Source organism: Equus asinus, chromosome 25 (assembly GCF_041296235.1).
Source record: "Equus asinus isolate D_3611 breed Donkey chromosome 25, EquAss-T2T_v2, whole genome shotgun sequence".
NCBI classification, from domain to species: domain Eukaryota; kingdom Metazoa; phylum Chordata; class Mammalia; order Perissodactyla; family Equidae; genus Equus; species Equus asinus.
In genome coordinates this window covers 21,866,013-21,932,503 of record NC_091814.1, presented here as the reverse complement: position 1 = coordinate 21,932,503, position 66,491 = coordinate 21,866,013, and the positions used below count along the sequence as shown (strand labels likewise).

General features: G+C 38.6%; 1 protein-coding gene, 1 long non-coding RNA gene and 1 pseudogene across 2 annotated transcripts; 1 reads left to right on the top strand and 2 right to left on the bottom strand.

Moving 5' to 3' along the window:
- Window positions 1-20,239: 20,239 nt before the first annotated feature.
- On the top strand, window positions 20,240-21,172 carry LOC106835822 (olfactory receptor 10J1-like). Its single transcript, XM_014848424.3, has one exon. The coding sequence runs from the start codon at window positions 20,240-20,242 to the stop codon at window positions 21,170-21,172; it is 933 nt and encodes a 310-aa protein (XP_014703910.3).
- Window positions 21,173-23,063: 1,891 nt separating this feature from the next.
- LOC106835821 (mucosal pentraxin-like) lies at window positions 23,064-26,084 on the bottom strand (annotated as a pseudogene).
- Window positions 26,085-28,926: 2,842 nt separating this feature from the next.
- Window positions 28,927-53,260, bottom strand: LOC139041966 (uncharacterized). Its single transcript, XR_011498074.1, has 3 exons — window positions 53,204-53,260; window positions 29,800-29,976; window positions 28,927-29,165 (listed from the first exon to the last, which is right to left on the bottom strand). It is a non-coding gene; the product is annotated as an uncharacterized lncRNA (long non-coding RNA).
- Between the last annotated feature and the right edge of the window lie 13,231 nt (window positions 53,261-66,491).

The following is a 66,491-nucleotide window of genomic DNA, read 5'->3' as shown; positions in this document are numbered from 1 at the left end:
TCATTCATTTCTTACAATGATCCTATGAAATAAAGTACCATAGTTATCTACATTTTATAGACAGGAAAACTGGAGCTTAGAGAGGTTAAGTAACTTGTCTTAGGGTACTACCTACTAAATGGCTAATTTGGGATTCAAACGTATAAAAATCTTGCCCCAGAGTAAAAGTCTTAATCATGATGATATACTGTTTATGCATGTATACACATATGACTAGCAATTGCTGAAATTCTGTTGTGGTTCTCCGGAGCTACCAACCCTCCTGTTATCTAATTTCCTGCCAGTCCATTAGTGTGCAAATCAACAAATTGTCATCTGATTTCCTGATGATCCAGTATCTGACTAACCAAATTAGAGACATTTTCAGAGACTCCTTCTCTCCTACTGGCCCTGTTGGGGCTCACAATACAGGAAGGCAGATGTTAAACCATAACTTACAGGGAAATAGGTCATATAATTTATTTTCTTTTCTTTCCCAGCTTTTGTCCATTTTTCTCCTTCTAATCTTCCAGCATGATCAACCTTTCTCCTTTAAATCCACATTAGTTCTCTTTCCTCCAGGACTTTTTTTGACTAATTCATTTGTTTTTTAGCTCTAAGTCAGAGTTGGTCACCTTCTTCCAGGATTTGGTATTGGTAATGATAGTGGAGATGATAAGTCCATAAATATCTATGCTCTGCCATTTACAAAGATTCTCATATGCAGTATTATATTTGATCCTTTCCCAAACTCTGAAATAGGCAGGGGCAATATGGAGTAAGCGAGGCCCCATTCTATCACACCAGGATTTTCCTCACAGACTGTTGAACTGTCTATTGAATTAAACATAAAGTTGGTCCACGTAAAGATCTGACCAAAGCTTCTAGCTTCTATCGAATATGGAGCTAAAAAGATTTATAAACAGAAAGTTTCAGATAAGAAAGATTAGTGACTGGTCCCAGGTCATGCAGTGTTTTAGTGACAAATATTTACAGAAAGAAGCAAGTTATTTTGAAAAGTGTAAGTTGTTTGTATTTAAAGATCTGAATTCAAATACTGCTACTGTTTATGTGATCAAGGTTTATATGTAAAATAGGTGCAATAACATTGTCCAGATCACAGCTTTATTATGAGGTTTAATAAGATAATAAATACGTAAAGTGCATTGCACAGCATCTGGTATGTAAAAAATGCTCAATAAATATATCTTCCTCCTTCTTTATTACCATTATTTATTAAAAACTTTTAGGAGAAACATGCATTTCAACTGGATTAAGGCAATTGGCAACCTACATAGGATGCTTTATTTGATAACTAGTATCTTATGCCAGTATAATTTATGTAAGCAATCTCACTCCTCTCCATAGCCAGGAAGAAGAGAGCATGATAAGGAAAGAATAGAGGACAAAAAGTTCTTTGATGGAGATGAGGGAGAGGAGGAGAAAGAAGCAGGAAAAATAGTTTTTGAGGCGCTATTGGAAGGCAGTATCTGAACACCAAGCTCCTGGAAGAGACAGAGACAGATTCTATTTTACACGTTGTTGAGAGTTTGTCCAGGGAATCTATGGGGTATTCTTTTTTCCTAGGACAGTGATCTTACAATGAAATTGTCCTTCACAGACAATCACTTTACTGTGATTCCAATTATTTAAAGACTTCCTCTTAAGTCTCCATGCTGTCCAAATATCTCCTACTTGAGTGGGAAGTGGAGTGGAGCACATCAACAGGCACTATTTCCTCACTTGGAGAGTTAGAGACTACTTTCATTTGCTTCACCATCCTAAAGCTTTTGCTTCAGTGTCCAGAACTGAAATAAAGCTGGTGTTTTGGTAGCAGTGACAGAAACAATTTAGCAGATTCAACAAAAGCAGTTCATTAAAACTTAAAAAAAGAAACTCAAACCACTCATCTATCTACCCCTAAAAAGAAACCCCCAAAAACAACAAAGTCAACAACATCAAGAAGAATAAACCATACTCTAATTCCCATAGTATACAACTACAGGAACCCAAAGGAACAAAAGGAGAATTCAGAAGGAACATATGAACCCTAAGATTAAACAATAACCCTGGCATAACTGGTTGATGCACCAGTTGAAATCCACACATCTTTTATCTTATCGAAAAAAAAAAAAGTCCTCCAAATTTTATATCCACTCTCTGGACAGAGTGTGCTGTTAATTTCTTGGACCCAGCCTGTCAATATCAGGGACATGTGCTCATTGAGATCAATAGAGTGTGTCTTAGCCTCACTTCTTACAACAAGCACTCATATGTTCAACACTCATATAAACAGCACCTCTATCCCCTAATTTCGACGTGTTCTTGATTCTCAGAAACCTTAAGCTGTATTTCACTTTGTAGCAGTGGGGAAATGAAACTCAATTGCATCAGTTATGCATGAACCATAGAAACTATCCACTGTGAGCTGTCCAGAGACACAGAGAGGCTTTTGACAGGAACTTTTATGATTTGAGACATACTGGCAGAGTAGCTATCAGTTCACAGGGTGTCTGAGCTTTGGTGCCCTTGCCCAAAATTGGGAAACAGAAAGAAAAGCCAATCTATTGGCTTTTTTCCTCTCTACTGGTAACACATTTTCTGAGATGAACTCAGTTCACGTGGATTAAGATTGCAGTGATGACAATGGGATGGACCATTTGCAATCAGGACACATGGCAGCTCTCCCTATGGCTCCTGCTTATGCTGTGCTCTCTACGTTCTTCAAAAACAGGCAAAGTCCATATAAAATTGGATGTGACATGATGAAAGAGCAAAATGACTGTATGCTTATGGTGTGTATGTACCTGATAAATACTGATCTCTCCTTGAGGAGTAGGTACAAGGCTAAGCATGTAACATATCTTATCTATCTTGTTCCTCCCACTAACTTTATGTGGTTAAAGATTGAGGAAACTAATGCTCAAAGAGGTTAAGTGACTTGTCCACGAACACGTGGTTGCTAAGTGAAAGAGTTAGGATGTGAAACTTGGCAAGCTGGCTGAAGAGCCTACACTCATGACCACTTCCATGTAATATATATCCTTATTCATCCAATTTACACATTGTGCTTGAAATGCACATAGATTCATGGTCCCCACACAAAAAGTCACTGGATTCCCACAGATCCATAACCCACAAAAAAGAAAATCATTGATCTATTCCAACCTCTTGTTCTACATTTCTTTTTCTTGATTTTAGGAGATGCCTTCTCAATACACAGCCATACAATGCTATTGGCACTGTTGGCATATTAGTTATGTATAGTTCATAGATGTGCCGAAAAAAGAGAGAGAAGAGAGAGAGATTCTTGCCTTTTTACTCTAGATTCTTAGGGCCAGAAGGACATCAGCTCCTTCTGCCACCTTCAACAAGGGTCTGCTCAGAAAGAGTGGATGCTGGCTGCCTGGTGAATTTTCACAATAAAGTTAGCGGCTTTAATACTTTTATAATTTGTTGTCTTGACCTGAATGGTTACTTGCTTTGAATGGATCCAAAAGAAATAAATGGAGGCTCCCAGGACTCCCAAAGTAGACGCCACTCAGAAGGAGATGGAGACAGGGGTTATGCAAGCTACACCTTGGATGTGGACAGAGATTCTTCTCCCAAGAAAAGAAAAATGAGATTTTAAGAAATAATCCCAAGGATGATTTTCTTTCCTCTCCATTTTTAGAGACCAACTTCTTTCTAATATGGAAGGCAGAATCGGTAGAATTTTTCATAGAAATAAGAATTTGAATGGACAGTGACTGCAAAAATATTTCCACACATGATTTTAATAACAAAATATGCTATGGCTCAAATTCAAAGGTGGCTATACTATTTGGATATTACAAATTGATATAGCCAGGGCTAAGGTCCTACAGACTGTTTTCAGGCCAGTCCTACCAGATAGCCAGTTAAAGGTTGTCAGTGGAAGCCCAGAGGTCAAAGGGCCTGGGTCAGGTACATGGCCATATTCTGAGTGCACATAAAAGTATGATAAACTGGGAAAAGATTTCCTAACCAGTGTTACAATTCTTGGCTATCACCTAACATTATAAAATATAGAGAAAGTCCTTCAATAGGTGTCCTAAAATTTCTCAGCTGGCTGGACCACTGACTGAGCCTAATTCACACTCTTTTATAGTGTGCATTGTGGGCATCTGTAATATCAAGCTGCTTGTCTTTGAGATGTGTAACTTACCATTCACTTTCCAGATAAGGCATCTTTGTGGCATCTTGTAGTTAGGGAGCAGTCTGAACCATAAGATGCACCTACACAAATTGACCACGACCTTTGCCTTATAAACACTATGTTCCAGCCAAGAGACCCCAAAGGCCTCAAACTTGCCTTCCTGCTTTCCAACAAATACAGGTGTTAAGTGAGATGATCTTTCCCTCAGAATGCGGAGAAGAACAGGATTTTAACCCTACTGAGGAAGATTCCCAGGGGGAATGGTGGTGTAAAAAAAAAAAATTTAGAATGCCAGACTATTGTATAAAAATTAAAAATTTAAAAGAATAAAAATAAATTATCCATGCATATTTTACTGAGATTAAGTGTAAAACTGATTAAGAGTCCAGGCTCTGAACAGGCTGTGGAATTTGACTCTCAGTTCAGACCACTTATTGTCTGTGTGGCTCTTGGCATGTTACTCAGTCTCTGTGCCTCAGCCTCCTCTCCGATAAAAAAGAGAGAGTAATAGTACCTGTTGTTGTATTACATGAGTTAATAAAGTGGAAGGTTTGTGACAGAGGCTGGAAGATAGTAAATGCTGTAAATGTCAGTTATTAGTCCTATTATAACTATTTGTAAGAAGCCTTTGGACTTTGGAGCAGCAGAGAAAGAGCCTTCTTCCTTTCTCCTGATGCATCCATAGGGAAAAAAAATGGAAAGGCCACTGGTGGGTTCAGAAGGCAAAACTGTGTCCTCAAAGGATGCAGCCTGGATCACACAAGAGCTGTCCGTGGAGCAGACTCCACCTCACACTCACAGGCCAGCAAGTGGGTAGGGGTGAGGGAATTGCCATATGGGAATTCTGAGCCCATTCTCAGGTATGGTTCTAGACAGAGAAACTCATCTTGCCCTCAATCCAAATGTGGTGTGGCCCAGATTTATTTTATGATGGCTTACAGAATGACACAGTTAAAAAATGGAAACAGCCTTTTCTTAAAGGAATTTTAGGCTGTTAACAGATAAGAACAAGAGATCTTAGGGACGAATGGATAAAGAAGATGTCGCATATATACACAATGGAATACTACTCAGCCATAAGGAATGATGAAATCTGACCATTTGTGCAACGTGGATGGTCCTTGAGGGTATTACGCTGAGTGAAATTAGTCAGAGGGAGAAAGTCAAATACCGTGTGATCTCACTCATAAGTAGAAGATAAAAACAACAGCAAACAAACACATAGCAATGGAGATTGGATTGGTGGTTATCACAGGGGGAGGAGGGGCGCAAAACGAGTGAGGGAATGGACCATAATTAGTTTTTGGGTGGTGAACGTGATGTGGTTTACACAGAATTCGAAATATATTACGATGTACATCTGAAAGCTATATATTGTTATAATCCAATGTTACTGTAATTAAAAAATTAAAAAGAAATAAAAATTAAAAAAAGAAATTAAATACAAAAAATAAGTAATAAATCATTTCACAATATATGTATATCATCATTACGTGGTATACCTTACACTTATACAGAGCTGTGCGTCAATTATATCTCAATAAAACTAGAAAAAAATAAGTATATAGAAATTTAAAAAAAGAGAGAGATCTTAGCCCCGCCAAGGGCATTTGCATTTTAACAGGCAACTTTTGAAGCCCTACGCCTTCAGGACTTGACTAAACAGTACTGTGACCAATGTATTTCTGGGGATGAGGGCGGGTATGAGTAGGGACTGGGAAATGAGGATGGGCAGGGACTCCTCTGAGCCTCTCGGATCATACTTCTTGAGTGTGTTATCACCTTCAATAGGCCATTAGGAAATGTGAGTGTGTGTGTCTGTGTGTTTTGTTCTGGGGGTGGGGTGCGGTGGGCATTGCTTGTAGCTTGTCTCACTGATGGGTGTGCAGAATACATTTTTAACATTTAATAGGCAGCCAAACATCCTACAATACACAGAACAGCCTTGCATAATAAAGAACTGTCATGCTACACACAACTTTTGGATGTCCAGCCAGATATTTTATAATTATTTGAGCCTTGAACCTGACTATTTGACAAATAAATGCAAAGTATTTTTTTGCACTTTTTCATATTTACTGGATTTTACAGGAAAGAAACTACTGTGTATACTGAGGGAGGATTATTCTTTGCTTTTCCTGGAACAGCATCTTTGAATTGCTTACTGTTTCAGAAAATCAGATCATCAACAGCTACACTCTTCGTGATATTTATATCCCCAATTCCTCACCCTCATATCAGGCGACATTTGTAGCAATCACATTCATCATGGGTATATTTTCTTATTATAAAGTTATTTAATTTTATTTCTTGATATTAAAACTGGAAATTATATTGATTTTTAAAATATATATGTATGTAGGAAGGAGAGGTGGATCCAGTTTCAGGTGCCTGAAATTTCCACAATTTGGGGGATTTCCTTAAAAAACTGAGTAGAAAATTATGAATACAATATTAGGTATTAGAATTATATTTATTTAGAAGAAAAAATCTCAAAAAATTTACAAAATATAAAAGCTAAAAAATGACATGAACATTATAGAATTCAGAAAAAATAACAATTAATTTGCTGCTAGACACTCCAAAAAAAGAAAAGTAGTACTTTCCTTTTCCTACATATGTTTGCTACATACTCTTTGATCTCCTCTTCATCAGTGACATTATAATATCATTTTTTATAGAGAAACTAGAAGTATAGTTCATTCTTTCCTCTAACATCCCTGGTCAAAGACAAAAACATCTTGGTGTGTTTATAATTTTGTATTTTGCATTATTGAGTATATATTCTTGATAGGAGAGAACTTCCACTTTCACTAGACATAAAAATAAACCAAATCCTCTGCTTACAGTTTTACACACACTTGATACCTGGAAAATCTTCTTGACAAGATTAGCTTCTGACTCTAGACATTTCCACCTTGGATTTCCTTCACTGTCCACAGATTTCCAGTGCCGAGTGCCGGAGGATGTGTCCCTGCTACCTTGGCCCTGCACCTTTGTGTCTTGAAACCAGGAGAGCTGGCTCTTTGGTGAAGTTTTCCTGGAAGCCATTCCTGCACCAAGATGGCTTGCAGAACCTTACCATACTGAAGGGACCTCGAACCATACACAACTATTACACTAAACCAGAACTAAGTATGTCCTCAACTCAAGTTCTCCTTGGCTGGATCCCAAAAGCTTCCTGCAGCTACTCTCATTCTGCTAATAGGAAATGAAGTGTGACAGAGGGAAGTCTCAGGGGGAAAAGACAGTGGTTTTATCCAAATGTTGTTAAAATATCTTACTTTTGTAAATTTTACAAAAACATATGACCTCTTCCAGGACCTTGGAGGGGCCTATTCAAGTGAGCGGTCATAAAACTTAACTTTCATTAGCTTCAACATAACTGCTTCTCTGCTAGGTGAGTTCATAATCTATGGATTTCTCATCAGGATAGCAAAGAAAATGTTACAAAATGTATGTCTCATTTGGAATACTACTCAGCCATAAGAAATGATGAAATCCGACCATTTGTGACAACATAGATGGAACTTGAGGGTATTATGCTGAGTGAAATTAGTCAGAGGGAGAAAGTCAAATACCATATGATCTCACTCATAAGTAGAAGATAAAAACAACAGCAAACAAACACATAGCAATGGAGATTGGATTGGTGGTTATCACAGGGGAAGGGGGGAGGGCAAATGGGGTGATTAGGCTCACATGTGAGGGGATGGACTATAATTAGTTTTTGGGGGGTGAACATGATGTAATCTACACAGAATTCGAAATATATTACGACATACATCTGAAAGCTATATATTGTTATAATCCAATGTTACTGCAATTAAAAAACAAAAATGTATGTCATAAAATGGAAACTGATAAGACTGAAAACTACTGGTCTAGATTTTGAAGAAGAGAAAAGGGCCAGAGGGAGGTGAAATGGGGGCCTTCAACGTAGGCTTCCCAATGAACTTTTCCTTTCCTTCAAAACAGGCAAGACTACCATAGAGGTTCAGGAAAACATGAATATTGAGCGTCTGCCCAAAATTAAAATGTGTGGTCTAACATGATTTGAACATTGGACTGAACATTGGAAATAGATGTTAGAAAATTCAGCACAAGGGCTGGCCCGGTGGCACAGCAGTTAAGTTCACAAGTTCCACTCTGGCGGCCCAGGGTTTGCCAGTTCGGATGCCGGGTATGGACATGGCACCACTTGGCAAGCTATGTTGTGGTAGGTGTCCCACATATAAAGTAGAGGAAGACGGGCACAGATGTGAGCTCAGGGCGGGCCTTCCTCAGCAAAAAGAGGATTGGCGGCAGATGTTAGCTAGGGTCTAATCTTCCTCAAAAAAAAAGAAAACTCAGGACATTTTGGTGGCCATTCCTACAGGTCAGTGTTTCTCATAATCAGAAATTTGCAAATTTTTTAATGTGAAAATATGTACATTTTTCATTGGTGATAATTTAAAAAAAATAACATAAATATCTTATGAATCATTCAGATGACCATTTCATAACCAAAAATTGCCATTTGATTTCAGTGCCAACATTTGCATTTTTTGTTTACAATTTACAACTACCGCCAGTGACTGTTAAGTCTTGTTCCACCTACGAATATGAGTTAAAATAAAGAAAAGCAGAGTGAGGACTCAACCAACGCAAGGCACCACAAAATAGACCCCTAGGCACAAAACAACCCTCTTTATCACAGCTAATGTCACAGTCTTATTACAGAAAGATCTACGAAGAAAATCTTCTCTTTAGGTGGCAACAGTTAATTAGAAGGAAAGTATAATGGTAAATATGAAATAAATAATTTTTTATATTCTCAATTCCTCAATTGGATTTATACCAGTTTACCATATATTTCAATAACATCAAAATGCTAATCTTTAAGACAAAAAGAGAACTATATAGAATTATTAAGGGCTGCATCATTAAAGTTAGAATTTGAACATAGATTACTGGTAGAGTTTTGGTTAATTATATGCCCTGTTTTCCCAGAGGGAACAAACTAAGTCTTGAATTCCATTAATATCATCTGGTACAACATACTACTCCAAACAGTCAATCTCTGAACTCGAATTATATGGCCAAATGTAGGAATGGCTTAAATATAGACGCAGGCCTGGTACTTGATCGTTCTACCATTAAACTCAACACACACAAAAAAATTTTATTTCAGCACAAGAACATTATTTATCATATTTATTTATTTGTTTTCAACAAGGATTTATGTGTTAAGCATTCTGTTATTTGCTGGTAATACAAAAGAGATACTGATGGAAAAGATCTTTTCCCTCAGGGAGTAAAATTTATAACGGAGAAGATAGTAAACAAGTAAACAAATAAAATAGTAACAACTTGTAAGTAAAGTTTGTAAAAAGTAAATAATGTTGTAGACAGTATCAGAGGGTAACTTAGTTTAGATAGGGTGGTTGATGAAGGCCTTTCAACAAAAATGACTTCAAGCATGGGCTAGAATGGACCAAGTAAAAAGCTACGGGGAGACTATTTCAAACAGTGGGAAGTTTAAAGTCCCCATAACAAGAAAGACTTTGGAGAATTCTAGGAATTAAGAGAAAAGAAATAAGACTGAAGCATAGTGAGCAAAGAGGACAATGGCATAAAATGAAGTTAGAGGTGTATCTAGGAGCCAAATGGTGAGGGTCCAGTAAAATATAATAAAGTGTTAGGGTTTTACTTGAAGGGTAATGAAAAGCCATCAAACTGTTTTAAGCATATAGACATGTATATATGTGTGTGTCTGTGTATGTGTATTCACAAAAATATATATTCCCTTGCTTTAAATGGTTTGATGGCTTTTCATGTATCTGTACATTATATCTGTATACGCATACATACATATGTACATGTATGCAAAAACTGCAACTATGTGGGATACAGAGTTTTTGAGTGGCTACTTGGAGATAGTTAGGGGACAATAAAACACATTGATAGATTGGCCTAGAGCGGTAGCAGTGGAGATATAGAGAGGTCGATGAGTTTGAGGTATGTATTGGAGATGGTATTAACAGAATTGCTGATAGATTGGAGGATGAGGAAAGCATAAAATATGGTTTCTAAGTTTCTGGCTTTTATGACTGTGTAGACAGTGATACTATTTATTATGTGGTGAAGACTGAGGAAGTCCCAGATTTAGGGGAAATACCAGATTTAGGGAGGAAATTCAAGTGTTCCAGTTTGGAGATGTTTTGGTTTGAAATGTCTTTGTGATATCTAAGTATTTATGTTAAATAGGCAATTACAAGAATTAGGACACCAGAAGAAAAGTCTAAACTGGAGACATAGATTTGGGAATCGATGGTATATGTTTAAAGCCACTGGAGTAAGATGAGATCAGCTAAAGAGAGAGAAAGAGTAGCAAGAGAACAGAGAAGGTCCCAGGACAGAGCCGTAAGGAATTCCAGTAGTTAGAGAATGAGTAGAAAGGGCAGATAGAGAAGATACTAAAGGAAACAGCCAGAAGGTAGGAAGAATCCCAGGAAATTGTGTTGTTAAAGCTGCGAAGAGAGTACACATCTAGAGGAAATGATTGATTATATTGAATCTTGTTACGAGGTAAAGTAAGATAAGGGAATAAAATTGTTCTTTGGATTTAGTAATATGAAAATTTGGGGACAATGGCAATTTCAGTGGATTGGTACATGTCGAAGCCAGGTTGAAGTGGGCTGAAAAGTGAATAGGAAGTGAGAAAGTAGAGACAGCATATGTAGACCATTTTTTGAGTTTTGTTATGGGACGGTGGTGTAGGAGGATGCAGGGTCAAGAAAGGGTTTGTATCTTATAGGAGATGCTACATCATATTTGTTAGCTGATAGGAATAATCCAGTAATTAGAGACAGAGAATGAGGGACGACAAAGTTAGTTAAGGAGTTAAGTCCTTGAATAAGCAAAAAGGGAGAAATGGTTTTCACTCAGACAATTCAATTAATAGTTCCTGAACATAACACAGGTGCTTCTGCTATAATGTCATTTGCATTTATTTTAAAAAGTCCTTGCATTCTGCAAAAACACACGCTAAAAATAAGTCTTCTGGGGAAAAAATATTGTGGCAAATCATGCAAAACCTATAACCAGGGTACTAACATAAACATTAGCATTTCTACTTAATAAATTAAACAATTAAAAAGATATGTTAAATTTCTAATAAACGAATAAAATCAATACTAGACGTAGGTCTTGATATTTTTCAAAGATAAAGGTATGTTGATGAAAGGAGGTGACGAAGACAAAATGCACAAAAGCTAGAGAAAACTGTGCAATAAACACTCTCAAGGCAGGTGTAGTAAAACTAAGCCATGAAGAAAATCTTGAAGTGAATGTTATTGTGTAAGGTACTCTCTTCCTTGCTGTATTCCACTGTGCTGGTGAGATTTGTGTTCAGCTGCTATTACTCGGTAGTAAAAAACATTATCATGCTAGGAAAAATCTTGTATGAACTAACTTCCACATTATATTGCCATTATTTCTTGGTTTACCAATTGTATATGGAATATTTGCATTTCAGAAACACACATTTTATCAGAGAAACTGCAGCATATTTCTCAACTTGTTAAGCAGCTGCTATGTGCATAGCAATGTACTGAGTACTGTGTAGGATTCAAGGATGCAAAAAAGGAAGTTCCTCCTAACCACATCCGACCTTGCCAAAAACTTGATTCCTACAGGCAGAAATAATAAGGGAGAAACTGTTATGTGTTCCAATAAAAATAAACACGTAACAGTAACAATAACAATTGAGCACTTACTCTTTATCTAAGTGCTTTATCCCATTTAATACTCACAAGAATTCTGTGAAGTAGGTACTGTTAGCGTCCTTGTTTTTCATGAAACAAAGAGATTAAGATCATACACGTAGTGAAAGGCCGAGGTAAGATTTGAAGTTTAGTGGTCTAAATATCCAGGCTCTTAAATATGTGGAAGTAAGGTATGCAACATGGTACCCCAACACTTTTCCCACAACATTTGGGATTATTGAACCAGTCTCTCGACCTTCAATAAGTTGAGAACTCATAGCAATCTTTTGCCTTAAGGTTTATGAAACATTATTCTGGAAAAGCATCTAATGCTGTCAGAGCTTGCAGGAAGAGTCAGGAAAGAAGTGATGGATCTGAGAGAGTCAGTGCTAGGAGTTAGTCTATATTGCCACCATTTTGTATGGCAAAGCTAAGCAAGTATCCCGTGGGTTAAGTGAGCAAAACAGGGAGAAAATAGGGTCTTAAGCCATCTTTCCTATCCCCTCAAAAGGGTCATTCTTTGGGTGATGGGTACTCTAATAACAAGAGCTTGTGGAGTGGGTTGCCTGCAATGAAAGCTGAGGAAAGCAGAAATAGAGTGAGCTTTAGATGGATAGGCTAGAGCTGTACAGACAGATGAGACATAGGTTCCTCTGAAGAATCTATAAATGTACTCCTATGACAGTGCCTGTATTTAGGTAACTGACAAATGAGAAAGAATGATCAATAATTCTAAAGAAATGGTGACAAATAACAAGAAGGGGGCATCACCACAACTATACCCCCACTTATGAGGTGGTGTTCCTATACCGGAATAGCAATTACAACTAAACAAAGAGCTGACAGCTAATACACTGTGGATAATTGCTTTTCATTCTCCATTCTCTCTTCTCTCCTCCCAAAAAGGAAGGGGCTGATGTTGGAAAGAGAAAGGGGTATGGGTGATATGATCACTACCCTTCACCTCCCAACATGTATCAAACCACTGAAGCCATAAACTTGTTCTATGCTCAGAGGCAGGTGAAGGGGTAGTGGATAATGGAAACTGGAATTTCAAATAGAACATAAAATTAAAATTTGAAATTATGGGATTGTGTTCAATAACTCTAATGAGACTGTTTTAGTAACACAAAGTAATTAAAAGTTTATGAAATTGGTCTAAGATTTCATTAAGGGAGCATGCTGCCCAACAAGAGTGGAGTTATAGGAGTTACTAAAAAAATTAACTATTTTATGTTTATACCTCACAAGTTGAGACTCCTTTCAAAACAGTTGTGTCTTTGAAACGGAAGGGTTGGACTATATGAGCTCCAAGGTCCTTTGCAGATCTAACATCCAAGCATTTTCAGGCAACGAGGATTATAGGAGTTCAAGAAGTAGCTTAGTTGGACAATGTGGCCCTGTGGTAGTTCCCAAAGGGCAGTGACTCCTGCTGCCTGGTTGATGAGTCCTTTATTCTCCTATCTGGTCTGCCATGTTGAAAGTGCAGGATATATAGTAACCTTGCCTTCTATGATTCTGTCTCAAAGCTGGCAGAGGTGAAAAGGAGAAGCAACAGGAGGTGGTGACAGATTTGAAAGTGGAAGTGGAAGAAAGAAAGGAGTTGAAAGCAGAATATTAGAAGGATGGTAGGATTGATGATAACCATGGGACATTTGTTAGAAGTGACTTGGGGAGAAACGGTATTTTTTTTCCTAATCAGTTTTTGTCTTAAGTCCTGAAGTAGAGAAAAATATCGTAAAATCTTAAAATAGGAAAGGACCTTAGAGATACTCAATTTAAATTCCTTCATTTTAAGGACTGAGAAGCCTGAGCCCCAGAGCTTGGTTTGTGAGTTTTATATCTAAGCAATTCATCAGTGGCAAATAAAGAACGAAATTATGAGATTCCTTTTGTTTGTTTTGGTCGAAGATTTAGGACTGAGGAAAGGATGAGACCAAGTGCTCTTAAGGACTATATAATCCAATATGGGGAGAAAGAAAATAAAGAAATGGACAAATAAATGCACAAAAACATACAAGTAGTTTTTGTACTAACAAAGGAGATAATTAAATCAGATTTATGTGATAAAGAGTGAGTGGATGGTTAACTTAGATGTTTAGGTTAATCACATACTGAAGTGATAACGGTGCAGTACAAGCTCCTTTAAGAACCTCAAGTTCACTGAATCGCCAGATTAAATGACAGTCACCATCCCCTGTGCAGGATAGACTGACAGATTCATCCTGTATGTTAAATAACCATGACTGGTAAGCTTCTCTCTAATAGAAACACCACATAGTGGTATCACAAAATCAAGACTGAGGAGAGGTTCAAGACAGAGAGTGATTAACACTGTTGAATGTATCAGAGTTATCAAGTAGGTGAAGAACCAAGAACAACCCAATGAATTTGATAATTAGCAGAATCTTGGTGTAGTGCTAATCACCCAGGGTCTGTGTCTCAGCCATGTGAGCCCCAAATCTAAATGGTAAACTTGCTAGACTCACCAGTCTCTGAGAAATTATTCAAACTCACAAGATAACTCGAAATGCTAATTCATTCATTTTTAATGGTAAATATACCACACAGGTCATCTCTATGTGATTTTTGCTTCCCAGTGGATATAAGTAATTTAGTATATTAAAAATGAATGACAGAAGGTTATATGTTGTTCTCATATTTTTCCATTCTTACCCTGTCAAAGGGTAAGAAAATTGCATTTTTTCTTGTCTGGCTCCTCATCACATATGGTATGTGTTTGATCCATTGCTCTGTACCTGGTACTTAGCACAGTGCAGGGCATGTATAGATCTTCAATAATTTGTTTTTACAGATATAAATGAGCAGTTAACTCATTGATTATTTCTATCATGATGCTTCCTTAGAAAAGCATCCTTCTCTTCCTTAGAGACAATTTTCTAAAAAAAAATAATAAATTTTCTCTTGAAGAGCACTAGAGACACGCTAGACGACTCTTTATCTCCAATTGTTCATCTTTTTTGGAAATCACAAATCTTTTCTTTGCATCTGTACTAAGAAAACTGGCACTAAAAAACACACTTTTCAATTAAATCTTATGGTACTTAGTGTCATAGAATACTTTCTTTATGCCTGACAGGCCTATTGAGATATGTAAAATGTTAGAAAGATATGGCCTTCTAATCCTCTTTCTAGTATTCTAACCAAAGGATATTTAACTATACATTTAATTAACTATAAATACAGTATAATCAAGTCAATAAATGAAAAGAAAGATGAAATTCCTTGTGTTGCCTAATTCTGATCTGTAGATACCCTTTACCCCAGTCACATGACTAAAGATGAGGGAGTCTCCTTTGACCTACCTTTGACAGTCTCTTTGGGGACAAAAAATCTAATCTTTTCAGAAGTCACAAGCAATTTGATTCTCTATGGCACATTCATGACTGTGTACTTGGCTGCATGGATTATTTTGAAATACGCTACTCAGAATTTCTGGCCAGAATAAAAGGAGAATGGAAAAAAGCTACAGATCCTTTAATTGTGCATCACTCTTTTCTCTTCTGGATGCCATAATTTACCCGTTATTTCTAGAGTTTTATTCTTCCTGCTTAGAGAATCACTTATGAATTTGCTTCAATTTGCAGGCACCACTTCTACCCCTATGCTATCTATATTCCTACCATCTTACATCCTTGTTAATTATAAGACATAGGCTTACTAGATTATGACTATGTATAGTCATGTATCATCAACAAGTCAAAAGTGAATAGCTTTTTTCGCTGGATGTAATAGAATGCACACTAGACTCACAATTATACAACCTAGGTTTGAATTCCAGTTCTACTCAGTTCTGCCTTGCCCTCTTTTCCTACTTGATGAAAGAAACTTCTTCTATACAAAGGAAAATTCCTTGGAATAAATGTAGAAGAAATGACATGACTAGAAAAGCACTGTTTACAGCCTCTAACAAAAAAATTGATTTAGACAAAAGTCATCAAAGAGGAAATAATAAAAGATTGATGGGACCAATTTGAATATAGCATCAGGCTATTGCTACCTGAAATATTGATCAATTTAACATTGCTTAGAGTGGGATAGCTAAACAATATGTGCCTCCTGATTAGGGTGGCCAAATAAAATACAGGATGCTTAATGACATTTGAATTTCAGATAAACAATGAATAATGTTCAGTTTAAGTGTGTCCCATGCAATATTTGGGACACACTTATCCTAAAAAATGTTTGTTGTTTACTTAAAATTTAAATTTAATTGGGTATCTTGTATTTTTATTTGTTAAATCTGACAACCCCACTTGATGTAATGCAAAATTTTTAATAGTTTAATATAGTTTATAGTATGTGTAGCTTAATATAGTTAATGTAATTTAATACTTGAATCTAATTAAGCTTTTAGAACCAACTTCCAATCCGTAGGAAATACAGGATCTAAAAGAATAAATTAAATGATACAATGAATAAATAGCTATCCAGAATTTGAGAATTTGGCCTGGTTTTTAAACATGTCAACAAAATGAAAAAAATGGGGGGGAGGGGATAGTGAAATTCTCTAGACCGGTGACGCTTAAAGGAGGGTGATTTTCCCCCTAAGGGGTATTTGGCAATATTTAGAGACATTTTTGGTTTTCTCCAGTATAGTGGGTTGGGGGAGAGGATGTTTCTGGCATCTAGTGTGTACAGGCGAGGATCCTGCTAAACCTTTTGTAACACAGTGGATGATCTCTTCTTCTCAACCCTTTCCCCACCTCCATATAAACAACAAAGAATTATCAGCCCCAAAACATTAACAGTGCCACTGTTGAGAAATTTTGGTCTAGACTAAAAGACACTTTAGAGACTTAACAACCAGATGCAACCAAATGAAAATTCAAACAAACCATACTGTAAGGTAGAGCATTTCTACGAGAGAAGTCAAGGCAGCTATTTAAAAATGACAAGTAGAAGAATGTTTATTGATATGAGAAAGCTTCACAATACATTGCTAAGAGAAAAAACAAACTGGTATAAAGAAGTTTGTATAGCATGCTCTCATATTATTAAAGAGGTGAAAAGACTACAAAAATCATCACCATCCCATCTTTGCCAAAAACATAAGTGTACGTGTGTGTAAACAGATATACACATATGAATGCATGGGAAGAAAATAGAAAACGAGTCACCAAAATGTTAATAGTGTTGATATTTCTAAGTTGAAGATTATAAGTAATTTATGTTTTATTTTTCCTTTTCTGTGCTTTCTATCTATAATGAACATGTATTACTCTTTTAATCAGAGGGACAATATGATTATTTTAGGAAGAAAATTCTTATTCTGTGTTGAAGATCTTTATGGTAATCCCCTTTTGTATGGTAGAACTGAAATGGCTCCTCAAACATTTCCCATTGGTACAGAGACCATCCTGATAGAGCAGACTATGCTGAGTGAGAAACTAAACTTACTGGAGTAGAGATTTGCTATTTCATTCTCTCTCCAGCAAGATCAGAGAATGAACCAAAAGGAACACGAGGAATGGATCTGACAGCATCTTCTGATATTTTCAAGCATGGGAGATGGATCTCCCTAAATGAGAGAGTTAGACTGAGATGTACGTCCAGTGAGACCTAAGGATGTTGGCTATAGGCTGAAGCTGGGCAGGAGAAGTCCTGGCTGCTATAAACTTCTGCTTGCCCTGGTCTTATTTGAACAAGTTTCATGAAGCTGGTTTCTCTCTAATCCTGAGAAACTAAAATTTAGGGTTTTCTCTTTGTAAATGTATTCAGTATTCACGATTTACTTGCTGAAAACTCAATGCAGTATTAGTTACTGAAACCCAACAATCCCCAACAGTAAGTAAACAAATGAAAGCATGTCCCTCATCTGCTACCCAAATTCCTAATGGAGCCCTTGAGACAAGCTCTAAGGTTTTCTCTTTACTACTTCTTAGTACCCTGGAGAGATTTTCAAAGGGAGGCTTCCAGGAGACTTGGAACAGAGAGATTTACTCCTCTTGGGAAAAATAAGTATCCAAAGCTCCTGAAATCTGGAGTTTAAGAGACTGCACTTTTTCCTGGGCCACTTCCCAAGCCAAAGGAACCAATGCCCCCAGCCTCAAGGAATATTGCAATAATTTGAGGTTCTCTCTAATACTAGAGAGAGTTGAATTTTACTTGCTTTGCGGGTTTTAGCTTCCTTTGTAATTACCTCTTGAATGCAAGATGTTTTCATCTGCTTCCTCTGAATAGACTCAGCCCCTTCGAAGAAATCTTTTAAAGATCACTATCTAGAAAGTGACTCCTTCTCCTTCCTATTATCAAGGTCAGAAGCAGTGAGTGGCTGTTGGCAGAAGTAAATGAAAATGAAATGCCATGTGTATTTTCCAAAATCTTATTATTTTCCCTCTATGGTCTTCAGTATTTGTTTGCTTGTATTGATTCTCATGTCCATTAATATTATATTTCTTTATGCTTATATTGCTGTGGTAATGGATTCAAGGACATGAAATTTAGCAGAGATGTGATAACGATCTTCAACTATTTTAAGTACTATCAGGTTGAAAAGGAAATAGAAAATGGGATAACATGGAAGATGGCAAGTTACAGGGAGACAGATATTGAGTCAACAGAAGTAAATTTTTCTAAGAATTAAGGCCATTCAAAAATAGAATTGATGATAGTGTATCTGTGTGGATATATATAATGGTATAGAATGAACCACCGGAAACGAAAAGAGTGAGCTAGATCTACAGTGCTGTTATGGAAAGTATTTAAGATATGGCACTAAAGGAAACAAGCTAGCTATAAACTGGTATGTGCAGTCTAATTCTATTTGTGTAAAATTGAAGTGATATGGAAGTATGCATAATTGTACATAGAAAATTTCTAGACAGAAATAAACAAATTTAAAAAAAACCATGAATCATGTTTACCTCTGGACCAGAGAATGCAAAATAGAGAATGAGAAAACTAACTTTTCCATTTATACTATTCTGGATGGATGGCTATTTTTCCCTTAAGCATTTTTATAATATAAAAAGATTAGTTTTATTTTTTTAAGTAAACTTAGTATCTTCAAACAAAAGAGGGGATGCTAACTTGTAAGATAATGAATTCACAATGATTGGAAGCACTGAAGCAGAATTTGGGGGACTATTTGTGAGGAATGTTGTGCTTTTAAAGTTACCCCCTAACTCTAAGGTCCTGTGATTCAGTTATATTTAAAGGACTCAAGGCTACCAAGCACATGAGTTTTTACAGCTTGCTTCCAATTGGAAAGACTTGAATAATGAAATGTATACGATTAACCCCTTGCCCAGGATTGATTGTCAGGTCTAAGCAGAAAATGATTTCTGTAGAAGAACATTTTTTCACTTTTTTAGGGTACAAAAGATATTTTTGGCTAAAGATCCAGAATCCAAGGAAACAGAAAATGATGTACAGTGTTGCTTTTCTCAATGACACAGATTCCACAGAAAGTGGAAGATATCCGGTTTATAATTCTGAAGAAATTTGAAAAAGAATTCAGAGTCTGGTAGTGAGTCAGACTGCTTGTAAAAATTCACATCTAAACACAAGCTAGAAAACACGCAGAAATACATACGTCCGTGAGAACTAGTTACAGAGAAACAGTTAGCAATTGAAGTACACTATGGAGAGCTTGGATTGCTAGATTGTATCTAGTCCTGAGGAGAAGATTTTCCGAGCAAGAGGAGACTGGAGTTAAGTATTGAAGAAAGAGGAATATGGCTTGTTGAAAAAACAATGGAGGGGAGCAGTCAGGCTTGAAGCTATTGAATGATTTGTGAAAAGGGTTTATGAACAATGCAGATAAATGGAACAGGGAGAAAGCAAACACTGACATCTTGTTGGAGCAGAGAGCATTGACTTGCCTGGCAATTTAGAAGGGAAGATTTTTAAGAAGATGATCAAACTTGTGGCTTAAACAAAGTGGAAGAGGTTGGCAAATTTATTTTAGGTAAAGAAAACCATGAAACTGTAATCTATGAGAAAATTCTTTTCAAACTTAACTATGCATTTTCTATTTCTTTAACTTCAGTTTCCGCCTAACACCTATGTTCTAACTCACCTGGGAAATCTTTTCCAAACTTGCCCCCAGTGTCTTTCCTTCTATCTTATCCCATACCTGCTTGTTCCTTTGTACCTTTATGCATAATTCTCCATACAAGAAATTGTTTCCTGATTGTGTTTTTCTATCTTTTACCTATAGGTGATCAGTAGTCCCCATCAACCTGGCATCCATCCAGGAGCAGATCCTTATTATCTCCTTTTCCTTGAGTTCTCCTGCTCAAAGCATTGGACACTGAGTTATTCTGACTGGCTGGCCTAAGTCTTCATCTTTTAGACCTGGAATTTATCAATGAAGAGAGAGAACCACACAGTGGTGACTGAGTTTATTTTCCAGGGTTTCTTCAGCTTTCATGAACACAAGCTCACACTCTTTGTGGTATTTCTTACCCTTTACCTTTTAACCCTGGCTAGCAATGTCATCATTGTGACAATTATTGGCATTGATCGTCACCTTCACACACCCATGTACTTCTTTGTTAGTATGCTTTCCACTTCAGAGACCGTGTACACATTGGTCATTGTACCACGGATGCTCTCCAGCCTTATAGGTCTGAGCCAACCCATCTCTTTGGCTGGCTGTGCCGCCCAGATGTTCCTTTTTATCACTTTGGCCATCAACAATTGCTTTCTGCTCACAGCAATGGGATATGACCGCTATGTAGCCATCTGCAATCCCTTGAGGTACACGGTCATCATGAACAGAAGAGTATGTACCCAGCTGGTATGGGGAGCCTGCAGCATTGGGCTACTTGTGGCCATAATTCAGATTTCCTCTGTGTTCAGGCTGCCTTTTTGTGACAGAGAGGTGGCCCATTATTTCTGTGACATCCGCCCAGTTATGAAACTGTCCTGTGCTGACACCACTCTGCATGACATAATGAATTTTATCATCAGCTCACTTGTTATTGTGGTGCCCATGGGTTTGGTCTTCATCTCCTACATCCTTATCATCTCCACCATCCTCAAGATTGCTTCTGCTGAAGGCCGGAAGAAGGCTTTTGCAACTTGTGCCTCCCACCTTACTGTAGTCATTGTCCACTATGGCTGTGCCTCCATTGCCTACCTCAAGCCCAAGTCAGAGAACATGAGAGATCAGGACCAGCTGATTTCGGTGACCTACACTGTTTTCACTCCTCTCCTTAATCCTGTGGTGTACACTTTGAGGAACAAGGAGGTCAAGGATGCCCTTCACCGTGCTATTGGCAAAAAACCTCTTGCCTAGAATCTTTGGTAGTTTGACATATACCCTATCATGCTCTGGATATTTTTGTAATCTAAAAAAAATTTGATCTTATCCTTTATCCCCTACCCAGAAAGAGTTGCAGAATTTGGTGATAAGCCTGCATTAATGAATCAAGAGTTTCCCTGACTTGAATTTTGTTTTTACCATCATTCTCCAATACCTTCTACTAATCTCGTAGGTTACCACCAGGGGAATGATTAGATGCTGCTCACAAGGTGAAAAACTGGTAGGAAATAGTAAGCAAGAGGGTAGTTGATTGTTATCAGTGTGTTGATGGCAGAAAAGTGGGCTGCAAATGCCTATTTGAAGTGTTGGGTTGAAAGATCAACCTAAATGTCAGGTAGACATTGAGCTCTAAAACTTCAAAGAGAGCACGGTTGGTGTACAGGATGTGTCAGAAATACAGTCGAAACCACCTTTCCCACTTATCATCACTTTCTCCTTTGGGCAGTGACAGGTGTAACAGATCCTGACATTCCAGAAGAAGTATTGTCAGCTTTAAACATCCTCACTTGCCTTGGAGACCCATGAAATTTTTTTCAATTTTGTTGAAGCTTACATTACAGCTGTTTCCTTGGTGAGTCTCGTATATTCACATGTTAGTAAGTAACTTGTCACATCCAGCAACTGTGTTTCACTGCAGTTATATGTGCTGTCTATGGGGTAATGCATATACTAGCTTGTATTCACATATGTAGGGACATCTGAAGATCTTTTTTGAAATTAAAATTTATTAATCTCATCTCACAACTAACTTTAGCTGCCTCAGATCTGGAAATTAGCCCATGATTTTTATTCTTCTCTCTGTGGAGCCTGAGCTGATATCCATGTCTTTCCTTTACCCTCTTCATTTCTACATTATGAACTCATTTTCTGTGAACAGTTGGGTGCCTAGTTTAAACTCTAAGTTTAAACACTTGTCTAAACAAGACTCTGGGAGTCTTCCAATTCCCGTTGTCACCGCCTTCTAAATGGGAAAATTGCATTGATTTGTGAGAAAGGTTTAAGACTTTGGGATTATTTGGCCTGGACTAAAAAGGGGCAAAATTTGCCAAATGTCCTCCTGTCCATAAAGGGCTGATGCTAAAAAATAATAATAATATTAATAAGAAGAATAATCGTCATCATCATCTGTATCTCACATGCGCCATCCTTTTCATGCTTAAGGACAGTCCAAATGTCCCCACTGAAGACGCATTGAAAGTGCATGTCAAACAAAGGATTTGGGAATCCCTAAGGGTAGAAGGGCCAAGACGATAAATCTTCGTATTTATGGAGCATTACCTGAAAGAACTAAAGCCTTCCCTCCTGGGAGCAGCTACTTCCAAGAGACAACCCAAGAGTGAGTGTCAAGAGGGCAGTTTATCTTTTCCTTTATTTGGGTTCGCTGAGAACACCTCTGAATCCATCTGGGCTACATTTAAGGGAAACACTCACAACCCTCCTTCTGAGGCAGCCCCATTTGAGATTCTCTCTTTGGGGGTCCTGCTCACTATAGTAGCCCATTGCTGAGAGCCTCTCCCAGCAGTTATGTCATTTTTATAAATTGCTTAATTTTTGCACACAGAACCCCCATAGGACCTCCCACAGCTGTACGGGACTATAAAATCGACACCCATACTAAAAGCATAGTGTTCCCCTGAGTTCCTATAGTTTGATGCTGCAGAAAATTACCGTGCAATTCACCCAAAGTAATGTTTGCAACAATAAAGAATGTATATTAAAGGCCTACCTATCCTTTGTCCTTTTTAAAAATGTAGCTTATACCATCTTAACAGAGCAAGAAAAATTTGAATCAATGCATTTAATTTCAGAGAGAATGAGTGAGTGCTTATCACTAAATACAAATCGTATCTGAAGAGAGTGAGGCTTAAGGCCAGATCTTGGGCTTCGTCACCACATAGCCATTACTTCCATAAATCAGGGACTGCCAATTCAGGAGGTTGCCGCTGTAACATGAGGCACACATCTCCTTCAGGGAAAGCACATGATCCCACAAGGACACATCCCATATCTCCCCCAAAGGAATCCTGCTATTGTCCTAGGATGATCTTTGCCTTTGCCCCCACAGAGTACCCCTTTCTCACACCCTTCCTTCCCATGGGCTTCCCATCCACCCAGAGTTCAGCAATCCCAGAGGCAGACTCCCAGCTGGCACAGACATGGATTGGGGCATAAGGAGATGGGGGGGCCTTGAAAGTGACCCCAGTATTCCCAATGTACAGTGTGTACTGTCCTATTTTGTTGACAAAGAGAAGCAGCTCATTGTCCTTGACCTTGGTGCTGTAGGAGAAGAGGCTGTAGGGGCGGATGAGGTCTGTGAAGGCTTTCAGGCCAGTGAGAAGCTCTTCAGTGGCTTCTTCACCCTGGGGATCAGGGATACATAGGCTGTGGCTGATTCTTCAGGAAAAATAAACACCTTCCCTCTCAAGTCTGTGGAGAAAAGACAATGTGACAAAAATGCTGTTGATTCTCTTGTTTAATTCCCTCTCACTATGGACTATAGGCTGCCTCCTGATAAAGTATATAGCACTCTGGAGTTTACAAGCTGCCTGTAAGTGTGTTATCTCAGTGACCGTATAAACAAAATGCTAGTGTTCAAAGCAGGTTTTGGTACAGCTGTCATGTTAGAAAGAGAAATTAAAGATATTCTATATCAGCCCCCACTCCCATCTTCTTTGCAGATTTCATCCATATAGAACAGCAAACACCAGTCATAGAAAATGAAACACAGCTGACTCATTGAGTGAAATGGACAAAGTATGTAGCACCTCATATTCTCCCACCACTGATCATATTCTGATATGTCTCCCATGGGACACTTGTGGCTGGGGTTAGGTATAATTATAATGGCTCTCCTTAAACCATGGTTTGGCTATGCTAGACCAACACTCATAATGCCAAGTCTAAGGGATAGAGTAGTATGCAAACCATATGGCACTTTATATGTCCTCACCTTCCTCTCCACTCCCTTTTTGCATCTTTTATGTGCCTGCTTAGGATCCATTTCCCGCTGCTTGTTTCCCCATGGCTGCAACATCAGGATCATGGAATTACTTATCATTGACTTATTTCCTCTAAAGACCCATGAGAGAGGAGGACTTAATCGTTATAAAATCAACTTTTTTTTTTCTTGCTTAGGAAAGCAAATTTAACAAATAGTATGGTCTGGAAATAAATTAGAGAATAATGACTAACTGAATCAAGGGAGACACAGCCTAGAAGCACTATGAAGTCCTGAATTGAGTTAGTTTTGCTTTATAGAAGGAAATGGAGAAACAGCATGAGTTCCTTCTTCCTTATATACAAGGTTTCTCTAGGAAATGATCATCCTGGACAAAGAATAGGCACAGAGATAGGGAGAAGGAGCTAGGAAGGTATTACAGACTTAAATATTGAAAGAGAGAAAGAGAGAGAGAGAGAAAGAGAGAATGACAGAACTTCATTCAGTACAACAGGAATTAGGAGGATGGGAAAGTAAACCAAGAATTTATACCTTGTGATCAAATTATCTCCATGTGTGTGATTTGTGACTTTGTTGGTATACAAACCTCTAGCAAAATAGCATGGTTAGCCAGAGAGTGGTGTTTTGAATAGCTTATTGCTGATAGTGATATGATGGAGAAGTGTGTGTCTCAAACTTGAGAAGATGAGGTTGCAGTTAGCGGAAGTAGTAGAAAGGAAAAAAACAAAGTGTGGCAGAACATGAAAGCTTTTTTACTCCTAGTAAAAACTAACTTTTTGTAACATTTATGCATCACAAATTACATTTTGCCTTTAATTGATCTCACTCAATCTTCATCACAAGTGTTTGCAAGATTGATGCCACTTTTGTCCCCATTTTATAGATGAAGAAACTGAAGATCAGAGTTCAGCAGCTTCACAAAGGTAATTCAATCAGTTTGGGAGAAACTGGTTCTCTGAGTTAAAGTCCAAGATTCGTTGAAGATTTCATACTTCCTCTCATGTGACCCAGACTAAAGGATTGAGAAAGATCAGAGAGTGAACACCCCAACCTTTGCAATGACCTCTTCTAATAAAAGCTGCACATCCCTTCTTATTCTCTCAGGTGGGAAATAACGGTGTTCCCATGTAGTAAGCAAAGCCAGCTCTTCTTTCTCTAGCCCTGGAGCTTCCTTAGGCCAGGCATATCCTTACTCATCAGCATCTGTGGTGGTTTTAAAAATATGTCCAAAAATAATTCTTTTCTCCTTGATTGTAGGCTAACTCATTGCTAATGAATAGAATACAGCAGAACTGAGGCATGTGATTTCTAAGATTAGATATGAAAAGACTATGACTTTTGTGCTGGCACTTTCTGTCTCTACCTTGGATCACTTACTATTGGAGAAGCTAGCTGCCATGTTGTGGGCTGCTCTATAGAAAGGCCCATGTGGAAAGGAACTAAGGGAAGCCTCTGGCCAATAGTCATTGAGAAACTGGGGCCCTCAATTCAACAGTCTGTAAAGAATCTTGACAGTAGTCATGTGTGGGAGTTTGGAAGCAGTTCCTCCCCTTGTCAAGCCTTCAGATGAGATAACAGACCTGGTTGATTGACTTAACCTTGTGAGAGAACTTGAATCAGCATCATCTAGATAAGCTCCTACCTGATTTCTGACTCACAGAAAGAATGAGATAACAAATGTTTGTTGTTTTCAGTGGCTAAGTTTTGAAGTTATGTTTCACAGAGCAATAGATAACTTACATACCATCTTTCATTCACATCTTCCCCAAAACAACAGCAGCAAGAATGACAACAAAAGGTGCTGTCCTCCAGTTTCCCTGGGATTTGGAGAAAACTTTTTCCCAAGAAGGCTCAGTAACTACCTGATTGTGTTGCACCCTCTGAGAGAATGGTGAGGAGCAGGATAGTCAGAAGGAGCTTCTCCATGGCTCTCTTCTTCCGTCTTCAGGAGTAGTGGGAGGGATAGCAGCAGGCATAGCAATGTCAAGATGCTCACTGTTTGGCTCTTATATTGTGCTTTTAGGGGCAAAGCCTTTGTTCCAGCAACAGAAGGCAAAGTTATAAATGGTAAATGATGCGGGGTCGGTGAGCCGAGGAGTCGAAAGAAAGATTTCTTAGACTCTCAAGATCTGGCAGTAGTGCTCTTTTATTTAGAGAATAGTATAGAATAGCATGGGGACAGGACCCATGGGCAGTCAGAGCTTCTGCTGCCGCCGCTTCTGCTGCCCCTGCTGGCATGGGGACAGAGCCCATGGGCAGGCAGAGCCGCTGCTGCTGCCCCCACTGGCATGGGGACAGGACCCATGGGCAGGCAGAGCTGGTGTGTGGGGACAGGACCCACGGGCAGTCAGAGCTCCTGCTGCTGCCCCGAGTTGAGGGTTAGGGCTAAATTTAAGGCATAGGTATATGATTCATCTCTTTACAAGACAAAGGAAAGAACATGAAAAAAAAGTTAAAATGGTATTAGTGCAGGTGGGGTCTGGTCATTGGGTGATCCCATGACTTTTAGACAAGAATCAAATCGGATTAAGTAAAGGTTAGAAAGGTTAGATGCCACCACCCTAAACCAGTTACATGAGATTGCCAGACAGCAACCAATTTAAGTTCTTGCCTTCCCCATTAAGAGCTTCTAGGGACAAGGTCATCTCTCCTCTTCTTCCTGGTACAGAGAGGGAGGCACCTTTTACAGATAGAGATTTACCTTACAAATGTAAATGTGTCCCAACAAGGGCAAGTTCCATTCCTCAGAGCCTCCTTCCCTGTCCCAGTTTATCGAAAGCAATCAGCCCCAAACAATCCTGATGCCAAAGAGACATATCCTGGGGTGGCCAATTTCAGGTCCCTACAAGGTCATCCCCCCTTCCTTCACAAACGCAAATGTCTCAAAAGGGCAAGCAAAATTCCAGTCCTCGGAGCTTGCTTCTCATCTGCAGTTTTAAAAGTAACCAGCCTAAAAATCCTCGTCATAAACCGTTTTAAAATTAAGCAGCCTAAAAGTCCTCATCAGTAAACATTAACTGAACCAGGATATGATTTAGAAACAAATTTGTTTGCTTTTTGGTCTATTGTTTCAGTTGTAGGGTCTTTCCCTTCTCTTTTAACTGTTCTATTTCCTGCTGAGCTGTCCTGTTCATGTCCTCACAAGGAAAGAGTCTCTCTCCTTCTTAAGGAACATTTTATTACCTAATGTGTGTAAGGAAATTGTGGCAGTTGATCGTTAGCTCTGTTAGATGAGCATACTTGCAGAGCTGCTGGAGGGACCATTTCCCCTCTGTGCTCAGGGGATGGGGTATTACCAGTAGACTAAGGACATTTGCTGATTCAGGTGGCTATGGACTTCAAATCAGTGCAAGATGGAAACTCCATGGCTCCTGGCGGAGTGGAGATCTAGCTCTTGTGGTCTTGACAATGAAGTTGCCAAGTAGTCCATAAAGGAGCTCCTGGATGCTGAGTGTTAAGATGATGCTCTTCACCTGGAGTCAGGAATCTGCTAGGAAATTAGAAGCCCAAAGAAGGTGTCTGTGAAGTTGGGTAGACTGAGCTCATCTCAAGTGGGCATGGAATAGTGCTTGGATACTGGCAACAAGCTAGCTGTGTTAGGACCTAAGTCAATGACTTACAAACCTGACTATTTGTAAGCACTTTATCCTAGTATTTGTTTCTCTGACTCCAATAAAACTTTTTGTAAGTTGCTGTCTCAGTTCCTCCATTTTTATTCATCACACGTTATAAGACTTTTAAAGTCCAAGAACATACAGGTCATACATGTTTTCCCCCATAGTTTAATCTTCAGCATCTATCACTGTGATTAACTTATCGCACTTGCCTTAAAACTACTTATCGAATGAACTAATCTGGGTATTTCCAAGTTGATGAAAGGAACTAAAGGAAGTTGTCTGAGTTAAGGCTCTCACTCGTAAACAACAGAAGCCTCTGTGGTTAGTCGTGGCAGTCTATTTCTACTTAATTATTCTGTGCAACAAAACATCTCAAAACTCAGTTTTTAAAACAATAAACGTTTATTTAGTTCATGATTCTGTGGGTTGGTGATCTGGGCACAGTGATTATTCTGCTTGCAGCTGGATGATTAACAGTAAGTTAGCTAGTTGTTCGACAATAATATCATATGAGTCGGAAATTCAGTAGTGAGAATGTAAGCACTTTAAGATTTTTGTCCTGTTTGTATAATTTTAGATTGGTTTAAATCAATCTAACTCTCTATTAATTCTAAAACTACATTCATTGTAACATAACGTCAAGGTTTCCCTGAGGAAATTTTAAAATCATTTTTTTCACGGTATGTTTTTCCACAATACAAAATAAATAAGCTATTTTCCATATAATATGTTACTTTAGATCAATATAGTATTACAATTAAAGGTTACATCATAAGTTAACTTTGTCTTTAATAATATCCATAATATATATCTAAAAAGACAAATTTGACTTATCCACATTTAATGAGTGCTCCACATTATTGAATTAACTTTAATTATGAGACAGCATAATTTATGGAGAGATTAAAAATGACATTTTATATACCACATTTCATTCAGAGATAAAAATATATTCATTTAAATGAATATTGAAATTTAATGACTTTTTGCTACATTAGAAATATACAAAAGTTTTTGATGATTTTGATTTGTGTTTCTGACATTTAGAGCCTAAAAAGAAAACAATTAAAAAATAATAATATTTGTACTTACTTTCCAAGTACTTACTTCCCAAGGATTTAATTAAGTGCTAAAGACATCTTGATGTGCTACAGAGTATTTATTAGATTGGGATCTTTTTGACAATCAAAATGGAAGAATTTCAAAAATAGGATGCACATTTAAATTTTTAAAAATTATATATTTATGAATACGAACATGTACTAATGTATAAACATACAAAGGAATAATACACACACACTCAAGAGAGTGGTTACCTCTGAGGAAGGAGGAAGTAAGGAAGAGGAAAGGATGGGAGTGAGTTTCTGATTGCATCCACAAATGTTATTACCTTAAAAAAAAGAGATAAGAAAAAATTATGACAAATATGGCATGGTGAATACTTAGTATACATGGTATTTGATATATAATTTTATAACTTTTCTCTACTTTTTTGTAAATTTAAAATTTTCACAGTTATTATTTTTTTTTAAAGATTTTATTTTTTTCCTTTTTCTCCCCAAAGCCCCCCAGTACATAGTTGTATATTCTTCGTTGTGGGTTCTTCTAGTTGTGGCATGTGGGACGCTGCCTCAGCATGGTTTGATGAGCAGTGCCATGTCCGCGCCCAGGATTCGAACCAATGAAACACTGGGCCGCCTGCAGCGGAGCGCGCGAACTTAACCACTCGGCCACGGGGCCAGCCCCTCACAATTATTATTTTTAAAGATAATCCTCAGGTGAATTTTCTGAGTGATCACTTTTATGCTTCTCATTAATATATTTAGCTTGAATATTCCTTATGATCCATAACTTTAACCAATGATGACCTATGGATATAAGTGAAATGAATGTATGAGTAAGAAAAAAAATCCATGTAAAATGGTATAATGGTCAAAACCACCAACCCGTCTTGCAGTGATAAACTCTCAGAGTGGTTGAGTCATGAGCAGGCACTTCTAATCTCTATTAACTGCCAGACCTACCCTGTTGGATTTCCACTGGGGGGTCTTCAGTAGGTTCCATTTTAAAGGGAATACATCAAGAAATGGAAAGATTTCCTCTTGGCTTCCATTTCAAAGCCCACAGCTGATGTGTATAGTGAACGATGTCAGTTTTCTGATGAGATACCAGTTCTTCATATTTCCATGTTGTCCCAAGACCTGGAAACCCAGACAGTAAATGTCAGTGAGGCTGTAGCCTCATGAAGACATTGAGCCTGTTTCCTTGTCTGACATGCTCAGGCTTCCTCAGGAGATACAGGAAACAGGAAGTTACCAGAGATAGGGCAACACCTGAAAGAAACGATCAAGGAGAAAACACACATTTCTCCATATATTTATCATATAAACTTAACCCCAGTCAGCTGGAAAAAAGACTTTGTCTTTGAAAGAAGGGTGTATGAAGCCGCGTGGTAGGTGTCTCCCCATTGCTAGCACTGCTGCAGTCTCTGAGTGTCCTCTCAGCTCTCAGTATTCTCTTAGGAGGGAGGCATGGCCAGGTAGGTACTGAATCCAGTTGGGTGAAAGCTCTCAACCTAGAAAAACAAGGAGAGGCCAGAGGGTCTTAATGCAGGGAGAGAGTTGGAGTGGAGACAGGAAGGGGTGGCAGAAAAATGTGAGAAATGATTTTTTGAGTACCAGGGATCCCCAGGGCTGGAGAAAGGAGAGGCAGCTTGGCTACTAGATGAGAACTTACCTTTAGTTCAAGAGAATAAGAAATGGTCTGGGGCCCATTTGCTAGAAGGAGAGAAGGGGCTGCAGGAGAATCAGGCTTGACTCTCCTCAAGGCCCTGGTTTAGGTTATTTCCAGGTGAAAAGCACTACATCAAGGAAAGAGTACCAGCTTTAGTTCAGAGTTCCAGTTCTCCCTTCTTCATGTGACCTTCAGGCAGTTGTACATTTCTTGTGCCTCAGTTTTCTCATTTATAAAATAGGAATTAAAAAACAAAAACAGCTCCCTCATACAGTTGTTAGGAAGATTGAATGAGATTAGTTAGGTGGTTAGACATTTAAAGTGTTGTAAAAGTATTAGTAGCTAAAAAGAAAAAATAAAAGCTTTCTCCTGTCTCATAGAAAGTTTTCCCAAACAACCTGATTTTCTGCTTTCCCTTTAAATTTGAGTTCTACCAGAGCACAAACTCTATAGAGAAACAATTGGCAACATAGAAAAATAATTAGGATATTCTGAAAATTCCCTTCATGATGATCTTGTCTTGGGAGATAAGAAAAAGAAGAGCTGGTTTCATCTTTATGTGGGAAATATCCTTAAAAATCTTGTTATGGGGGCCGGCTCCGTGGCCGAGTGGTTAAGTTCGCGCGCTTCTCTGCGGTGGCCCAGGGTTCGGATCCTGGGCGCGGACATGGCACCGCTCGTCAGGCCACATTGAGGCGGCGTCCCACATCCCACAACTGGGGGGATATGCGACTAATATATGCAACTGTGTACAGGGGGGGTTGGGGGAGATAAAGCAGGAAAAAAAAAAAAAAGATTGGCAACAGTTGTTAGCCCAGGTGCCAATCTTTTAAAAAAAAAAAAAATCTTGTTATGATGATCTCCTCTTAGGGAAGAGAGAAACAAAAATCTCACTGGGTATGCTCTGTTTGAAAAGTAACATCTTGATTTAGTAAATTATAGATAAATGTATACCTGGCCAGAAGGCTTATTCCTTATATTCCTCTACAAAAAAGTAAAGCAGATAAGTATACAATGATTAAACTCCCATCTCTGTCTTAAAAGGAGGTAAGTTCATAAGACTCAAATGTCAGCATCTGAGACGACAGATTTAGGGACATTGAACTGATGGAAATTTGGCCCTTTTCTTATGAACAGGTGACTGGAGATTGGGAAGGATGTGACATAAAAAGTGATATTTACATCAATCAATTCATTTTCTACTTCTTATCCAAGGAGGAATTATGATAGAGACTCAGGAAAACCAAGTCATAGTCCAACAGGAATACTTAACACCACATTTATTTATCATCAGCACATTCAGTTCTACAGGGAGAGTTTTCTGACTTGGATGTTGAACCACCCAGAGACCAAGTATGAGAGAAAAAAGAGATAGGTAGGGTTCCACAACCTCTGTTCATTGCACTCAATAAATCAAACTTTTTTTATTTTCCTGGAATTGAGTTGACGAAACCAAATAAGTAAGTTAGGGAAAACAATACCTTATGTGATCTTTAATTCCTCTATCACGTATAAATAGTGCAACTTATATTTGAAAGCCCTGTGTAAACTCCAGTATGCAATAAGCTGTATGTGGAGATAGAACATATGATAAACATAAGTCAACATGAAGTGGGTAGGACAATTTTTATCTTATCTCTTGCAGACATTGCTTACTGATTCTAAAGAAATCCTACACGCCAACCTCCCCTGTGGATAAAGGCTCTTGCTCTACAGCACCCAGACCAAGGCAGAAAGCTTTATCTATACCCGCCTAAAGTCAAGGAGCACAGGCTATCAATTAGGCATAGAGAGGGCATTGTCAAGCCACTCTAAGACAATCTTGCCCCAATCCATTTGTGCCAACTGGAGTCAACTTCTGGCATGGTAGAACTCCTGTGTAGAAGAAAAACCCCCAGGGAGAAAGACACACTTAATTGGAAGGAAGGCATGATTACTCTGGGGCGGAAGCAGGATTCCTTTGGGGTCAAATTTGATAGAGCCAGTCCTTTGATGGGGAGATTTGGAATTAATCCCATAGGATTATGTGCTCTTCTCAAAGGAGCTATGTACCATCTGTTGTGATGACATCATCAAAAACTGGGAGGTCCTGAGGTTTTCCTTTTATTCTTGTAACTTTTTATTTTGACATAATTTTGGACCTCTAGAAAAGTTGTAGGAATAGTCCAAAAAGATTTCCATATACTAAAAGGAATTTTATTGTGGTGAAATATATATAATATAAAATTTTCATTAGCCATTTTTAAGTGCACATTAGTGGCATTAAGTACATTTCCAATGTTGTCTAATCATCACCACTATGCGTTTCCAGAACTTTTTCATCATTCCAAATAAAAACTCGGTACCCATTAAACAATAACTCTTCATTTCCCCCTCACCTAAGTCTGTGATAACCTCTATTTACTTTCTCTCTCTATAAATTTGCCTATTCTAGTTACCTTGTAAAAGTGGAATCACATAATATTTGTCCTTTTGTGTCTGGCTTACTTCACTTAGCACAATGTTTTTAAGGTTTATCCATGTTGTAGCATGAATTGGAATTTCATTTCTTTTTTAAGAATGAACAATATTTCACTGTATGTATATACTACTTTTTGTTTATCCGTTCGTCTGTTGATGGACGTTTGGATTGTTTCCACCTTTTGGCTATTGTGAATATGTTATGAATGCTGGTCTACAAGGATGTGTTTGAGTCCCTAACTTCTATTCCTTTGACTATATATACCTAAAAGTAGAATTGTCAGATCATACAATAGTTCTGTGTTTAACTTTTTGAGAAGCCACCAAATTGTTTTTCACTGCTGCTGCACCATTTTACATTCCCACCAGCAGTAAATAAGGGTTCCAATTTCTCTACTTTCTCATCAATACTTGTTATTTTCCATTTTTTAAAAATATATAATAGTCCTATTAATGAGCGTGAACTGGTATCTCGTGGTTTTAATTAGCATTTCCCTGACAGCTAGCTAGTAATGTTGAACATCTTTCATGTGCTTATAGTGGCCATTTGTTTATCTTCCTTGGAGAAATATCTATTCAAATCCTTTGCCCGTTTTTGAATTTTTTTTTTTTTTTAGTTGTAGGAGTTCTTTTTGTATTCTGGATATGAGTACCCTATCAGATATATCACTTGCAAATATTTTCTGGGTTGTCTTTTCACACTCTTGATGTTGTCCTTTAATGCACAAAAGTTTTTAATGTTGATGAAGTCTAATTTATCTATTTTCTCTTTTGTTGCCTGTGTTTCTGGTGCAAATCCAGTGTCATAAGATTTTCGCTATGTCTTTTAGGCGTTTTATAGTTTTAGCTCTTACACTTAGGTCTTTGATTCATTTTAAGTTAACTTTTGCGTATGGTGTAAAGTAATACCGTCATTCTTTTGTATGTGGATATCCAGCTTTCCCAATACAATTTGTTGACAAGACTGTCCTTTCCCCATGGAATGATCTTGGTACTCTTGTTGAAAGTCAATTAACCATATGTGCAAGGGTTTATTTCTGGGATCGCTAATCTATTCCACTGGTCTATGTGTTTGTCCTTATGTCCCATATATTTTCCCCTTGGATTTCCCAAATGTTAACATTTTACCATGTTTGCTTAATAGTCCCCCTCCATTCACACACACACACATATGTGCATATATATATGTATATTTTTTACCTACATCTTTTTTTTGAACTGCTGAGAGTCAGTTGCAGACATGGTGCTTGTTTAACGCTAAATACTTTAGTGTGCATTTACTAACAAGGATATTCTCTTATATAATGCCTTCTCAGTAGGGGTGATATTACCCTCAAAGGGGTAAAAATTGATCCTATGGGTGTAAAAATCTGAGATATTATATATAAACTCTGGCCCTCCAAAGCTCAACCCTACCCAGCAAAATCTTATTTCTTAGTATTTAATCTTTCTGATTAGGGAGAAATAAGTTAAATTTAAATATCACTTAACTAATTAATTAATTTTTCTCCCTGAAAGGGTACATTAATGAAAAAAGAAAAGGTTGAGAAACATTAACCTACATAATCACACAATTATCAAAATCAGGAAATTAACATTGATACAATAATCTAATCTACAGATCTTGTTTTGTTTTTACATTTCACCAGTTATTCTCTTAATATCTAAGGCAAAAGAAAATCCCAGATCATCCATTGCATGTCATTGCCATGTCTCTTTAGTCTTTTTTTTACTCAGAACAGTTTCTCAGTCTTTCCTTCTATTTCATGACATTGACATTTTGAAGAGGATAGGCCAATTATTTTGTAGAATGTCCCTGGGCTTAAGTTTATCTGATGTGTCCTTATGATCAGATTCAGGTCATGTGCTTTTGTCAGGAACAGCACAGAAGTCACGTTGTGTTCTTTGCATACAACGTGTTCTTTTCAGTCCTCCCTCTTTCAGAGTGAAACACTATTCCAGGCCATGAGAACACAGCAGACAACAAGATAAGGTGTCTGCCCTCAGGGCGCTGACATTCTAGAGAGGAGTTTACAAAGCATTAAGAAAAGATTGCCTGCAGGAGAAAATACTTAGCTGTAACACTGGAAAAGGGCTAGCCTTATTCTTTACAGCCCCTTTTGTTTGGAAAACAGATTTAATCCCAATGGAAAGAGCTGTTTCTCACACATAGAGTACTAGAGACAGAAGTGGGCTTCTCAGGGAGATGCTGAATTTCCTGTCACTCAAAGGGTGGTATTGTGTAATGGTCAACATTTGATCTCCGCCATAATGGACCCCTTTGTTTGGGAATTGACCTAGTCTCTATGCCCTTGGAAAAATAAAAACTCTATCAGCCTCAATATTCTTATCTGTAAAATGGAGAATAAAAATAGGGCATACTTCAAGGAGTTATTTTAAAGATTAAATGCGGTGATGTATGAAAAGCTTTTAGCTCAGTGACTAGCATTTACTAAGAGCTTAATAATTATTGCCTATCATTATAACTTAAAAAAAAGACTATTTACTTAAGTTATTACTTTTCAAGATTGCTCACTAAACAAGGCTTTTAAAAGCAAGGCCAGCATAGAGAGGAATCTTGCACTAATATTAATAAGTTGTATTCAACTACATCAATTTTCAATTTTAATTTTTAATCACTGGACATCAAGGTTGCATACACAGTAGTTTTCTGTATGTACAATAGAGCATCTAGGTGCCCTGAGTCAGGCCTGGTTGGAGGAGGTCTTATTTCTATTGTAGTTAAGCTTGTGTACCTGGCTGAGCTTTAGGTGAACTGGGAAGAGGTTATAGCATTACAGTCGGCTGAGCCTAAACGGCTCAGACATGTATTTACTGAGAAGCTAATGAAACTTGAGTTTCTCCCTCATTTTCACAGACTTCTTATGAGAAACCATCTTTTCTCCTTCAAATAAACATTAATTTTCTTGTATTCAGGGCCTGAATCTTCCCCTTGTTAGATGCCTGTATAGAGAACTGAGGTCAAGTTCTGACCATTTGTTTTATTTGATGGGAAAAATCCTAGTTTTAGGATCTCATCTCAGACGCATTTCCCAGAATTTCATGATGTGACATATAGCAAATAAAACATAATAGCATAAAAAAATACCATTTAAAGTAATTTCTTTCTTCAGCCACTTGTCCCTTCTCTCTTGAGGAGAGGGTCTTTTAAATAACAAAATGCCTTTTTAGGCCACTTGTGTCACAATGCTGAGCTCCCACTTTCTCTTCCTTCCTGGACACCCCAGGCTATTGTTTAGAGAGGGAAAAATAAGCAAAGAGATTTAAAACTGCTGTGCATAACAAATGACATGAATTTTGGTGGCCCTCTGGAAACAGAACATAGAAGAGAAGATGTAGAGAAAAGCGGAGCAATATGGCATAGATGATGACCTATAATGAAATGTGATAAAATGAGAGATTGTAGTGAGTGGAGATTATTGAAGAATTTTGAGAAGAGTCATCAGATATTAACATTGAAACAGTTTACAGAGTGGTGATATAATGTAACCTTTTTCCATCCCCTCCTGGTATTAGTTCTGCTACAAAAACAAGTATCTGGCTGACTGCTAATTTGTAGTAAATAAGAGAAATGAGCTAGATTCCTCTTCTATGTCAGTGTGGGATCAAGAAAAGACAATAGCCGTAGGAAGTAAGAGCAAGGAGATAAATGGAATCAAGAAGTCAGAATTAGGAGCAAGCATAAAAATAAAAATCCTAGTGAATTTACAGAAATTGCAAGAGGTTTTTGGGCTTCCTATGAGACATAGAATGGTAGATTTAATCAATTTTAAGCAATTATATGTGTTTGTCAAAGGACGGGTTGACCCTAACTGACATCTGGGATAACTATGTATGTGAAAATATCAGCAAACATTTGACAACTGGCATATACTTAGTAAGTATTGAGATTATTTTACCTGGGGTGCTAGGGGGAAAACCAATGACTATTTGAAGGAGGAAAAGTTTGCAATCCTTAATCCATGTGTGCCTCCAATTGGTTTTTCTTTTGGGAAAGACAGAAATAGACCTACAGCATGAAGAAACAGAATGGTCATTGGAAGGAATCCCATATTTAGAGCTGGGGGCACTTTGACTCAAGTAACTTTGGTTCAATGAATTCTCTGTAACTCTAGGCAAGCAGTTCACTGTTTAATTTCTTTGCACACCAACCATCCAAACCACCATCTCTCAAATGCTGGCCAGCTTCTTAGGACTGAACTCTTCCACTTCTCTTTCTTATAGGACAACTGTTTTTGTTTTATTTCATTTTGCTTTAGGCAGATGGTCTATTATCTCAGTCATCAACTAGTGCTTTTGATCATAGCTATGGCTTACTGACTATACATAACACGCAGGTTTCCATTGTCATTCATGAAGCTTTGCCTTTTTTTCTTCGCCTAAAGAGTTCTCCTTGATTACTTTCAATATGACCTTCTCCTCTATCCAGACAGAATAGTCATTCTTCAGGGTCTTCCTGATTCTTCATCGTAATTAAGTTCTAATCAATGATGCCTATTGCCACCAACTCCCATTGGCAGAGAGGCATACCTAACTTTAGAGACAGCTCAAATATCCAGAAACTCCAACTCAGTTTTTTGTTTCAAATGAATTTATTGGCTTTGGGGGCAGGGGAGTAAGGATCAGGAACTATTCAAAATGAGGTTGCTGTAGGCTGGCAAACACGCTGCTGATGGCTTCTCATCTGTTAGAAGAAAATTCATGGGCATTGCTGATTAAACAAACAATTTCCCATTTGGGTTTGCAGTTAAGATGAAACGGTTCCAATTGTGTGAAGTGGCTGGTTTTATTTTAGTGGGAGTTCCCTAGTGTTTGTTTATACTGATAAGAAGACTTAGATTTTAAGTGCTGGTGGTGTAATAAATACAGCATGCTGATCAGAAGAGTGTATATCGATAGCAAGCTTCTCAGATTAGGATCTTAAGTTTATTTCCTTTAGAAAGAGCCCTTTTTATTATTTTCTCCTGGAATTGCATATTTTTAAAGCTTTTGGTTTCTTGCCAAATGAATTGTTTCTTAAATACCTCACATTCTCATTTCAAAAAAGAAACGAAAGGCTTCTGAACAAGTACTACCAAACTTAATTGAAGTAATTCTAAGCAAAAGCAATGAAAGTTGACATGTGGTTAACCTTTACTACCTTATGGAGGTCAAAACACAATTTCTTTTAGGACGTTTGAGATATAGCAAATAACGTATTGGTCTTCGCCAGGCAAAACCTCTGGATACTAGGTTAGAGCCAGAACTTACAATGATTAATATAGTGTGTTGAATGGTGCTCATCCGAAAGATATGTCCACCTAGAACCTCAGAATTTGCCTTATGTGGAGTAAAGGTTTTTGCAGATATAATTAAGGTGAGGATCTCGAAATGAGATTTATCCTGCATTAAGGTGGATTCTAAATCTAATGACAAGTGTCCTTACAAGGGACAGAAAAGGAGAAGATATAGATATACACAGGAGAAGAAGGCTGTGTAAAGACAAAGTAGAGATTAGAGTTGCGCTTTCCCAAATCAAGGAGTGCCAGGAGCCACCAGAAGCAGAGGTAAAGAAGGAGTCTCTCCAGAGCCTTCTGTGGGAGTGTGGCATTAAAAGCACCTTGATTTAGGATTTCTAGACCCCATGACAGGGAGAGAATATATTTTTCCTGTTTAAGGCTCCAGGATTGTGATGATTTGTTACAATAGATTTAGAAAACTAACATAAGTACCATGCTGGAATATTCTAGCAAGAGCTTCACAGGGTAGGAAATGGGAAAAAACAGGACTAAAGGATACTGAATTTCATTGATGAGATGCGGTTGGCTGGGGGTGATTCCAAACATAATGGGTCAGGTGAGAGTGTCTTCTTGTTTATGGGATGCACATGGGGCTGGCAAGGTGGGCTGAGACAACTATTCTCTAGTCATGACTCTTCCCATACTTTTCACAGAACAACTGAGAGACACCAGCCAAACTTAAAGGGTTCCATGCAGAGATTTCTGAGAAAATCGGGGCCACAATATCAACAATTATGAGATTTTCTATGAGATAGGTATTTCCAGGAAACTTGTCCAAGATGGCCCTCAAATAGCTTGATGTTAGCCCCAGATTCAACTGCTTAGACTCTCAATGTTCCCACCTCCCAACAAGAATGCCAAGCCCTAAACCCTGGTGATAACCAAAACTTTCCTAGTAATAGGCACACCATAAAGTTAATCCTATGGAATTAATCACAGTGAATTTTACCCTAATGAATTCCAATGTCCCAACCTTAGGGTCACCCTGGGTCTTCTTTTCCTTTCAGTAATTAAAAATGTTTAAAACAGTTTTACATTTACAGAAAAATTGGAAAGATAGTACAAAGAGTTTCCACATACCCTCAATCCAATATCCTCTATTAGTAGCATCTTATACTAATATGGTACATTTATCACAATTAATGAACCAATATTAACACGTTATTATTACCAAAGGCTGTACTTCATTCAGATTTCTTTGCTTTTTACCTATTGTCCTTTTTCTTTTCCAGGATCCTTTACAGGACACCTCGTTATATTTAGTCATCATGTCTCCTTAGGCTCTTCTTGACTATGACATTTTCTCAGACTTTATTGTTTTTGATGACCGTGACAGTTGTGAGGAGTGTTGGTCAGGTGTTTTGCAAACTGTCTCTCAATTTAGATTTGTCTGATGTTTTTCTCATGTTTAGACTGGGGTTACAACTTTTGGAGAGGAAGACCACAGAGGAAAAGTGCCCTTCTCATCACATTACATCAAGGGTACACAATATTACTGTTGATGTTGACCGATCACCTGAATGAGGTAGTGTTTGTCAGATTTCTTCAGTGTAAAGGTCTCCTTTTTCCTCTCTTTACATACTCTAGTCTTTGGAGGGAAGTCACCTTGCATACCTACCCTTAAGGAGTGGGGGAGTTATGTTCCACATCCTTTGGTGAAGGATATGTTCAGATATGTTTTTCCATTTTGTAATTGGGGTGTTTGTTTTCTTAGTGTTGATTTTTAAGGATTCTTTGTGTATTTTGCATACAATTTCTTTATTAGATATGTGCTTTGAAATATTTTATCCCAGTACGTGACTTTTCCCCCACATTCTCTTAACAGTATCTTTCCAATAGCAGTTTTCAGTTTTAATAAAGTCCAATTTATCAGTATTGTCTTTCAAGAATTGTGCTTCTGATGTTGTTTCTATAAACTGATCACCAAACCCAAGGCCATGCCAATTTTCTCCTCTTTCCTTCTAGAAGTTTTATAGTTTTGCATTTTACATTTAGGTCGTGATCCACTTTGAGTTAATATTTTTGTGTGTGTGAGGAAGACTGTCACTGAACTAACATCTGTTGCCAATCTTACTCTTTTTGCTTGAGGAGGATTGTCACTGAGCTAACATCTGTGCCAATCTTCCTCTATTTTATGTGGGATGCCACCACAATGTGTCTTGATGAGTGGTGCTAGGTCTGTCTCTGGGATCCAAACCTGTGAACCCCAGGCTGCCAAAGAGGAGGGTGCGAACCTAACCACTGTGCCATGGGGCGAGCCCCCACATTGAGTTAATTTTTGTGAAAGCTGTAAAGTCTTGGTCTAGGTTCATTTTATGAACATCCAATATTTCCAGCACCAATTGTTGAAAAGACTATCTTTTCTCTTTTGAATTGCCTTTGCTCCTTTGTCAAAGATCAGTTTGCTACAAAATAGCTTGCTGGGATTTTGATCAGGGTTGAGGTGAATCTATAGAGCAAGGTGGGAAGAATTGATATCTTACTAATATTGAACGGCAATCTCTGTCTTTTCATTGATTTATTTAGACCATTCACAATTAAAGAAATTGTTGATAAATTTGGGTCCATATCTACTATGTTTGTATCTGTTTTCAACTCATTGCCTTTGTTTTGTTTCTATTTTTCCCCTATATTCCTACCTTCTCTGGTTTTAATCAAGCATTTTATATGATTTCATTTTATTTCTTCTTTTAACAGATTAGTTATGTTTCTTTTAAAAAACCTTTTAGTCGCTGCCAATAGTTTGCAATATACATTTTTACCCAATCTAAGTCCACCACGAAATAGCACTGTACTGCTTCTTATGTAGTACAGTACCTTATAATTGAGTATTCTCAACTTCTCTTTCCCATTTCTTATGATTTTGAGTCATTTATTTCAGTTCTCCATATGCTATAACCACTCAATACATTGTTACTATTGATACTTTAAAGAAATAATTTTTTAGGTAATTTAAAAACTAGAAAAATGAAATATTTTATTTTACCTTTATTTATTCCTTCTCTGGTGCTCTTCCTTTCTTTTTGTAGATTCTAATTGCTGACCCATACTATTTTCCTTATGCCTGAAAAACTTCCTTTAAAATTCTTTCAAGGCCAATCTCTCAACAATGAATTCCTTCAGATTTCATTTGTTTGAAAAAGTCTCTATTTCTCCTTCATTTTTGAAGTATATTTTTGCTGGATGCACACTTCTAGGTAGGTGGCTTTTTTCTCTCAAAGCTTTAAATACAGTCATGTGTTGTTTAATGATGGGGATATATTCTGAGAAATGTATCATTAGGTGATTTTGTCATGTGAACATCGTAGAGTGTAGTGAAGGGGAACAAAATTTGCCACCCCAAAGTGTGTCTCTCTAACATGATGATTAAGTCAGGCAGATTATGTTTAAGAAACAAAAGACTCAGAAAGTTTTTCTTCTTATCTCCTCTTTAACTGCCTAAAAGAATTCAGATAAAAAAACCTTTTCAGGAAGTGAGCTATCACCTTAGCATAACATGAACTAGGTGGTAAACAGGGAGGAACCTAGAAAAGCCTGTTTGTTGGGCTCCTCTCTGTGTTCTGTTTCTGTGTGGCCAAACATACACGTTTTCCAAAATTTGCTCATTTTCAGCTACCTGTGAGTTGCCTTTCTTCCATCTGAAGTCCTTGACTCTCCCCACCCTGAACGTCTTCTTTTGTCTTTAGCTAAGGATGGTATTTAAGGTGAGAGCTTCAGCTATTTTGGTGAGTTACTCAGTTTTCCTGGGTTTCTCCCATGTATACATGTTATTAAACTTGTGTTTTTTTCTCATATCAATTTAAGTCTTAGACCAGCCAGAAGAACCTAGAAGGGGTAGAGGAAAATTTCCTCCCCTACAGTACTTAGACAGATCTAAATGGTATAGCCTACTACACACCTAGGCTATATGCTACTAATCTTATGGGACCTGTATTTATATGTGATCCATCATTGACCAAAATCTCATTAGGCATCACATGACTGTATTTCACTTCACTCTTTTTGTTTGCATGATTTCTATGAGAAGTCTACTTTAATTTTTATCTGTGTTCCTCTGTGGATAAGGTGTCTTTTTTTTTTTCCTCTCTGGCTTTGTTCAAGATTTTGTCTTTGGTTTCCTTGATTTTGAATGATATGCCTGGTTATAGATGTTTTGGTATTTATTATGTTTGATGTTCACTGAGCTTAATGAATCTGTGGTTCATTGTCAGTCTTGAATGTTGGAAAATTCTTTCCATTCTTACTTCAAATATTTCTTCTGCTATGTCTATTTCTTCTCCTTCTGGTATTCCAATTACACATATATCACACTTTTGAATTGTTCTATATTTCTTGGATGCTCTGTTCTGGTGTGTTTTTGTTTTTTTTCATTCTTTTCTCTCTTTGCACTTGACTTTGGGAAGTTACTACTGACCTATCCTTTCCTTAGTTATGTCTAGTCTACTGCTGAGATTTCCCATTGATTGTTTCTTAGAATTTCCATCTCTGTTTAGATTATTCATCTTTCTTGCATGTTGTCTACTTTTTCCATTAGAGCTCTTAACACATTAATCATAGCTATTTTAAATCCTCTATCTGATAATTCTGGATACTGTGTCATATGTGAATCTACTTGTGATTCTTGCTTTGTCTTTTCAGACTGTACTTTTTTCTTGCCTTTTAGCATACTTTGCATTTTTTGTTGAAAGCTGGACATGACATATTAGAATAGAAACTGATGTAAATAGGCATTTAAGATGAGATTTTATGTTAATCTGAGAAGGAGTTAGGCTATGTTTAATGCTTGCTGTGTCTGTTGGTACCAGAGTCTTCAAATTCCTCTAGGGTTTTTATTTTTGTCTCCTCTATTGAGTTTGGGATTCCCCGAGTACTTCTTCTCAGAGAGATTCTAAATCTTTCAACCTTTTGAACTGTAACTCACTGGTATTATACTGCAGCTCCATCGATCTGGTGGTAAGGCATGGGGCAGAGGGAGCTTTCTATAATATTATGATTACATCTGGATCTTTTAATGGGCCTGAGTCCCTGGGATGTCACCATCATGAGTGTACCTTGTCTTTCCTGCCCACTCCTGGATAAGATAGCTACTCTAGAGGGGTCTGGAGTAAAAGAAATGCTCTTTCCCAGGTGGGATAAGGCTCTAGTAAATCTTTACCCCTTGAGTGTAGGTCTTATTGTGGAGAATATTCACGTTGTACTTCACAACAGTTACTGTTCCCCTCCCTCTACCAGAGCTTTGAGGAGTTGTTTCTCAGCTCTTCACCATAAGAAGCCTTCTTAATGTCTGGAGGTGTGAGGGCCCCCCTTAGACGACAGCCCACAGTAATTTCTCAGTCTCAGGATAGTCCACACCCAACCTATAGCAATCCATCAAAATAATTATTTAAGTGTTGCAGTTTATGGCTCCAGCAGTAAGCATATCTGTCTCTGGTTCTCTGGATTTACACATGTTTCCAGTTTGGCGATGGCAGTTTGCCCTGCAACTTCAGTTTTCTGATGCATCCATGAAAATTTATTGATTTTCTTTGTTTATCTTTTTTTAATCATGGGTTGTAAGAAAGGAAGTGACAACTTCCAAGTTTTTTACATGTTGGAACTGAAAAGCATCTAATTTAATTTCAAAGACCAGATTTAAATTTTTTTTTTTTTTTTTTTTACCATTTTAAAAAAGGAAAACCCTTTGTGGGTCAGTACAGCCTGGATTACTATCAGGCTGAACTCCAAGTAGAAATATCTATACAAATAAGACAATTATTTCAGAGTTTCTCTTAACATCACTTCTTCCTTGAAGCTTTCTTTGAAGGCTTCCTCTTATACCGAACTCATCTTCATCTGAGTCTAAATCTCTTCTCTACTTTTTTGTCTTTTTTTCTTTATTTGCACTTAATTGACTACTACTTAGTGGTACTTGATTTTGGGTGGGTGAACTGCCTCTTCAACCATCAGCTCTTTTATGGGAGGGACAATCTTTTATATAACTATTATATCCCAGTTATGCTGTCATAAGTGTTATTAGGCATATAGGAAATATTAAATTAAATGTTTAGGCTAGTCCAAAGGTTGCATTGCTTTTCTTTGATTTTGGTGTTAGTGAGGCTCCATCAGACTTTCACAACAGAGATATGCTCAGCTTACCACAGTTGATAGAGGCTTGTTGCAAGAATAGGTGGAAAGATAAAGAAGCCAAACAGCCAGACCCCATGAGTGGCTGGCACATCTTCATTACTAGTTCAAGATAAAACAATAAGTGCATTCATTTCCAAATAGGTGCAATGAACCAAAGCAGTTCTATGATCTTCCATGTGGACGACTCAACTCCGGCATCTCTGCTTCTCCCCTCTCTACCTACTTTCTGCTTGACTACCCTTTATCTTACTCTCTCCATATGTTTCATTGATTGATTGATTTAATGAAGATTTTCTGAGTACTCTCTGTATGCAAGGCACTCTTCAAGACTTTGGAGATAAAAAGGAGAAGAAAGATGCAGTTCCTGTGCACAGAGTTTACAACCCAGAAAGAAAAACAAGTAAATTGGTAATTATAGCATCATGTGATGAATGCTATGATGGGGAAAACTAAGGGTGTAATGGGAACACATAGAAGAAGTATTTAATCCCGTCTAGGGGCTTAAGGAAATCTTCTTGTAGGAAGTAACACCCCAAATGAAAAGTAAATGAAGAGGAGGAATTTATCAGCAGAGTGATTTGTGATGAGTCTTTGTTTGGGAAACATGAAGTAGTTTAGCATGGCTGGAGCATAGAGTATAGGATGGTGAGCAGGGAGAGGCTGTGGTGAAAATATAAATGGAAAATGCCTTAAAGATAAACAAGGTCCAAATTATTGAAACATTTTAATCATGTCAATAAGTATTAACTTTATCCTAAATGTCTTGGGAGGGAAGACACTGGAGACTTTCAGCCATGAAAATGACATGATCCAATTGACATTTTGGAAATACCATTCTGCTGACAGTTGGAAGCAGAGCAAGAGTTGACACAAAGAGACTAGTTATTGAGCTTTTCCAGTAATCCAAATAAGAAATGATGGGTATGATGAGAAAGAAGTGAACAGATGGAGGGAGAAATATTTAGAAAGTATGGCTGGGCTCAGGACTTCTTGTGTATAAAGTTTGACAGGTGACTGGCCAGCCTTTTGATGCTGTGTTTGCATCAGCACCACTCTCTCTTCCCTGGTCCAATCAGTTGTGATCAGGGCAGTAGAGTCATGAAGCCCAAAACACAGTGCCATTCTGAGCTCTTGCATGGACTACTTAATAGTCCCAGACTTCTGGTTCCTGAGGCTGGGAAGGAATCAGGAGATCCGATGATAAAACACCTGCAGAAGCTTCTCCACCAAGAACAAGGGAGGATTTTAATACTAGAGCAAATGAAAGTCTTATTGAAGATGAAAGGGATAGCAGGTAGACAAAGTAGCTAGCTCTTGCCTGTTCCAAAGATGGTATGGATGGGTGGGAAAGATCTTCTGTTTTCCAAGATGCTCTTGTCCACCAGTAGGCAAGTATTCCTTCCTGGAGAGCCACCTGGTAAATTGAGGCAATTAGCTTTCCCCTCACCCAAGTACTAATCTCTAGCAGTTCCCTGGGAGGGAACGAGAGTTACACTGCTCTCTCTAGACCAGGGCATCCTAACACTTGAGTAAGCACGCCTCCTCCTGGTAGCAGCTGTTCCCCATTTGGATTGGCCCATGGGAGCTGTTTTTCAGATCTGCAATAATACCTCCATTTTAACTTTGTTCATTCTTCTGTGCAAGGTAGTTTCACTCAAAGTAAAGCTATGCTATCAGTGTAATAATTGTGTGATTCTGAATGAATACAACACCCGCCAGCAGCAACCAAGCTGTTATGCTTGTGTCCTGATGGGTTACAGGCCTATATTCTTGTGCTATTATGAAACTATTTCTGATTAAACTGAAAAGAAAAAAAATAATACTTCTATTTAAAACAACAGTTGCCTTCTAAGGGGGAAGGGAAAGGATCTTGTTAAAAGTAATCTCAGGGACTCTTCTGGCCTTTTGTCCCACTGATGTAGTAGATGTGCCAAGCACATAATAGGTTTTGGTATAGCCAGTGTGGATCTGGGACTAAGTTTTAGAGTAAATAGTAGAGAGAGCTTTGTTCTGCATTATAGTATACGAAGAAGTCAGAGGTCATAGGAGAGGGAGGGTTCATATGGGAGAGAAATGGGTGAGGAAAAGATGGGAAAAAATATGGGACAGAAAAGGAGTCAATAAGATGGTGAGAAGCTTGTAAATCCATATAGGCGCTATGAACTTGAGTACTTCTCATGGGAGTATGGTAAAATAACTTTTAGGGCAGGGATAGCCAACATTCATTTGTGCATTTCTGCAATGACTTCTGTACCCTAGAGCCCTCCCCATCATCAGGAACTTTCAGTAAAGTCTGATGCACACCATACGTGAGAAGTTTTAAGCAGAAGAAAAGGGGATTCCACACAAGGTGAATGCATGAATGGGGCAGTATGTTTTAGACATGAAGCCATCTATAAACTGAACGAATGCAGCAGGAACCATAGGTAAGCAGAATGTAAACCTCTGAGAATTCAAAGAAATCATGAGGCAGGCATTGGACTTTCCTTAAATTATGAAATGGGGGTTGAGAAAACTTTCTTAAGCAAGGGTTACTCCAGCTAACAACTTGCTTACAGTAGCCACGACTGCTCCTAACATGTGTGAGTTGTGAAAAAGTACAAATGGAGCCCCACATATACCTAAATATGTATATATCTATATAATATATACATATATATGCAAATATATATAAAAAATCAAGTGAAAAAATTGGTAAATAAATGTTCTAAAATCTTACCAAGATAAGTATATCTTCATACTATCAAAACTAAAAGATACATATAAAGTTATGGTTTTTTTGTGACTAGAAGTTGGCAAGACATCAAAGATGCCTGAAGTTATCTCTTGTTGCGTATGTCTGGGCGTTCAATTTATGGACCAGTTACATTTGGGTAACAAATGAAGTAGACATAGAATTCATAAAATATATGTTTATTTCAGGAAATTTATTTTTCTTACCTTCATTTCAAAAAAATCACTAATTATGCTCTTTTACCGATATTGTCACATATTTGTCTTATTGAAAGCAATGCCAAATTCAATAGTTTTACTTGACTTGTGGTTCTTAGATAGTTATTAGTTTCAATTTGTAGAAAATTTGCTTTTCTGAAGTAGTAGCAACTGGAGCTGACACGAAAATGTTTAGAGCAATATTTAACTGGAAATGAACTATAAATTTTACATATTGTGTTCAAACATTGTAATGGGGTCAAATATAATAAATTATCTTTATGACAGAGTATGTTACAAAATATTTAGATTTCATCATATAAATTACCATCACTTATATCACAATTTTCTACTATCTTTTACAGCAATATCTAGATCTGTACAGTATTACTTAAGTTCTTCTTTCAAAAATTTCAATGCTGGAATATTATAAAGAAAACCAAAAAAGGCAATATATAGTTATCTCTCTTTAATTAAACTTATACCATTATCATTAATGGACTTAAAGTAGTCTGTATAAAAACTAATACCAGGATTTTTTAATATATGTAGTTGTTCCTTCTGAATTATATAAATGCTTTTATTTCTTTTTTCTAATTTCTTTTATATTGTTGAAATATCACTTTTGCTGCATATTTCACATGCAGTTTCTTTTGACTTAGGAAAAACGTTTTCTTTTAAATTTTGAGAAATATTTCTTTACCCTTTAAATTATTTGTTTGATGTTGGTGGTATTGTTTATAAGCTTCTGCTAACATTATTAATAGCAAACAACATTTATTAACAAATAACTATGTATAACACAAATTTTATTTTATTTTCTGCTTAAGATCATGAGTCACTATTTTAGGATCTTCTCTTGTTTCACTTAATTCTTCTAGTATCTTACCTTGTTTAACCTAAATTTAATTGTTTTGACTACAAGTAGTAACATTCCCATCATGTCTTCAACAGTGGCTATAAGGTTAGATAGGCATTTCATCAAGATATGTCATCTTTGAAAGATCCAGAAAATGTTGTATATAATCTTTGATTTGTTCCAAAGATTGTCATTTCTGTTGGCACAGTTGGAGAAACGTCTCTTAGTGACAAATTTAAACTGTGCAAAGTATATGACACCAAAACAATCTTCTGTATTTTTAGCTAAAATTCTGTCATAGATACATTAATTTCAATTGAATCTGTTTTGCTCAAAATATGCATACAGTGTCAAGAGGTTGTGATGGCCATATTCTAAGATCTTCATCTAATAAAGTATAAGAGGGTTAGTCTTCCTCAGCCGTGAAATTTGCCAATTTCATGAATGTAATTTTCTTTGTCTTCCAATGAGCAGGTCAAAATTACATTTGATGTTCTCAGATTGTAAGTTTGATTTGAATAATTCTCTTTTTCATTCTCATTGTTTGTATTAGTAATTAGGTTTCCATTTAGTAAGGGATATGAAGGTGTAAGCATCTCATGTCACATGTTCAAGTTGCAGTTTTGATGAGAATAGTTTTCCTGCTTATGTGCATTGTTTTCATAAATAATTAAATCTCTCATTAAAAATTGTAATATCATAATCACAAGTTTTATGTTGGTCATTCATGTCAGAAATGTATTCACTTCCATCGTTTACAGTTCTAAATAATTCATCCTCTTTTTTCTTTTATGAGCTCCAATTTCTTTTTTTCCTCTACCTTTATTGAGATATAATTGGACGTAACACTGTGTAAATTTAAGGCATTAGATATGTTAATTTGATACATTTACATATTGCAAAATGATTACCACCATAGCATTAACTAACACCTCCATCCTGCCACATAATTACCACGTTTTTGTGTGTTGTGGTGAAAACATTTAAGGTCTACTCTCTTAGCAACTTTCACATATATGATACAGTATTATTAGCTATAATCATTATGCTGTACATTAGATCCCCAGAACTTATTCATCTTATAACTGGGAATTGTACCCTCTGACCAATATCTCCCCATTTCCCCCACCTCCAGGCCCTGGCAATCGCCAATCAGTTTTCTGCTTCCATAAGTTCATTTTTCTTTATATTCCACATGTAAGTGATATCACACGGTATTTGTCTTCCTCTGTCTGACATTTCACTTAGCATAATGCCCTCAAGTTTCATTCAAGTTGTTGCAAATGGCAGGATTCCCTTCTTTCTCATGGCAGAATAATATTCCATTGTGTGTGTGTGAGATAGAGTGTGTGTGAGTATGGATAAAGAAGATGAGATATATATCCATTCTTCCATGTATGAACACTTTCAAATTTCTTAACTTTTGTTTTCAAGGAAGTTATTTTTCTTCTAAAATATTTAAAGGTGTTAAAATTAAAAGGAAAATATGAATTATAATTGATCAGTATAAAAAATGTAGTGAAAAATGACTTTTAGCTGAACGTTTTAACTAATATTTGGAACTTTATTTAAATTGTATTGAATATCTTTATAAAAATATTGATAAAGATATTCACAATTCTAGAGTTTATTATATGTTTACTTGCCAATGTAAAGAATTGGCGCCATGCTTTTTTGACATTATGCATATTACGTTGGCTATAAATATCTAACCTTAAAAGTAATGTGAATTGTTCAACATTGCAAAGTATTTCTTATCTGTCAAGTGCAACCTGTGCTAGTTGGTGAGTCTCTGTGGAACTACAAATTGGAATGCAAAGAGAAGCAAGAAAATGGACAATTGGCACTACTGGGAAATGGTGATCTTTTGTACAAGAATTTACTGCATTCATGTTATCAGAGAAGACAAATTTGACAAGTTAATTAATTTGTTTTTTTTTTTTGTCCTAAGAGCTTCTGCAATTCAAACCTCTTCTCATGCTAAGCAGTCCCCATCTTACAGTGCCACGACCCACCAACTTAATGGTATTTGACACAATTGCTTTTTATTTTGAGGACAAAGGACAAGAGATGTGGAGAAGTATTTCTCTGGGGGAGAGAAAGGTGTTAGTTATAAGAGAAGGTGTTATGGTTATATGTCCTTAGGCCATCCCTGGACACTGAATCTCCAGGTCAGAATCACCATTGTGTTTAATAAATTCATTTTTGGCTGTGTTTATGATATGTGTCCCTCCAAAATGTGAGACCTACAGCAGGATCCCCTTGCCAGAATCAAAAAGTGTTACTGACACTAGCAATTGTTGTAAATATTTAGTTTAGCTCATTAGTGTGGGTATAGGTGATGAGAAGCCATTTTTGCCTTTACCTCATCAACAGCCTTATTGCATATTTTAAATTTCAATCTCCTTTCCTGTTGTTTTTTGCTTTTTTTTTTTTTAAGTCCCTTTCTCCTTCTTTGGTAATAAAACTCTGCTTTTCTAAGAACTGCACCTCTGCAATTCCTGGCTGTGTTCAGGGGGATGGAATTTTCTGATTCGCCAGCCTGACTTATCTGCCCAAGGCAGTCTTGGGAGAGATGGGATCCCACAACCATATTGGGCATGTGATCCACATTGATCCATCAGAGTTGCCTTCCCCACTGCAGACACGATGATTAGTTCAGAGACGGGCACACTGCCCCCGCAGGGACAGGGTTTTTCAGAGATTGATATGATCTCTGAGATTTCTGTGCTTTAAAATTGTAAGCACAAAGGACCATGTAAGCCGAGACATGCCACCAGCTATTTTTGCTGTAACACAGAACAATAAGAGCCAAGAGATTAAGAGAAATACACTTGACAATGTTATTTGAGCCTCTGGATCCAGCCTCACCCACTGTGGATTTTTTAGTTATGTGAACAATTACATTCTTTTATTCATGTTCTTTTTTTCTTATCTAAGTTAGGTTGAATTTCTGTCATTTATAACCAAAATGTTTCAAATAATACACAACCTTCCTCCCACTTGGCTTCTGGTCTTGTTCTTTTATGTACCTCACTTTAGCATTTTCAACATGACTTCCCCATTCAAGTCTCTGTGACATTGAATAAAAGAGTGAATGAAGCTAACAATGACTTACAGTTTTTATTTTCCCACATATGGAAGCATTTATCACATCCTCCATTGTTTAATTAATTCCTTTGAGATGTGTATTATTATCCTCATGATTACAAGTGAGGAAGTATCTGCTCACTAAGTTTAAGCGTCTTGCTCAAGATCACACAGCTAGTGGGCAACTGAAGCAGGATTCGGACGGAGCCTGGAAGGACCAACTCCAAAACCTCAACTTTCCATCCCCCTCATACTGAATCACCAGTAAATAAGCAAAAGAACAAAAAACAGCATTTGTTTGTTTTAGATGCCCCGGATCCAGTTATTTCTCAATTGCCTTTTTCTTCATAGTTCCACAGTTCTCTTTGCCCACCATTCCTCCCCATTTACTTCTTTCAAAGAGATCGTTTATCTTTCCCTAGTATCTGAAAAACAATTCGTTTAATAAGTAATCAGGTTTCCCTTTCATACTTCTTAGTATTTTTGGGGTCTTTTTAGCATCCCTGGAACCAGGCATGGGCCCTGGCATGTGGTAGGTGCTCCGGTCTGCAGGCCTGTGGTCACAGGTTGGGGAATTATTTGAGCTACTTGCTACTTGCTTCTCCATGAGATGGCTCCTTCAGGAAGTATAAATAACTACTGTGTTCTCCTTGAGTCTTCTCTTTTCTAGAGTAAACTTCCTTAGTCTTTTCAGTTTTCGCTGATAAACATGTTCCAGTTGAGGAGGGCTTAGGTTATTGTAATGTTTATGTAGTATTTATGTAGTATTTATGAGTATGAAGATCCAGTTCCTTAGAAACATTAATTTCGTATTCATTTGTAGGATGGCTAAGAGGAGAAAAGCACAAAAAGACTAGCCAGGGTTCTGGTCTGCTTTACACAGGGTTGCTGGGAATCAGAATTGACTCAATGGCACTAACAACAACAAAGAGGAGAAAGACGCAGGAAGCAAAAGGACCAGTTCTACCACAGGAATATGTCTTGAGTGTATCATGATCCTTATCATAATGCATGGCATTTGTTCATTTGTTTATCTGCATGATTAGACTGTAAACTCCATGAAAGTGGAAATATTATCTGTCTAATTCATTAATTTTTTTAATACTCAGCACAAAGCATATGACATTGTACCTGGTATTAAGCACATTCATAAGCTTTAAAGTTAGACTGCTGGAGTTCAAATCCTGGGTAAACCATGTAGAGGTTCTATGAACTTGGAAAGCCATCTAATTTCCATGACTCTTGATTTCCTTATCTTTTTTTTTTTAAGATTTTATTTTTCCTTTTTCTCCCAAAGTCCCCTGGTACATAGTTGTGTATTTTTAGTTGTGAGTCCTGCTAGTTGTAGCATGTGGGACGCTGCCTCAGCATGGCCTGATGAGTGGTGCCATGTCCTCGCCCAGGATTCAAACTGGCAAAGCCCTGGGCCGCTGAAGCAGAGCGTGCGAACTCGGCCACAGGGCCGGCCCCGATTTCCTTATCTTGAAATGGGGATAATAGTCATTCCTATCTCATATAGCCATTGTGAAGATCAAGTTAGATATTCCATAGGAAGTGTTTATCATAATGACTGGCATACATTAAGAACACAAAAATGTCTATTGCTGTTGTTGTTGTTATTAATATAGAGGTCTTCAACAAGTATTTTAAAATAAATTAGTTATATGGTTCCAGACCCTCACTATTCCTGTCCCTAACCTCTCCATACATATCAGTTTCATAATATTCCCCACATTTAGCCAATATTTCAGACAAGATATGACCAATGAAATGTCATGAAAACTGGCCGTCTCCCTTTTGCATGATTATCTTTCTCATCTAATCAGGAGTTAACTTGTATTATGTTTGCCAGCCCTCTTAAGCTTTCTCAAACATGTGCCATTTATTAACTTTTCCAGGTTAATCTTGGGGTAGAAATGATGGGCTCACCAGGTTGGAATCTAGCAGTTAGGGTGATGGCTTTGGCTTCAAAATGAGATGTGGACCTGAGGGCAAGATAGAAAGGACATTGTTGTCTCCTCAGTGACCTAGGGAAGCAAAGACAATAACTCTGGAATTGGGGTTGGGTAGGGGGAGAGAACAAAAGTTAAAACTAGGAAGCAGGATGGAGATGACAATAAAGACTTGTTTTATGTGTCAGCAAATGCCAAGCTGAAGTAATAAAAATTGTGCTTATAATTATTCACCCAGATATAGTTTGTATCCTGAGAGCTTTGCATGTTGCAATAAAGTGTCTTTGTAATCTGAAACAGCTGTGGAGGAGGGGTAGAGGAGGAGAAGTGAAGGGGAAAGGATGTGGGTTCTGGGGCATGATCTTTGGAGGAATGACTCCCTCTCGCCTTATACGGTGGCAGTGGAAATGTACTTAGCAGCAAAAGTGGCCACAGACCCTGCTGTTTTGGGGCTGCTCTGGGCACCTGCTTTATCACATGTCCACAGAAGGTCATGTGCTTTCACCAGCCCAGATGGATGCCACCTGTTTCTGTGCCAACATCCTGAACTTGTGGACACTGAGCAGTAGCCAAAGGGTTATGTCCTGACTAAGTCGTAGCTGTGGGTCTGAGCCCTTGCCGTTGAACTAAAAGCATTTCTTCATTCGCTTGATTCTTGGTGGGAGAGGGGCCCACCGTCCAGGCACTCATAGGCCAAAACCAATACCTCCCTGCTCTGAGGTGCAACTGAGCCAGGGTATCTCTAGTCCAGAAAAAGGGTTTGGTCTTCTTTTGAATAAATTCTCCCCAGAGTCTGGTATCTTGAAAATGCATATTATTACTTGTTTAAAGAGTTGATTCATTGATTAATTAATTAAAAGATTGCTTCTAAACTTAATTTTTGGCTTCTGTAAGAAAGACTTAGACCTATGTTTACTCTGGCCCATTCAAATATCAAGTTCTCTTTTCTCCCAAACTCAAAACTCTTTGAGAAAATAGAGTATAAGATGTACAACTCCTGGAACATTGTGTGACACAGTCTTATTTCAAGGTTGCATATAAAGACACTCTAAAAACAGAAAAAAATAATTCAAGTAAGTCTGATCTTTACTTGACTCTCTTAAAGAACATTTAAGGAACTCACATCCAGAATCCACAACATTTCTGGCAGAGATCAAATTTTCCATAAACAGCAGTTTTTTTTATGTGTTTATTATTATTTTCATTTATTTTTGTTTTATTTTACAACCCCTCCCCCCACCGCTGCTGGGGTTCCGTCCTGGAACCCTAATTTCCTTTTGTGAAAGCTCTTGTTGAAGCTCATGTCTTATCTGAATCACACAGAAAGCCATTATCAGCCAGGAACACAGCTTCATTTATCAGATTGGCTTCAGTCACCTAACAGACACCAAAGTAGCAGGACCTTGGAACCCAGTCAGTAAAAGAGAGGTTTCCTGGCCCCCAAAGTCAAGAGCACTCAAGGGGTGCCTGTCAGAGGCTCAAATTCTCTAGTTTCAAAAAAAAGATAAATCCCCTGAATGACTATTACAGAAATAACAAGCCACTCATAAGAAGTTTCTTCTTAATCACTTAGAGGAAATAGCCACCTTTAAATGCTGTGAATGTAAAAGAGAAATTCGTAGACTTTCTATGTCATTAGGCAAGTGATGTAATGTAAATAAAGCAATAATGTTCTACTTTAAGTTATTTTCTACAAGACGCATTACAAATGAAGAGTGTATGTCTCTAGCACTGACTTTGAGAAGCAGTTCAATTTTTCAATTATTGAGAAACATATCTTGACAAGTCAATTTACTAATCAACAGGAAATTTATAACATTAGCTTTCAGGAACATCCCACTCTTTTATTTCTAAATTCAACAATCACCAAATAATTTTATGTTCTCTACTTTGCCAACCTGTGTGACTTTAGTCAAGTCACTTAAACTTCTGGGTGTATCTTTAAATGTTTAACAAAAAAGCTGGGCTAGGTAATCACATCACTTTCCAGTGCTGTTTATGTAAATTAATATCGTTTGTAATTTTAACTCCTAAGCAGAACAATTCACAAAGAAGATGATATAAGAGAAGTGGTAGCCCCAATTCTTAAGATTTATGTAATGTGTAGCTTTTCTTATTTCACTATGTTGCTACCTCTATTTACTTTTAGTCTAGACTGATTAGCCTACTTCATTAACACAATATTATCATTCACATTGAATATCCTATTGCAATGTGCAAAGTGCTGTCACGCTAGAAGAGAAGCAATAGGGCATAATGATCAAAGAGTGGCTCAGGAGCCACATTGCCTGGATTTGGTACCTTCTCCACTACTTCCTTGTTGCATGACCTTTGGACAGTTACTGGTGCCTCAGTGGTGTCAACTATGCAAAAGGGAATATAAGAATACCTACTTTGCAGGGTTACTATGAGGATTAAATGAATTAATACATTAAAGTGCTTTGGACAGTTGCAAAGCCCAAAGCAAGCACTCAGTGTCCCTTAGTTACAACATTAAATACTATCACCATGTCCATTGATCTTCACAAGGTGGAACAGGCATTTCCAGTGATCCTTCAGATGGAGCAACTAGTGGATAAGACAAGTTGGACTGGTTGCCAAATGTCACCCAATTCAGAAGTGTCTAGAGATGGGACTGGACCCTAGGTATTGTATGTCCAGTCTAGTGGTCTCTCTACCCACTGTGCTTCCCCTGTGAACCCAAGGGCTGGATTTTGGCCATTGGCTTGTCTGATGAGCTTCACTCCAGCAGAATGTGCCCCCTTGGTCGTTCAGCACACCCAAGTGCCCCACTAGCCATCTCAAAGTTCTTGTCTTGAGAACCTGCCAGCAGGGCTAATAGTCATACAATTTCCTGTATGAGGCACAAACCAGTACAGTACTTCTGAAAGCTCCCAAAAGGCAGCTCCCAAAGATAGCTGCCTTTATTCTCTTTTTACTGGAAGTAATTTTTCTCTTACTTTAATGGCTACATCACTTTATCTGCATCTCTTCCATATGAATCATTCACTTCCCAGCACATGTTATGGAGTGCTGTTCACATATTTTATCTGCTCTGCTACTCTGCTCACTCCTTATTTTTTTCTTTTGCTCTCTCTCTCTTTTTTTTTTTTTTTTTTTGCACCTGATTAGGTACTCTACAAATATTTGTTGATTAAATGGATAAATGGATGAATGAATGAATGAATGTATACTTGAAGTACTGAAGTATTTGGGGTCAGAATAAAGCCCTCACAGAGAGACACAATTCAGCTCAAGTAAATTCTGAGTGGTGAAAATGTACCTGGCGCTGTACCAGATGCTACACGAGATCCAAAATGTATGTCATAATCTCTTAAAAATTCTTGGACAGGCAAGACTTATATTCATGAAGAAATTATACCTGAGGGGGGAAAAAGGAAATGATATAAGGGAGTACCGGCAGTCCTTAAATTAAAAGGTTTTTCCAAAAATTCATCTTAAGTTGTTTGAAATCTGGAATACATTTACCTATGGAAACATTGTCATAAATTACAGTTTGTTTCCAATATTGGTCCACAATATTTTGCCAGAAAAGTCAAAGATGGAAAAGACTTCAGAATTTTTCTGGTCAAAGCGTCTCATTTTACAGAAGTTAAGTGTGACTTTCTCAAGATCACACAGTGAGCAAACTGAGACTGGAACCTGAGTCTCTTGACTTCCTATGAAGTGTGCATTTTAGTAACTCTCAGTACTAATGATAGAGAAAACAATCATCATGGCAGTGAACTGTACTTATATAAATATTTATCAACATCAGTTATGTGGCAGACACTGTGCAAATGCCTTGTCACTCAGGCTGTAGACTCAGGCATCATCCTTGACGGTTCCATCTTCTTCCTCTGCCCCTCTCCCAATCGTGTCCTGCTTATTTTACCACCTAAATATTCCTCAAATCCATCCCTTTCTCCCTATCACTGCTATCACTTTCCTAGTTCAGGCCATCTTATCTCTTATCTGCTGATTATAGCAGCTTCTTATACAACCTCCAAAGTGATTTATTTACAATATCTAAAAAACAAACTAGATCATCTCATTTCTCCGTTTAAAATCTTTCTATAACTCTACATTGCCTACTGAATAAAAGGCATGCTCCTTAACTTGTTCTACAAAGTTCTCCATGATCTAACTCCTCTCTACCTCTCCTGTCACTCCCTGCCTTTCCCTTTTCTCCAGGTTGCTTCAGTCTACCTCCTGAGTACAGATTCTTGAGCTCTTTACCCAGTGGATGGTGATAGAAGAAAATTCAAAACAATCCTTCCATCACTTTGTTAGGGCGACCAGAGATTTTCTAAAAATTGGAAGTGTCCAGGAGCATTGCTTAGATGAGCCAAATGAGGGAATCCATGATATTGCTGGATCCACTGCATTGACTGAAGAATTGTGGATGACATCTCTGAGGTAGAGACCAGATTGTATGCAGTGATTCTGAGTTCCCAGAGAATAAGAATAGACAGGGTTCCAGATATGGCCCAGCCAAGTACCCTTCTGGGAGGATGGTCCCCAGTAGACACTGCCTGTCCTCTAACGTAGGCACTACTTCCAGGCAGCCTCCTCCCTAGTCTACCAATGCTGTCCTTTCCTGGCCCATTATCCTGGCTCTATAAACTGCTCTCTCAGGGACTCAGGACTCTGACACTTCTCCCTCCTGTGTCTCCCTCAGGTTCTCTCACCTCTTCTCTCAGATCTTCTCCAGCGAGGGCTGATTCCACCCTCCTTACATAATAGGGGTGTTGGCCTGTCAGGGCCAAGCCATTTCCCGAAAGCCTATTTAGGAGGTTATGATCTGGGCCATCCACAGCTTCCTGACCAGGCTTTCTCTTGTCCAGCCTTTAAATCCAAAGATTGATCATTTTCCCAGTAAGGGGAAGAAGGGATACATTTTGTGCCACAATGTTATCTCTCTAATTAAAAAGAAATCAATCACCTTTATTTACAACAGGACATTTTTCTAAGCTCTAAGACTTAGTTCAGCATCACTGTGGACCAGACCAGAAGCCACTCTGACAAGCAGTATTTCCTCCACGCCTCTCCAGCTGGGCTGGGTGCCTCTCCTCTGTGCTCTGTAATAGGCAGAGCAATATCTCTCTCACTACACTCAACACACTGTGTTGCAATAATCTGTTTATGTGCCTAGCTCCACCACGCCTATGAGTTGAAAGCAGGGGCTGTGTCTTACTTGTCTTTGCATTCTTTAGCCCAACAACAGTGCCTAACACATAGTAGGTGCTCAATACGTGATAGTTGTTGTCTTGCTGCATTTCACTGACCTCCTTTGACATCTGAAGTAAATCAGAGAGAGGATCCCTGCCCTTATGGAACTTACATCCAATTTAACCTTGATTATTACTAATATGAATAGCAATCTTTTCCTGATATGAGGGGTAGCTGAGACATCAAGAATTACTATGCAGATGGAAGACACAGAGAAATATATTTAGCAAACGAACAACCAATAGCTCAGATCAGCTGAATGGCCAGCTGTGGTGATTCAGCATCAATCAGAGGCCTATGATAAGAAGTCTACCACGAGCCCAGGTATTTTACATCTCTCCAGGGTTATGGATGCGGTATACACTTTGCGAAGAGGTGGTAAGTACTATGACAGACAGAGCACAGAGTCAGTTACCAAAGGGGTGTTTAACAGATAGTTCTTTCAAAGCAGCTCCACGTTGAGGAAAAAATCCTAAAGTCTAGCTAAGACTTGATTTAAGAAAAAAAAAAACAACCTAGCAGAGTCTTAGGAATGCACAAAATGTGTTTAGAATAGGGAGTCTTCTGGGAACTTCCATTCTTACAGAGGAGATGAGGCAGGCATAAATACAATAGGCATACAGATATCTCTCTAACTTCTTTTCTCCGAATTGCAAAAATTGGCAGAGAGGCACGATCTAGTGGTGATGAGGGACTTCAACTAGCAGGACATCTGCTGGAAGTCTCATGCAGAACAGCTGATGAATTCTTGCCTTGCCTTGCTGACAACTTAATCTCTCAGTAGGTAGAAAAAGCAGTGAAGGGAAACTGCTACCAAGGATTTAATTATGACCAGTAAGGAAGACCTGGATAATGACGTGTATGTTATAAGAAACCGGGAGGAAAGTGGCTGTGGCATTTTGAAAACTAATAATAAATGAAAAAGTGGCCTCTTATTTTAATAAAATATGACAACCATCTCAATTCCTTTTGGGAAACAGACATTGTATAAATAAATTCATTAAAATATTCAGATCAGTGTACCCCAGACTCCAGGAGAGCAGATTTCTAAAAGTTTGGAGCAGAGGATTATGATCTTGTGATCCATGAGGCAAAATAGTAATGGAGCTCCACTCTTTAATGGGATGGGCACTTCTAAGAAATGAAATTCAAATAAAATAATCATGAGTCATACTGATAAAAAAAGAAGGCAGCTAACAAAACCCATGGGGCTTCATAAAGAGCTCTCTGATGAGCTAAGATTGAATAAAGACCTGCACAAAAGATACAAGAGGAAAGCATAATTTGTAACAAACCCAAAAGTTCACATGATCTTATAAGGGCAGTAATAGTACTAATGCCCAGTATTTACTGAGCACTGACTGTGTGCCAGTTTCGGTACTTGGTACTTTACATATATTAACTCATTGATTCCTCAGAAGAACGTTATGATGTAGATGTAATATTTATTTTGCTTTTACAAATGGAGAATCTAAGAAACACAGTGGTTAAGTTACTGACCCAGGGTCGAAAAACCAAGAAGTAGCAGAGTTGGGATTTGAATCCAAGCAAGCTGGCTCCAGAGCAGTTTTAACCTCTAAGTGCTACTTCCCTCTGCTTCACACCACTTCTCAAGACATTGTGTGGCAGGTTAAGTATCAAAATGCATAGGTTTTTAGCAAAATAATAATTTCATGTGGCTTTTAAAGGGGGTATTCCATGTAATAGAAAGAAGAAGGAAACAACGGGCTTCATGGAAACAGATGTCAAAAGAAAGGCGGTCCTATTAAATGCTTATTTTGTTGCCATCTTCTCCAAAGACAAGATTTTTAAGTTGTAAAGGTAGATTAAACATTGTTGCAATATTGAAGCCAAAAACAAGAGGAAAAGCTTCCAGTTGTTCCAAAATAATAGCTGTCCTATGATTCTGGGGATTTTAGCTGGCCAGAAAGGAAATAAGACACCCATGTGTGCTGTCATTGCAGCATAAGTGCCCAGGTCAGGAGCGGTAAAGGGGTGATGGTCATGGAACCCAAGACCCTAAAGACCACCCCGTCCAGCTCTTTGTCTCATTCTACTCCATATAGTTGACTAGATTATGCTCACATCCAGGCGTAACATTTCGTGGGAAGCATTTACCAATGCTTCCGTTCCATCCCTATCTAGAGCAGTAAAAGCTGATGGTGATGAGTGGACGCTATGCTGTATGGAGATCTCCTGATGGAAATGGGCCTCTCCTGTAGCTAAAGAAGTAACATTTGTGTGGCACTTCACCATTTACAAAGTGCTTTCACAGGTGTTATCTTTCTTGATCCCCACAATATTCTTTAGTAGTAGATGCTCCTAGCTGATTCAACAGAAGTTTAGAGGAAGAAACCAACAGCCTCACAGGACTGGAACTGAGTTTAAACCAAAAGCTCTGCCCACTGTACAGGCCCCCTCATGGTTGCTGTCTGCAAAGATCTGAAGGGTAGTCGTGTAGAAGGGGGCTTAGATTTGTTCTGTTGGTTCTATCTGGGCTCTAATGGGGAAGGAATTTCCTAGTAGAGACAGAACCCTGCGCCTGGAAGCGTTCAAGTGGAGCCGAGAGATTGGTATGTAAGATTACTCTACTGGTTGAAGGTTGGTCTGATAGAGCAGTGATCCTCAGCCTTAAATTTCATGAACAAAACAACAATAATAACAAATGGAGGGATGACATAGGATTAATAATCTTACCATCTGCCTTTTACCAGCTCATTAAAAAAAGAAAGCTGAACACCAGAGAAAGAGTAGTCTACTGCTAATTGTTCTTTTGTTTTTACGTTTTGCTGCAGACCGGTAAAAAATTTGTCACAAACTGGCAATAATCCGCAGATTATTATTTGGGAAACATTGGATTAGAGGATTTTTAAGGTTCTCTCTAGTTCTGAAAATTGTACAACTCTAAATCATTTTGATACCTAATTATGTCCTTCTTGCGTTTTCACTAACATCTTAGAAGCTTACTCAGTGCCAAGCAATGTGTTAAGTTCCTTGCCTGTCAACCAGTTTCATCCTCCAAATAACTTTGTGTAATAAGTACTTGCTGCTCCACTTTCAATGGAAACCGAGACTCAGAGAGGTTCTGTGACTTGTCCCAGGTCACACAGCTGGGAATTCAACTTTGGTCTCTGACCTCAGTGGGTTTTCTCTCAATGACTGTATTATACGACTTCTATGATTAAATATTAATAAAACATTTCAAGTATCTTTGTAGACTCTGGGCTCCTAGATAGCAGGGTCTGTACATTTTTAGTTTCTCAATTCTGCAATTGCAGTTAGTACAGTTCCTCTAGTGCATTCAAATGAGCAAGCATTTATTGAATGCCTACTATGGTTCAGCTAGTAAGCTCAGGGCTTACTGAGGCACACAGAAGATACTTGCTGATTAGTTGATCAGCAAGTTCATGTAAGAGAATGTTGAATCTATGAAATTAGTAAAATAGTATTCTCATTTAATTTATATGCCATCTGAGTAGTCAATATCAGCAAGGAGAGACTTTTCTCTGATTTAACAACCCAAAGCAGAAAAGTCCTAGCGTTCTTTAGCTTCTCAGACTCTCCCGTCAGTGCGGAGAGAACGGCAAGGACCCTGTCCTTTATTTCCTGTGTTCTCCAACCACCTAGCCGTACTTGTGACTGTCTTACTGCCCGAAAGACCAAATAGGTTCCCCTCTGGGTCTTTTTGAACCTCTGCACTATTAAAAGGCTGTTGGGAAGAACTTGCTGTGAGCCAAATAGTAAGAAAAGCTGGTTCTGTGAGAAAAGGTGAGAGGATTTGGAGTAATATGGACAAGAAGAAAAGATTCTAAAGGAACTGAGAGCCTGGAGTTTGACTTCACAGTTTCTATTCATATAAAGCTCATCCTGTGCCCACTGTCCTGTGTGCAGAAGCTATTTTATTGTATTGCACTGCCACCTTAATAGCGAAAAAGCATGTAACTTGCCAAGAACATCCAATCAGCGTAGTTGTTATGTTACTATGAGCACAGCAGATGTGTCTGAGCAGCCTCCATTGGCATGTTTTTGAGGAGAGGGGCTCAGTGAGGCCGCTGGAGCTGCCCTTGCTGCCCCTCTCTCTGCCACTGTGCCAGGACTGATGCTCCCGTCCCCGGGTAAGCACTGCCCTTCCCACAACACTCGCACACACTCATCCAGTGCGGGGCTCAGGGGCTGTGGGCGGGTGAGAAGGAAAGTGAGAAGAGCAAAATCTATCCGTGACAACCTGAAGGTGGCAATAATCACATTTGCTTGAAAATTGCCTGAGAATGAACTACATGTTCTTGTGTGGATATGCAAACATATGCAAATGTATGTACATGTGCGACCCTCTTAACGATTTTCTCCATCTGGATGTGGCCCCTTGTGGTAAGGCCAGAAGGAAGCGGGCTCTAAGTGATGGATTCTGTCCAGTTCTCCCTTTGGGCTGAGGGGGTGGCTAGAGAAACATATTCCTTCTCCAGGCCACCTTTCTCCCATAGCTGGGGTTTTGGGAGGGGGCTATGGCAGCTGGGTAGGCTTATGGTCAATAAATTTATATTGCTTTGACTCAGTTTGATCTGGTCTAGAGAAGGTGGACTTTCTGTTCTCTGTCCCCTTCCTTATCCCCAGCCCCTCCCATCCCACCTTGGCCCAGACTGTGATATGATAACATGACAACATTATCTGGTTGCTGTGGGGATCACAATAAATGGGGAAGCTTCCACACCCCTGAGCCTCAGCCACCAGCTGGAAAACAAGAAGGCTGAACTGATTCACTTTGAGGTCCCTCCCAGAAGGTCAGATCTGAATATCTGGAATGTATGATGGAAAATATAGCAACAGGGCTGTGCTGTTATGACTCACCACCAGCTGGATGTATGAGAGGAAGGAGCAATGGCTTTAAATTGTTCTAGAATACAGACCTGGGTTCAAATCTTAGATTTTTCTGTTTCCTAACAATTTATACTTGGACAAGTCAGGTAGTTTTTGATTGGAGGGCCCTAATTTTCCCTTCTGTTTAAAGAATACATTAGCCCCCAAAGGTTTTGGTGTTTAACCTCTGTCCTCCGTACATGCATCAGTATACACAACAGATATTTAAAATGCATACTTTGTGTCCAGCACTAGGCCAGTTTTGAGAAATCAAAAAACAAGGAAGCCATCGATTCTGTCCTGAAGACACCTAGCCTAGTGAGAGCAACACATGAGGACAGAGGTCAAGTAACACGGGGTGATAACAATTATGCCCAAGATGCTTTGGGAGCACAGAGCAGGTGCACCTAACTCACCAACCCAGCCTGCAAGGGCACAGAGAATGATTACAGGTAAGGGGAGATCTGAGCTGAGTCTTGAAGGACAAGCAGGCATTGGCCAGACAAAGGGGGAGGTGTAGAGAGCTTTCCAGTCCAGTGGAGCAGCCCCATGCTAAGACACTGAGAGAAGGTGGCTTGTTTTTGGGGAGCAGCTTATCATGCACGATGTTCAGAACTCAGCATGACTGGCGAGGCTGGAGAGGCAGGATTGGGGGAGGTTAGGGAGGACTGTAGGTGTCATGCTAAGGCTTGGCTTTCCTCTAGGGCGATGGGAAGCCAGTGACACTGGGAGGAGAGAGGTAGACAGATCAGCAGGTTTCCAGAATCTCTCCGGCTGCAGGTGGAGTCGTTTTGGAGTGGGCCAGGCTGGGACCGGGGAGACCCATCAGGGGCTGGAAAATGCTAGTTTCTTGACTTGCCCCAGGAAAGCTGGATCTGTGCAGTCACAGCGAACATCCCACACTGTGGACCAGAGCTGCTCCTCAGCACAATTGTGAGGCAGGGAAAGTCTATCTTTGGGCTCCTCCCATCTCTACTCCTCCTTCCGTTTTTCTCCCTGTTCCTCCTCAGCTGCCTGATTTTCTCCTGTTGCCCTTGCCCCTCCTTGAAGCAACATTTCTGATAAATTAACTTGCACTTAGAATCTATTTAATTCATTGCCCCTCTTAGAGGAATTTCTGTGTTAAACACAGGGTGAGGGCAATGTTTACCAATGAGAGAGAGATCTCTAACAACAGTCATTTCACGAATCAGCAGAGTGTAGAAGGGTAGCAGGGATTGGACTATGAGGCCTTCCCACCCCCCAACACAGATCACACAGTGAAGGTTAACTCCTGCTGCCCTGAGACGGCCTGCTGGGGTTAGGTCTGTGCCACCAAATGCAGACAAGGTCTGGCCAGTGGGAATGGGGTAGCCTGGCCTCTGCCTAAAGGACATGGTGCTCAAACACAATGTCTAGAAGCAGGAGACTGTGTGTGGCTGTGCACACATGCATGTGTGAGCATGTCTGCCTGCCCTGTGTCTGTCAGTGAGAGACCCTGTGTATGCTGTGACCCTGTGTGATCTCTCCACTACCTAGAGAGCATGATACTTTTTCATCCTGTGCCTTGTGACCAGCTCCTTGGTAACCGCTCGACACTCAGTCACTTCTGATGCTGTCTTACCTCACACCTGATTTACTGACAGCTTCCCACAGTCACCCTTCCTGGAGAGCCCTCTCACCCAGAGCAAGAGAAGGAAGGAAAGGTAGAAAGGTTGTGTCCCTTTGCCTCACATCCCTCAGACTGTGCCATTGGGGGAAGATTTGAGGAAGGTCTTCACTTCCAGGGCAGAGGGAACCTGGGGATGGAACGGAGATGTGGATTTTCCTCACTTTGTCTAAAGTATGGGAACTGAGTGTGTGCAGGACCTGCCTGCGATGCATGGTAATTCCTGAATTTTGAAAGGGAGTCTGGAAGGCAGAGAGACTGGAGAAGGGAAAGGATCAGAGAGCCAGGGCCTTCCATCTGCTGTGGGTGGGGTGCAGGATGGGGGTCCCCGGATGAAGACAGAGCCCAGGTTGAATATTCAGCAAAGTAAGCAGTGCTTCTCAAACTTCAGTGTGTAAACGAATCACCTGGGATCTTGGTGAAAGTGCAGATTCTGATTCTGCAGAAGGTTTGGAGTGGGGCCTGAGACTCAGTATTTGTTATAAGCTCCCAAGTCTTGCCAATATTGTGATCCATAGCCCACACTTTGAGTGGCAAGGGTGTAGAATATGTGGCATTAACCTATTTTCAAAGAGTTAGGGGAAGCTCATGGGCTGCTGAGCAGACAAGTTCTTCTCGCTACTCCATCTTCCCACAACAAGGAACCTCCAAACGATGCCATATTCCAAGGGGTGGAAGCCACAGGAAAGAACATGTGAGAAGAGCTGGAAATGTGGTCATTTTAGGGTCCCTGGAGTAAGGTTAGGTATAATCAATGGCGTTGTGGAAGTACCACTGCTTTTGGCAGTCTAAGAACATTTTATGGTATGCTCTAAATAATACTGGAATGCAGCAAAAGCCAGCCCAAATGCCAGCAAAATGCCTGCCAACAGCTCCCATTACCACCACTACCATCACCCTCACTGGGTCGGCCTCTCCTTTAAAGGAATGCTTCCTGGGAGCCTCTTACTGAACTGTCTTCGGCAGATTCTGTTAGCCCTTTGGTCACAGGGACACAAGGACAGAGGTAGAGGGGTAACTCCTAGCAGTCCAGCTCCTTCCTGTGTACTACTGCCTTCATAAGAACTTGCATTTGGGTGGACTGGTCCAGAAGGCAATGGACATTTTCCCAATTGCCTGCAGGGCAAACCCTTTTTTAATACTCATTGCAGTGTATTTCCTTCCAGCTCTAACTCATTGTACAGCTTCCGCATTGTCAGTTCACTTAATCTTTATATTGTATCTGTGATCTGCGCAGGGCAGAAGGCATTACTTGCTTTTTCTCAAGTGAGAAAATGAGAAAACTAAAGCTCAGAAAGCTGGCAAATGGTGTAGCTCAGAATGCCATGGCCATGTCTCCAAACTCATCCCAATGCTCTAGCCAAACATCAGTTCTCACACATTTTGTATTTTCCCAGGGATTGGAAATGTCCCTTGGAATCCCTGACTGATGATGGAGTCTCCTGGGAAGTTGTCTACTCTGGTTTGTAAAAGTTGTCTAAATTGAGATCATCCAAGTCATGGCAACAAAGGGCACGGGGAATTTGGTAAC

What these genes read in the sequence shown, in the direction of transcription:
- LOC106835822 (XM_014848424.3), top strand. Translation starts at nt 20,240, where the DNA reads ATGAAGAGAGAGAACCACACAGTGGTGACTGAGTTTATTTTCCAGGGT.